Genomic DNA, 72089 nt, shown 5'->3' with positions numbered 1-72089 from the left:
CATGAGTGTAGATGGTCTTCGAAGCTTTTAGAACGAGCACTGCCACAGGATGAGCAGTGCACGCGTAACAAGTGGACACATTAGTCTTGTAATCATGCGTGCCAATGCATTTGACGCGGCTATCGGCATAAGCAGTCTCCAAATGCTGGAATGTATGCGCTTCAAAACGCTAACGATCCGCTGCTAATGCAGGACAACAGCTCACAGCGGACTGAACCAAATTGTAAACTAATGCACTTGAAAAGAACGCCTACACGGCAGCGTGAGGCACGTCGAAATGCCTGGTACTGGCGTCGCAGTTGCTCACCAGTATACGCGCGAATTAAATTCACATACGTGGATGGTTGGCGCAATACTTTGTATCCGCCTATTTTGGAGAACATGGACTGGAGAAGCACTCGATCATGAGCTGAACGGCACATTTGTTATTTTCCTGCGGTGACGACAAGCCGTGAATAGTTCTCACGTTGTCGTCTACGTTGTCTTCCTTCGTTAGTCGTAGCAAGGAATGGAAATGATGCAAACGCACACGTATTCCAGTACACAACAGCACAGCACACTGCAGAGAAACCCCACCCACCACACCCGATTCATCAAATACGTTTGGTATGTATATAACCTCTAAAAGAACACGACTGGGCGTGGCGGCGCTGTGGTGTAATGGTTATGATGTGTGTTTTGAATTGTACAAATGCGAGTGTACCCGGGTTCGAATTCACATGATGTATAGGGCATTGTGATTCTTGATAAGTATGTGATTCCCTTGACAATTGTATTCTAATTAGATTGTGTGACTCCGGATTGTGAAATTTGCGAAGATACTTGCAGATTAAGTGTTAATTCGCTTTTTTTTTTCTCCTCAGTGGCGTTCGTGACGCATACGCATAGGCCGCTTCAGAGCAGTCACGCCTCCCGGTAGGCAGCAAATAGCCAGGAAAAAATGACTTTAAAATCCTGCGTAACTTTGCTCACGCCTATTCTGAAGGCCGCTTGGAATCGGGCCAGTGTCTCTGAGGAGCCGCCTAGGGAACAGTATATCAGCGGCCCTAATTTGATCTGATTTCCTGCCTGCATGCGTGACCAGGACTTTGCTAAGAGGGTGTTGGGAAGAGTACTAGCTCTCTGTTCTGAAGGAGTACAAGCACTCTGTTTGGGGGAGTAGAAGTACTCGGTCTGGCGGTGTACTATTAACCCTGCGGGGAGAGTATTAGCACTCTGCGGAAGCGTACTAGCACTCCCTGTGGGAAGAGTATTATCACTCTGCGGAAGAGTACTAGCAATCCCTTGCGGTGGAGTAACAAAACTCTGTCAGGAGGAGTTGACCTACTCTCTCTCAAAGAGGGTCGATCTACTCTCGAAAAGAGAGTGAAATATGGGACAAGCAGCTACTCCCTCAAAGAGAGTGCCCGGCACTCCCTTAGTTTTTAGAGTGTATCTGCTGTAGTGGATACATAAAAAAAAAACATTAATGCTGTCAAATACTCCATATACTGCGCTTTAGAACTTCCTCGCATATGCGAAATTGCCGATGAAGTTTGATAAGCGGTGCTTTAAACTTGGCGCTTACATTGCTCCAACATACTTAACTACAGTGAGCTATTTCACGTGAGTACCGAGTATATTAATTGCAAAATTATGTGGAGCCTCTTTATGAGTTAGTTTAACACACGCGGTCTTGTTAAACGTCAAAATGAATTTTACGAGCGCCTGTCAATGTCACTAAACATTTTTATACGATCCGTATGTGTATGTAGCGGACACTATATGTATATTTATGCCGTAGTAAGTAAACAAGAAGATATATATATATATATATATATATATATATATATATAGAGAGAGAGAGAGAGAGAGAGAGAGAGACAGAGATTGTCGATTATAGAGAATATACAGAGTATACCTGTATCTTCTTTATTTAAGTAACTAAGGCGTAAATTATGCATATAGTGTCCTGTACATACCCATTCGAATGGTATCAAAAGGTTTAGCGACATTGACAGGCCCTCGTAAAATTTATTTTCACGTTTATATTTGGCTATTTGGGCTTGGTATTCAGCTAAATAGCACCAGAATTTACTTCCACTAAGCACCCTAAAAGAAGGCGACGTGGACTGAGAGAAGTGCTATTTCGCCATGTAACATACTTCAAAGTGGTGTAAGGAAGGTACAGTTCTTTTTTCCTTTTGGCGCTTCTGTTTTATTTTTATCTTCAGCTGAGCTGCCTTTCCATGCATCTACAGGTTCCATTTGTGTAGTAGTAATAAACTTTCCTAAAGATATAAGCAGGCGAGAGTATTTTTACTAGGCGGGCTGCGTCCTTATTCCGGGAGTGCGTGGGCCCTGGTCATTTGCCGTGCCCTGTCCTCGAGTAGGAGCTCGTCCTCGGCGTCGTGGCTAGTGAGCAGGGTATTTGAGTATTGCTCCATTGGTTGTTACGCCGGTGACAGCTCGGTGCCGTCGCACTCCCTCGCTGTGTGGCGTACGGTGTTGGACGCCTCTCAGTACTTGCAGCTGAATTCGTAGCACATTGGGTAAGTCTTGTAGCGTACGTTCGCACTGATGGACTGATTTGGAGTTGACTGCAGATGACTGCTTCTTTCCTGCTCAACGTGGGGTGAGAAGGTGCCTACCTGCGTCACTGAGTAGAAGATGGTCTAAAGGCGACGCATCGGGCTGCCGTGCTGATGAAACAGAGTTCAAACCAACCATCGGACCAACTTCGGTCATTGAGTATATTGCAATGTGTACGTATGTACTGCTCATGCACGAACTATTTTCAGGCGAACATAGGTTACTGTAGATGCGGCGGGACTGCGTAGGCACGACCGTTCAGCGAAATTCTTTGACGCCGACTTCAAGTACAGGGTACGTGTCATTCGGTCTGTGCCGCTCATCAACGAAAGTCTTTGACGCCAACTTTGGTATTTAGAAATATGATGCTTGGAATGGGTGCCGCTCTAGAATAACGAAAAATATTCTTTAAATTTCTTCGATCTTGGGCGAACCTAAGCGCATGACACACGGGCTCTTCAGAGCTTCAGCGGGCTGCGTAACGAATGCACTCGGAAATGTGCCGCTTTTCGATGAACGTCTGTAACGCTAACGTTTTAGCGAGCTCAGCCATGAATGCACTGGTTATGTACGTCCCACTCTTCAATTAACCTCACGAAAGCTTGGGCTTCTGAGTATGTGCCAGTGGGTGCGCGGCAAATGAGGGAACAATTATCAACGTTCGCACGCACTGGCGCGTCAACGCTTCTCCTCTAGGAAGCGAGATGCGCACTTCTCAACAGCGCCACGATACGGCGCAGCGTGTCCAGAACGGAGTGCTGTAGAGATCCCGGCCGCCGCATGAAACGTTTCTCAGCTTTCGCACGCTCCTGTGCGTCACACATTATGGAGAGCACGGACAAGCTTTGCGGCGTCATTGCTATAGATGACGCCGAGTGTTCATACGAAAGTGCGAAAGAGGAGTCCCGCTGCAGTACTCGCCTCATACATAACTCGTTTCACCGGTGACGATAATTGTATCGCTGTATTGATTCAATGCTAAGCGCATTACAGTCGTCAGTCATTGTGAGAGGCGTTGTGCGGAATCAGCATGCGAAATGAAATCAACCATGAATCACATGAACCGAGTAAACTAAGTAAACATGCTAGTAAACTAAGTGCTAATTTCAGCGAATCGCACGCGCTCGGAACTTAAGTATGACGTTACACAATGTTTCTTTGATACTTGAAAACCGTCGAAGACCGCAGTGCTTGGAACTACAATGATTTCAACACTTATTTATTTACTTACAAGATGACTCTCACCCAATATAGTTGCAGTAGGGGGTGCCCAACACTATATATGTGAATGCGCCCCAAAAATACTTCACAGGCAAGCCATGTTGTGAATACTTCCCTGTGCTAGTGCGCTGATCACATCCATAATTCAATTTAGTGGTTTCTAATAATTTTCAGCCCTTAGGTTGTTAAGTTAAATAGTTTCATGTGTAACGTTCCTGTGTTGTTGTAAACAATACGGTGGTCACGGATGTTCTTCCAAGGGCTGCCGAGTTATAACTTTAGCAAAGCACTAGCACCTTGGTTTGCAGAGCTCGACGTATAGGGAGTTAAACCGACACACACACATACACAGAAACACAACCCACCGATTCCTAAGCTTGCGATCTTGCGTGCACGTCAGAATTAAGATGTTGTTTCTATATCTTCTTGTTATGTGTCGTAGTATATAGGTCTTGCTCCGAGGTATCCAAACTAACTTTGCTCGTCCAAAAAAAAAAAAACGCCGTAAGATGTTTCACGCTGTCTTAATTTTTTTATACCACGCCTACAAGTTGATGCGGTGCTTCCCTGTATCTTTCGTGTATATATACCGTATATACTCGTATATAAGCGGCCCCCATGTATAGCACACACTTCCCGTTTTCGGGCGCAAAAATTTGAGAAAAAAAAAACAACATATGGTCCAAAAACATGCCTAGTCCCACAAAGTGCTACAAGGTGGCGCCAGTTAGTTTCTCCCACTCACAGCATACCATTATCATCATCGTTGCGCGTCGACCTAACAGGCCGAGTGGAGGCTCGGCTGGCCCACGGCCGAACGGACTTGGCCGTGATTCCTGGTGGCTGGACAGGCATGCTGCAACCACTCGATGTTTGCGTAAACCTGCCATTCAAGACAGAATTTCACCGGTGCTACCCCGTGTGAATGGCCGCGGGCAACCACGGAACAACTCCGACAGGGCGACTGAAGCGAGCGTCTCTTCAGCGAGTGTGCGCTTGGATTCTGGAAGCGTGGCGTTCCCTATCAGTGGACATCATCGCAAGAAGGCTTGATTCACGGGGATATCAAACGCCATGGACGGCACAGACGATGACCAGCTTTGGGAGCGCACCGATGAGGCGAGCTCCTCCGACAGTGGTGAGAGTGCCGGTGAGCTCAGCTCGTCTGAGAGTGATTAGCTTGAAAGGGGCGAAAAATAATGAAATAAAATGTTCATCTCTTTCACCAGTTTTCTTTAATTATCTGAAACAGTTGTCGCAGTGGCATTACAGTGTGTTAATGTGTAGCTATAGGCCTGCTTTGTCTATAACCCTCATCTCAGAAAATTTCATGAAAAAAAAGGGCAGCTTATGCACGAGTACATACGTACTCTTGTACTAAAAATCAAATTCGTAGTGCTGTGGTGTGTAACGTCATTAGGTACCTTTAAATGGCTTTTCATATTGCCTCACGTTTCATATAGTTTAGAAATTTTACGTTTTCTGTGTTTGCATTTATTATTATGTTAGAAATGACAAAGGGCCTAACGTTGAGGTTTGTATCCTTATTCTGGGAAGCTACGTGTTGGTGTCAAAATAGAACAAAACTTGTTGCGTGTTTCTTATAAAATGGGTACAGCAATGTTTACGTAGTAGGGCTAAACGAAAATTCTGACTACTGCAAACGACTATTTAAGGAAAATCTCTTCTGTCCCTCCCTCAGAAGCCCGCCAGGAAACGTCCTACGGCATGGCGGTTACAAAGGCTTATTTCCAGCAGCGCGTGGTGCACTAACAAGCAGTCATCCCTGATGTTGCGCTATGCATGCATCAAATGACCAGTGGGCCGCTCAGACTCGTCCAAGTTGGGTTTAGACACGTTCAGTCCGCCCGAAGCCAGTCTCTTCTATAGTCTTCTCTGTGAGCTTACCGGTGAGATTACCAAAGGAGATCCACAATCATGCTCACCGGCGTCGCGGAACTGATCCAGCCACGCGTGGCGTTTCTGAATCAATCTCTAGTGTACGCACATTTCCTAGCTGTGCTTTCATTGCGGACCGCACTCTTACCGGAGCCTTTCTTCACAGTGCCATTACATGCAACAGCAATGGTAAGCTGGTCAATCTGGAGCGAGTACCCTGCACCATCTCGCCGCGCCACTCTCCATCCCGTGGCCTCCCTGCGTCTGGCAGCCTTCGCAATTCATCTACACGTTAGCAGAGAAGTTTGGGCGTGTTGGTGGGATACATTCAGACTGGATACATGCTCACTGACCTGGATAGGCAAAGCAGAAGAGTGGGTCTAAAAATTAATCTGCAGAAAACTAAAGTAATATTTAACATTCTCGGAAGAGAACAGCAATTTACAATAAGTAGCGAGGCACTGGAAGTGGTAAGGGAATACATCTACTTAGGGCAGTTAGTGACGGCGGATCCGGATCATGAGACGGAAATAATCAGAAGAATAAGAATGGCCTGGGGTGCGTTTGGCAGGTATTCTCAGATCATGAACAGCAGGTTGCCATTATCCCTCAAGAGAAAAGTGCATAATCGCTGTGTCTTACCAGTACTAACCTACGGGGCGGAAACCTGGAGGCTTACGAAAAGGGTTCTACTTAAATTGAGGACGACGCAACGAGCTATGGAAAGAAGAATGATGGGTGTAACGTTAAGCGATAAGAAAAGAGCAGATTAGGTGAGGGAACAAACGCGAGTTAATGACATCTTAGTTGAAATCAAGAAAAAGAAAGGGGCATGGGCAGGACATGTAATGAGGAGGGAAGATAACCGATGGTCATTAAAGGTTACGGACTGGATTCCGAGGGAAGGGAAGCGTAGCAGGGGGCGGCAGAAAGTTACGTGGGCGGATGAAATTAAGAAGTTTGCAGGGACAACATGGCCACAATTAGTACGTGACCGGGGTAGTTGGAGAAGTATGGGAGAGGCCTTTGCCCTGTAGTGGGCGTAACCAGGCTGATGATGATGATGATGATGATGATGATGATGAGGCCTCAAGATTCGCAGGCCTTGACAACAAGGTGCTTCGATGCACTTAGCGTGACTGAGCCTAATTGACTCAGACCCCCGCTCCCACTTCGGCACCACAATGGGAGTGTTCGGCCCATCTCCGTCATTCGTCGGCCTTCCGAATAATGCCCATGTTCATGAGTAGCTGCAAAAACGATAGCAACTTATCACTTGGAGTCGTTCTTTATTTTGGCTCTGTATATAGTTCGCAGATAGTTGGAAAATGTCATCTGGGTCCGCATTAAATTTTCTGAGACGTGAGGACGCCTAAAACCATGTGACCTCCCTTTACAGTTATGTCTTTTATCATATTTTATATTTATGTATGCTTTTGCAAACATTTCTATCATTTTGAGTAAAATCGAGTGCTACTCTTAAGTCGACGTATAGCTCAAAAACGGGTCTTTACGCTTATGTGCGACACCGCTAATACAGGGCGACAAAATTTCGAATGTGTCAAATCTGAGCAGCATTTCCAGCATGATTCATCTAAACGAGGCAAGAGAGAGAAATAACATTTGTTATAATACAGAAAAGGAGAATAAAGTACAAGAAGCCGCAAGAAACGAAATTACTGCCTAGAATGGCCTTCTGGAAAAACTTAACAGCAGAACGAGAAATTTTCAATACAGGGACCTGCTTGTGGTGCACAACTAAATGGCTTGGAATAGAAGATAACGTCAAACAAAGGTACTCTACAGAACGAAAGAGCGTCACAGAGCATGAAGTGAAAGTGGAAATTTACAAATTGGCACCCAGAACTCTGAAGTCACCGGCGCCTGATTCCAGTAGTGTCTCAACAACTCTACGCTCCCGTATGCCCTTTAATGAAAGGAATATTTTTTAAAAGATTTTTATTCCTCACGTACCCACAATTAACTTTCCCGTTGGGACCTCTTGGTCGAGCTGCTTTCTCGCGACTGAAGGAAGAGCAGAGCACGTGAATACGAAATCGCCAAAAGAAATCAAAAGAAAGGAGCAAGAAAGTAAAGATAACCTAATAGATTAAGGTGTCCGTTTCAGCTCCCAATGGGCAGAACACGAAACAGGCGGTCACTGTAAGATTTGTAGGCGACATTATTTAGGTATGGTGAGAAAAAGAATAAACGGGACACCATTTCTGGGCACTAGGAAAGTGCAGCGCTGACCGTCGGAGGAGTGCTGCCGACAAGCATCAACTTGATGAGATGCAAAGGAGGCCAACGTTGTGCTTGCCGAAGTGCCAACGCACTGGGGACCAGAAGACCAATCTTTATTTTAGCCTTTAACTCACACGACGCTAACCCGAGAGTTAAGAAGTACTGCTGCAAGCCTTGTAGTAAACTGCGTATGGGTAAGTCAGTTACCAAACTCGTTGGCACGATTCCCGCAGACTTCCAGACATTTCGCCCTCCTCTCGTGTTCCATTCCTCTGAGCTTTTCTTTTTCCTTGGTTTGAATTGTATCTGACCTACGTTCGTCAGTATATCTGCCGTGGGCGTGCTTGGCTTGGATCCAGGAAACGTTTTCACTTTGCTTTTAAACCATGAAAGATTTTCGTCAGGCACAGCTTTGTCGAGTGCTTCCAAATCTTTGAGATGGACGTGTCGTCACGAACCCAGTTTTGCCAACTCTGTCACAGAGGTGTGTCACTATTTTTACCGTTTGGGTTATTGAAATCGATGGGGATTTTCGCGCGTGAATTCCTTGGATGGTTCTCCCGAACTCAGATTGGGTGAGGCAATAACTTGTACCTCAAATTGATCATGCTGCCCCGCTTTAGGACTGTAGTTGTGCGTCTCCTTCCCTATAATTGTTTTTCGCGGTTATACATGTAGTTACCCGTTCAAATCATGTGGTTTTCCTTCTGTTTCTGGTGGTTTGCCCATTTCCAACACTTCCTTTTTTTGTTCAAGTTGTGAAGAAGAAGACGCGCCTCGCGGCACAGACACATCGCCAACGCGCGGCTCGGCTCCGCTCGCGCTGTTGATTACTGTCGCCTTTTTTGGACAGTGCTTCGGGCTGTCTCGCCGTTCCCGGTCGCTGCGCTTTTGCCTTAGGAGCCGCCAATAAACCTCTTCTCAATTGGTGGAGGTGCTGGGACTCAAACCCCGTCGCTTGTAACCCTGGAGCTGCGATCAAGAACGCTATCGCCCGCCATGACGGACAGCTCATCCCAAACGGCGCCGACGCCACAGTCCGTCACTTGCACCGGCGTTGCACGACAACGCGACCCCAAGATCTTCAGCGGTGCAGACGACGAAGATGTAGAAGACTGGCTGGCGTCATATGAACGGGTGAGCGCGCACAACAAGTGGGATAATCCAGCGAAGTTAACCCACGTCATCTTTTATCTGGCTGGTGTTGCCCAACTCTGGTTTCACAACCACGAAAGTGACTTACCCACATGGTCAATCTTTAAGACAACCTTTACGGAAGTGTTCGGCCGACCCGCTGTTCGCAAACTGCGCGCTGAACAACGCTTGCGCGCCCGAGCACAGCAGCCGGCAGAAACATTCACGAGCTACATTGAAGACGTCGTGGACCTGTGTAAACGAGTCAACCTCTTCTCAAAGTGTACAATACAAGTCGGTCAATAGTGAACAGTTATAATTATTTTTAGAGAAATCTAGATTTATACTGACCATATGAAACTGATAATTGTATATTGTTTCTTGTTCAAACAAGTCAGACCTAATTACTGTTTGCTTTTTTGTCTCTCCCTTTTTCTCTCATTATTTTTCATTCAACCTAGAATATGATCCTATACGCTCATGCACGTCTCAACCGTCACTCCCCTGTAACACAAAAAAATGGAGAGGTTATGCAGGATAGAACGTTGCTGCTGGTTATTATATGTATTTTCGCTCAAGGAATTATGATACACATAAGACATGAAGAGCACATAACGACGAAATATTTTGTGGAATAATGCTGTTACCACAGCGTACCTACGCACCGTCTCGATTTTGCCTTCGCACTCTTCGAGGCATTGAAACTAAGCTGTCGAGACACATTGCCGCACGCAGTGAAGAGACTACCATCGGTATGCCACGCATGGAACTGCCGCACATCTTCGCGTAGGAAGGGTGGTCATGGGGGCATAATTTTGTTGACGACATGGAAATTTCTAAGCAGAGCAAATTATTGTTCCATCGCCAGCACGTTCCTTGTCCGCTGTTTCCTTTGAAGCTCTCGGCACAAAAACGCGAAAGCTAACCGTGGCCGATAAGCTTGAAAAAATCAAAATGTTAATGCAACGACATTGCCTTCGCTAAAGAGGACCAACAGGGGCTGTAATTTCTTAAGCTTATCTTATTACTATGTGTGCGCCAATTAAATAGATTGTAGCCTGGAACTTCTGAGAGTAGTGCCATGCACTCAGAGGAGCACATGAAATACATTACTGCGTTGGTGCCGGGGACGGCGGACATCCTATTAAGAGTAGAGCGGAAGGCAGCAACTACATTACAGGAAAAGAGGAAGACCCAGTAGGTTCTAATGAGGGGAGCACTGGCTGGCTTCCAGTCTCGGTCTATTTCCAAAGCCGCTCCCACGCTGACTTTCTCTACATTCCGGTTTCCCTACTGGTTTCCTGTTTCCGCCTCTCTATTCCCCAATGCGAGTCGATTGCGCCTGGCACCCATACGACCCATTCGCTCATCCGGTTTTTCCTTTTATTCGGCAGGAGGCTTTCTGTGCTGTGCCTGTGATGTTCCGTTCTCTCTTTGGCATCGACATTACTTCCTCAATCAGTTGTTGCTAACTACTTCAGCTATTATCTACCCACAGGTACTAGCCACTTCGCGCTATGCCAGTCTTTTGTCGAGTCTGGTTTCGAAAAAATAGAGGGGGATGATGTTGTTGGGCACAAGTAGATAGGGTTCAGAGTCCTCCCTGTATTTGTTCTACCCGACTGACACCTTTCAACTGAGCTTAAAAAACATGCATTCCACAGGTATGTCGCTGAGTGCGTCATCATTTAGCAACAAAGACCAAGACAGGTGTTGAAGTCAACTCGCATATTGAGCAGAACAGCGTGAAAGCCCACCACTTCTTTGCTATCCAGCACACGCTTCCGTTTATGTCGTTTCCCTACCTGTACAGAACGACCCGTAATGGCTCGGCTATGTGTTACCACTTACAATGAAGTCCACAACACTTGGTAATTGTACTAAAATATCATGAACAGCCTTCCTGGAACTCCATTCATGGCATACACCGTATTGTCCAAACTAGGGTCAGGAGAGCTTCGAATTGAACATCAACCATGGCGTTCTCTGCGAGTCCAGGATATTCGAAAAAAAGAACTTTTTGAGTTAATAAACAGTAAGAAAAAGGGGAACAGAAGGGCATGATCTCCATTTGTTAAAAAAAAATTTCACGCCAACCTTCAATAAATACAAAAAATGCGAACGGGAAATTATTTCTTGTGTAATTGAAATTTAGAAATCATAAATTTAATTACGCGAAAGTTCAGAAAAAAAAAACTCAATTTACTACTTGTGAGAGCCGAAGAAAGGGTTGATAGGTGCTGACCATGTTTATTGCAGGAAATGCAAGATGGCGTCATTCGGCAATGACTAAAAAAATGTGAAAGCTGCTCGACGCAAGCTAAACATACTCGAATCTCGCATCAACCGCAGCAGTAACCTCTACTCACCTGTAGAGTGCCAAATTCATTTCATCATTGAATGCGGGCTAAGGAACCTCAGGTGTACAAAATTATTTGTAGAAGCGCATCTCTACTCGGTCTCTCGCAGGCGTAGTGTTCATTTAGGAAGTTAGACTTCCCCAATCATTCAAGTCGTTGTGGGTTTACAGAACTCGTGCAACTGCTGAGTGCCTGAAATTTGTGCGACTGACCATGTGAACTGGGACTCGCAATTAGGAAGCGGCAAGAGGCAATACACAGAGCCCCTTCCACACTCACATATCTTTGCACTTCAGTACGAATTCTTGTACACCAATCCCTGCACTGTCATGAATCAGTAGATGTGCAGCTACAGGACACGGAACATATCAACGAGCAAAAAGATACGCTCAAGTACGGGGCGCAGCCATCAGTACCATGAGTTGAAGAACAAAAGCCAGAAGGTAGCCCTATTAACCGTATTACCCGCTGGCATGGCTTCTCCTTACATATGCAGTGCTAAGAAGCGCAGCCAAAACAGTTAATGGCGAGAAAGTGAGGAAGGAGGGCCCTTCGTATAATACTGTGACCTATAGGCTTGAGAGGCGCTCTTTGCGTGGAGTTATCCGGTCTAGCTTTATCTTTATCCTCAATTTACTGAGTTAAGCTATGGCATGCCTTTTTATTTTTTATCAATTAAATTACTTTTGGGGATTTTGCATGTCGAAACTACGCTGCACACCGTAATACAAAGTAAAAAAAAATCCCTTGTATACAGCGGAACCTGCTGGTAAAATGAAGGTTTGCACCTTCATTTTCGTGATTACGAAAACGAGAAGAGCTGTAAAAAACTTACAATTAGTTCAGTGGAAAGTATGTGCTACAGCATTTGTATTGAACAGCACTCGCTTATTTCGTAATTCGCTAAACAGACCAACCAAATAGACAAGCGTACAACAGCTACAACTGTCAAGAGCCTATAACAACTACAACTGTCATTTTAGCCTATCATAGACTCCTACACTCTAAACGAATCTCACCGGTTTTTGAAAAAACCTGCGGGTAATTTGCGCCCGGGCGCCCTTGCGTTTTTCAAGAAAGGACAGTTCCGTAGAATTGGGAGTCTGTAATACAAATAAAGACATAATGCAAAATACAACCACTTTAGTATTTATGAAATTGAAGACTCAGTAAAGTGTAAGAGTTACAAAAGGAAACCGGGGTCAAGAGAGGAATAAAAATGCGAGTGCCTCCGTACTTTGAAAACTAAATATCCGTCTACCTTACAAGCTTACCAGTTAATCAGCACGACACGCTCTCATGCAACGATGTACCAAAAAGTTTCAATATAAGATATGAATGCCTCTCTGGCTGCGTACAATACCATGTCAAAGTGCGAAAAATTGGTAGTTTGATAGCATTTTTGATGAGCGGGAAGGAAAGGGGAAAAAACACGAAGACCGGAATGTGAAGCGTTGTCTGCTACATCAAGTTCGCATTTTGCGCAAGAAATGGTTTTATTTAATTTGCATGTAAGCGAATAACTTGAAACTTTTGTCCGCGGGATCGAATCCCGGCTACGGCGGCCGCATTTCGATGGGGGCGAAATGCGAAAACACCTGTGTGCTTAGATTTAGGTGCACGTTAAAGAACCCCTGCTGGTCTAAACTTCTGGAGCCCTCCACTGCGGCGTGCCTCATAATCAGACAGTCGTTTTGACACGTAAAACCCCATAATTTAATATATTTTTAAACGTTTGTCGCTTCCTCTATGAGCACGCACTTGTAACTCCCAAGTAGTCTGTGCCTTCTTGACGCGAAGCAGACGTCACTTGACTGCGTGAAGGTAAAGCAGACACCACGATCACGTACTTTCTTTCAGTGACTCGAATGGTAATCGAATAGATCGCAAAAGAAAACGATTAGCCATTCGACATAATAAGGCTAACGTCAAAGTAAAAACGACGGACTCAAACAATTGTTGATGCTTCGTGTATAGAGTGACAGAATAAAACTGCGCGTTAGAAAGTTTCATCCTCGCAGCTGCTTTTGCTGCCGGTGCCTATGTAGGTCACGTACAGAACAAACTCTAAATAAAATCTATCCCTGTCCCTTGATAATCATCAAAGATTGCACGCAAGTATGAGCCACTTCCTATAAAAATAATAATTCTGATGCCTTTTGTAACAAAAATATAAATATTCTGTCTGGTTTGGGAAACACAGAGCAACCACTGCAATTTTTACGCGCAAAATGCTTGTTAAACCTTAAAAACAGCAACTTTATATGTTTAACGTAGAAAGTGTTCTTATCATATCAAAATGATTATTTTTATTACGCTCAAATCGCCAACAAATCGACGGAAGCTTTTCATAGAGCATTCAACCACTCTACATAACAGATATGAGAAACAAGGACACCTCAGCCGTTTAAGACACACACCTTAAGAATCAACCCTAGCGCTATACCATGTGTCCCACATAACTTGTACAAAAGTTTTAAGATATTAAATTGCCACGTAGCTGGACAGAACCATGGTGGTGATGTTGGGTCTCACAAGAAGCAAGCCAGACTACAACCGCCGAAACCGGAATATAGGTCGAACCAGAATATTGGTCGACCCCCTCAAAGTTTACTTCTAAGGAAATGAAAAAAAAAAAAAACACCTGTATAATCCGGCAAGAATTACCGGTATATAAGACGGTGGATGACTGTCCGCTGCGGTGTTTTGAGAAAAAGAAGGTCGACTTTAATTCCGTTTCTTACGGTAGTATTTTTCTATTTCACCTAATTACATATTTAGTGAAATTGATAATAAATTTCTCAGATATTTAGAGCAGAAGTATGAACGACAAAACTTTGACCGTGCTTAAAAAATCCCGATCCAGTTTTCTGTTGCTCAAAACTGCCTATTCAAAACTTTTTGTCAAGACTGAAACACAGCCTGCAAAACACGAAGTGCTGCGCTACTAGTCGCGAGGCACGTTTGTGGCAAGCTTGGCAAATGCTCCAGAACTTGGCAGTAATTTGATTACGTTGAATCAGGCTACAGAGTGTCTGTAAAAGAAAATGCACGGTGTAAGCTTATAAAACCAGAACCAGAAAACTTATGTTAATGAGGAAGAATGCCATCTGGGCACTCCTTTTCCAGTACTTGCGTAGAAGTTTTCCTTATATTGTAATGACAACTCTAGAAAAGCGGGTGAGTTCCTAATTTTATCGACACCTTTCGAAGAGGCTGATCGTCTAGCGATGGTGCAATCGACCTGAAGTCCTCTGTCCAACAGAATGAAGCACGTCGCCGTCTGGTACGTGCTATATTTCTGGTTATTAAAGGTACCCACTAAGCCAACGTCTTGCACCCTATGATTCTCCAGTCGCTTGAAGATCTCGGCTTTGGTGGCCAGATTTATGCATGGCTGTGCAGTTATCTCGAGTAGCGGCACCATTTTTATGGCCACTGTGGATGGTGAGAGTGATAGAAATCCCAATATTGTTCCAATGTTATTATGGTGCGTTATTATGGTGTGCCACGTCCACGACGACAAAGCTACCTGACACAACCCATATCAGCATGTACGCGGATGACATTTCTATCCGGTCATTTGGGTTCATATATCTACAAGTATTTGGAACGTTTCAACGGGGTGCTATTGTCACCGTGAAGTGCATGTGAAGTAAAGGCCTGCAGATCTCAGTAACTAAGTGCGCATTGCTGGAATTGAAAGGGGAATCAATGTCACAATATTTCATTTTTGTCGACGCAACGGCGCTCCCTTTAGTCATCAACCACAGATTTCTTGGTGTCATAACAGACCGCAATCTTTCTTGTACAAATGATGTTATTTTGTTCCGGACTGTACTGACAAGCTTCATACTCGTCCTTCTAGTTATATCGGGGCTAAGATGAAGCCTTTCTGAAAAACGTCTGCTCCAATTGTACCAGGCGCTTTTCAAGCGCTACATACGTTACAACATGTCATTGCTATCTAACATAAGGTCATCTCGTCGGTGAACGCTGGAAAGACTTCAGGCACAAGCGCTGCTGATAGGACTTGGCTTGCCACGCTGCACCTCAACCAAGGGCACAATATTGGAATCACGGGCTTATTCAATCGATGTATGCAGGTTCTGAACCTACCTGGATTGTGAATTTAATAAAACAATTGCATGTCACGGAAGTACTATACCTACAAGGTTACATGTGACCAACATCCTCAAAACACCTTCCTGGGCGGTTCCGAGGTCTCTAGTGAAGCTTGGTATTCCTGGAATTGCGATGAAGTCCCATGTTTCTTCCATTGGCTTGAAACAGCTCACCATGTCTCATATATTTACTTTATATAGTGAGGCTCTACAAGTATACACCGATGGTTTGGTCACACCATCTACCACAAGGGCTGTATTTGTTATCGAGCAACGTGGCATTACCCAGCCATTTAAATTCAAGCACACATCGACAACTACGGCTCCAGAACTGGCGGTAATACGGGAAGCGGTCTGTTTTATGAGGACTTGGACAGCTCATAAACTGACATCGTTCTGCGATGCCAAATCAGCGTCACCGCCAAGCGAACGTTGGAATTGGGCAGGTTGTTTTCAAGGTGGGTCAACTCAATTTTCAAATTGGGTAAAGTCAAACTTTTGGGTGTGGGCCACGGCGTCCGTCCGACGCCGTGGCTGTTCACCGTGGGATTTCGCAGTGCGAGCCACTGCAGGTCCAGCGCCGGGAACGTGACGTCATCACTTGGCCACGCGGGTTTTCCTGCCATCGGATCTGAATGCCGGATGCTCGCCGAATTTTCTGCTTCATGGGGCATATAAGGCTTTCGCGTTAATATTACGCTTAACGAAACCGCGTTTTTTACGGACCAGCTGGAGACCGCTGCCTTACGAATGAAATAGAAGATAGCCGCCCGCCGATTGCTTTGGCGCTGGCTACTCAGAGCTGCTAGCAAGAATGGATTTATTTTCCTAGAATAAACACTTTCGCGTGGCTGTATAACGTGGTCTTGCCACTTGTGCACGCTTACGACATCACTCTGCGAAGTCTTCTTCCATGTAGACTCGTTCTAGTGGAATTTTTATTTTTTCATTGCAGGCTGCGGAAATAACTGACAAATCATCACAAGCTGATCGGCGGGTAGCGTGGGGAGGCGAGTCAATCTGAGATGATGGCACCACTCTTCTCGATAAGCGCTACTGCCAATTCGATCTGTTGCCGCTTGATTAGCAATAGAATATTACCAATAGTGCGCCATTGTCGTACGTGTTATGTTTGTGGTGCCAATTCTACGCACGACATGTATACTTCTGAAGATCCCTGACTATCCCATCACCACGTCTTTTTGAATTGTTAGCATACTTGTACGACAGCAGCATTCTCTCACAGTGAAGAATACCACTTTCTTTTAGCCTGCCTGCTTTTTCCTCTAGTACATGGTGGCTGTGGTTTATGATGTGATACACAGCGGCTATGGATCCTGCGAGCTACTCTGTAAGACATATATAGCGGGAGTACACGAGAAGAGAAAGTCATCCCATGCACAATGTCTTCGATTAGCAGACGCATTGCTGGTGCACCTTCCACTGTGGATATGCGCCGTGTTTTAGCCTCATCGTCATTATTGTAATGTATGCCTGCTTGTTCCTGTAACGCGGTTTTAGGAGCATTACGCGAAACAATAGCAAGCCAACACACCGCCGTCGTGTCAAAAAAAAAATTATTTGCACAACACACATGTCACCCTCGTCTGCTACTGTATTGCGATTCATGGCTTCCGAAGTACATGCAACGGTGCTGATGTTTTGACAGTCTGTCTGCAGTGCAAAACATGGTACGCATTGCCAGTAGCGGTCATTTTATGATAGCATGGCTCTTACCACATCCAGTGCGCTAGTTGACATTGTTGAAGGGACATAAGTTTGAATCGTATGTGGTGGCATGCGGAGTCAAAATTATCTTTTATTTCACCCTATGGCATTAGTCAAACTCATGACGAGGAGGTGGCCTGACAATGATAGAAACACGTCCATGACGACAAAGGTCATCATCAGCGTAACGCAATGAATGGAGAGACAGCCAAACGAACGAAGCTTTGATCACCTAACTGTCGCCATGATGAAAGAAAAATCGCTCTTACTTTTTTGTTCACCCTGGATAGTCCTGTGGTTGGAAATTATAAAAAGCCCCCCCAAATAAGGCGTATCCTATAAAGGGATTGTGGTTGCTCGCTTTGTTCGGGTTTTGTTTTCTCGAGATATTAGAGCATTTCTTTTCTCTACTCCGACGCTTTCTTGTGATCGGATCTGCTAAAAGCCTATTAAGGTCAGAGCTTGCTGGTTTGAAAGGCGTTGAATAATATCGGATCACTTGTCAACATTTGTCTTCCGAACACTCTCAAAAGTTTACCCGACTACTCAAATCAAGGGAAGGTGTTTTCCGAATATGGTTTCTAATTTATAATACACTCTCTACTTCTCAATGTCGTCTTTTTCTTTGAGTATACCCTGTTTCGTGGTCTATAGTTCGACGAGCATCCGCTAAGGTCACTATGTCCACAAGTGGCAAGCAATGGCAACCAATGGCAACCGACTCATCAAGTTCGTTGCCATTAGTTGTCGGTTTCTTTTTATTTTTCCCGTTATATTCTGAAATGATATCTTCACGAGCTTCTACAATTTAAATTGTACACATATGTGCGCAGCTATTTCCAATAATAGTTTGGTTTAAAAGTGCAACCTTGTGTGCTATTGTTTCATGGCACCTGCTTCGACACGCATAACGTCTCACTGCATAATATGGTATATATATATGTATATATATATATATATATATATATATATATATATATATATATATATATATATATATAATCATCCACACCTTCTATATTGTTTCCAGTACTTTCTTTACCCGAGGTAAACTTAGTATGCTTTCTAGGCGCAAACCATTTTTGAGCCAAATTCAACTAAATATTGGTCATTGAGTTTCCAAATGGAAATACGTTTTCTATGTAGCAATGCCAGACCTAATTGCACCCCTAATGCAACATGTCTTCAAGCAGGTATTCAACGTGGCTGCAATTTTTTGACCAACGCAGACTCAGCGTGAACACGCCTCAAGCACAATTCTCAATACGAAATGTCCTTCTTAAGCTTAGTTGTCACGGCTTGGTGCCAGCAATAGAGCCAGCATATCGACAACCTAAGAGGCGCCTGCATATCTAGCTAGCTTAGCGCGTAGTTATGATTATGCATGAACTACTTACACTTATCTATTGCGTGTAATAGTATTGGAGACAAGATTGTGCGTACACACATATCAGTAAAAATGAACAGCGATGCATTTAAACGCTGTTCACTCATTAGCCCCTATAGGACACACATGGGGACAGCGCATAATACTGGCGCCATAAAGGATCAACCATCATTTTATGAGCACATAATTGCTGTATCTAGGAGAATGTAAAAGATAGAAACACGAAATATTCCTGCTGGCCTTGTAAAGACAATCATTTAAAAGGCGCCGAGACCAGCGGGATCATTACAGCTACTTTCTGCAAAAAGCTTTCTCCGTGTGTCTGCATCCCTCCTTCTCTTTCAGATATCCTATATTTTATAAGCACGAATGGCACGTCTTCCACAAAGCGGTGATCACAATCAAACCTCCCACAGAAACGGATACATCCGCTAATGCTCTCATTCGCCTGTCATCACATACAGTCGCGAAAAGCGTACGTGACGTTCCTGCAGGAAAGATGCAAAAGAAAAATCTTACATAAGACAATGCTCCGTTTTCTCACTATGCTTGCGCAGTGGCTTTGTGCTGGCATGCGTAATGCGCGCCACAATAGCCAGAGAATGAGACAGAAAGTGCTGACACGTCGCGAGCACGTCAGCAGGCGTTTGGTGTGTTGCGACACCACGGACCCGAGCACACGAGGGTTGGACCCTCCCGCGTGTTGCCGTGCGCGGCTTAGCCGTGTCTGGGGAAAGGGGGATCCTGGAGGTTGAGCTGATGCCGGGTGTTTGGACCTTTAAGGCCCCCCGGTGGAGGCAACACACCTCTTTGGCCTCTGCTTCACATAGACGGCACCCCCGGACTGACCCACCCGGGGGAAATCGGTAGTTGCCTCTTCCTGTCTCTCTCTCCCTCCAGCTTTTGTCTTTCTCTCACTTTCCACCTTTCCTGTCTTCTCCTGGCTTCTTCTCACTTCCAATTTTCCAGGCAGCAAGGGTTAACCTTGTGTGAATAGCCAACCTAGGTTATTTCATATTTGGTTATAGTGGTAACGTACAGCTGGCGTTTGCAGGCCCTGTTTTTCAGGCCCTGCAGCGTCCCCTTGTAGGACTCCACGGTGGGTGGCTGGCGTTACTGCCGAAATCTCACATATATTTATGGATAGCTCCTTTCCTCCACTCCCTGATCGCCCTCAGAAAAGAGGGCGCACCGATGAAGTTTTTCAGTTTTTCGGACGCCAAGTCCACAACTTCCCACGTTTCCATGTAGTTCACTCGGAAAAACCCGGTAAACCAGTGCGCACTATTTCACCTTTCCTTGTATCAAAAACTCTGACTGATGTTTTTGGAGCCGGTTATAAGGCGACCAGAATGGCAAGCGGTGATCTCCTCCTGGAGCTCCGCGATAAGAAACAATACGAGAAACTGCCTAAGCTTCTGTCATTTGGGGATAACCAACTAACAGTAACCCCGCACCGTACTATGAACACCACCCGCGGCGTTGTGTCAGACGATGACTTGCTGGAGCTCACTGAGGCTGAACTCTTGGAGGGCTTCAGTGAACAGAATGTAATCAATGTGAAAAGAATTAAGATGAGGCGAGATGGCAAAGAAATCCCAACCAAGCACCTAATAATCACCTTCGGATCAAGTGTCCTGCCCGAGTCAATCGAGGCAGGGTACATCAAGCTCCGTGTTAGGCCGTATGTGCCCAATCCGCTCAGATGTTTCAAATGCCAACGTTTCGGCCACAGTTCGCAGAGCTGCCGAGGCCGTCAAACCTGTGCGAAGTGCAGTGCCCACGAACATACCTCTGAAGCTTGCGAGAACACTCTCCATTGTGTAAACTGTGAAGGTGAGCACGCCGCATACTCGCGGTCGTGCCCATCCTGGAAAAAAGAAAAAGAAATTGTAACAGTTAAAGTAAAGGAAAATATAAGTTTCAAGGAGGCACGCAGGCGGGTATCGTACCTGCCTAAGAAAACCTTTGCCGATGTGGCGCGTCAGGGGGCAGCGTCACAACGGCCTCCGGCGGCTGTCCGACCCACAGGCAGTGAGTCGGCAGTTACGCCATCTGCCCCCGCGGCGGTTGCAGCTAGCGCTGCTCCGTCGACCCAGAACGAGGGACCATCGACCCCGAAGGTGGCCGCCGCCGAGGCTGTCCCAACCTCCCCGGCCCCTTCCAGCGCTGGCAACAGCCGGCGCAGCCAGATCCCTCAGGGAGCCCCATCGACCTCCGGGCTGGTGGGCGCAGGGGTCTTGCCCTCCAAGGCGGGACTCTCTCGGGAAACATCTCGCTCGCAAGAGCACGTGTCCGGCGCCTCACAAGAGGCAATGGACACTACACCCATCCTCAAGGCGCACCAAGCGCCTAAGGAGAGGCGAGGCTCCCTCGAACGCTCCAGAAAGAACAAAACCCCTGTTACAGGGCCTCGAAAGGGCTCTGTAATCTAAGGCATCCCATCCGTTTCCGTAAACACAGCACCAATTTTATTTTAAATATGGATACCCAAATCATTCAATGGAACATCAGAGGTCTCCTTAAAAACCTTGATGATTTACAAGAACTCATCCACCAACACAATCGAAAAGTGCTGTGTTTACAGGAAACACACTTAAAACCAAAACACACAAACTTTCTACGACCGTATGTCACGTTTCGGAAAGATCGCGATGATGCTATCGCATCATCGGGCGGTGTTGCCATTTCTATCCATAAGAGCATTGCATGTCAACTTTTACAGCTACAAACGCCTCTCGAAGTAGTGGCGGTTCGAGCTGTATTCCTAAACAAACTCATCACCATTAGTTCTCTTTACATACCCCCACATTACAAATTAACGAAACATGAATTCCAATCCTTTATTGATCAATTGCCAGAACCTTACGTTGTACTTGGCGATTTCAATGCGCACAGCTCCCTGTGGGGCGACTCTCGTATAGATGCGCGAGGTCGACTTGTTGAACGGTTCCTTTTTTCCTCTGATGCGTGCCTTCTGAATAAGAAGAAACTCACATATTACTGTCTTGCAAAGAATACATTTTCTTCAATTGATCTGAGCATAGTTTCTCCGTCCATACTGCCTGAACTAGAATGGGAAGTTACGAATGATCCTTACGGAAGCGACCACTTCCCCGTACTACTAAGAACACTTAAAGAAAAGGAATATCCACCACAGGCTCCTAGGTGGAAGATTGACACAGCAGAGTGGGATAAATTCCGAACCATAACTAGCATATCATGGGATGACATGTCCTCGTTAGGAATTGATGCTGCCGTGGAATATTTTACAGCCTTCATAATAGATGCCGCAACTAAATGTATATCACAAGTAAATGGCTTGGCATGCAAACGGCGTGTCCCGTGGTGGAACGAGGACTGTAGGATCGCTCGTAAGAAACAGAACAAAGCGTGGGGGTTGCTACGCGCCTCTCCTACTGCGGAAAATCTTTTTAACTATAAGAAAGTGAAATCGCAAGGCAGGCGAACACGCCGACAGGCTAGAAGAGAAAGTTGGCAGAACTTTTTATCCGGTATCAATTCGTATACAGATGAGTCCAAAGTTTGGAACAGGGTTAATAGGATAAAAGGGCGACAAACATATTCCCTTCCTTTGGTAAACACACAAGGTCAAACACTGAAAGATCAGGCAGACTCGCTTGGGGAACACTTTGAGAGCGTGTCGAGTTCAAACCATTATTCGCAATCCTTTTTGAAATACAAACAAATAGAAGAATGTAAGCCAATAATACGAAAATCCAGACAGAATGAACCCTATAACCGGCCTTTCAATATTGCTGAGTTGACAGCTGCCTTGAACACATGCAAAAGCACTGCACCGGGACCTGATAGAGTCATGTATGACATGATCATAAATTTACATACTGACACCAAACTTACACTACTCACACTTTTCAACGCTATTTGGGCTACGGGATACCTTCCATCCACATGGAAAGAAGCGATTGTGGTTCCTGTTCTTAAACAGGGCAAGGACCCTTCCATGGCGGCAAGTTACCGTCCGATAGCCCTTACAAACTGTATTTGTAAGCTTTTTGAAAAAATGGTTAACCGCAGACTTGTACATTTCCTTGAACTCAGCAATATGCTCGATCCCTTTCAGTGTGGCTTTAGACAAGGGCGGTCCACAACTGATCACCTTGTGCGCATTGAGGGAAACATTCGCGACGCCTTTCTACATAAACAATATTTCCTATCCGTATTCCTCGACATAGAGAAGGCGTACGACACTGCGTGCCGTTATGGAATCTTGAGAGACTTGTCGGGAATTGGCATCCGTGGCAATATGCTTGTCCTAATAGAAAGCTATTTGTCCAACCGTACATTCCGCGTGAAAGTCGGCAATGTATTGTCGCGACCTTTTATACAGGAAACTGGTGTACCCCAAGAAGGTGTACTTAGCTGCACGCTCTTCATCTTAAAAATGAACACGCTTCGTGCTTCATTACCGCCAGCCATTTTTTATTCTGTTTACGTAGACGACATACAGATAGGTTTCAAATCCTGCAACCTTACAGTATGCGAGAGGCAAGTACAACAGGGCTTGAACAAAGTGTCCAAATGGGCAGATGAAAACGGATTTAAAGTGAACCCCAACAAAAGTTCTTGTGTGCTTTTCACTAGAAAGAGAGGGCTCATTGCAGAACCCAGTATCGAAATGTATGGTCAGCGAATCCCTGTGAACAAAGAACACAAGTTCTTGGGCATCATACTTGATTCTAAATTAACTTTTATTCCACACATAAAGAATCTCAAGGTCAAATGCTTAAAAACAATGAACTTACTGAAAGTGTTATCCCACACAACATGGGGCAGCGACAGGAAATGTTTAATGAATTTATACAAGAGTCTCATTAGATCTCGGCTGGACTACGGTGCCGTGATCTACCATTCTGCAGCCCCGAGCGCGCTAAAGATGCTAGACCCAGTCCACCATCTGGGTATCCGTTTAGCCACAGGAGCTTTCAGAACGAGTCCCGTACACAGTTTATATGCAGAATCGAATGAGTGGTCACTTCATATCCAGAGAACATACATCAGCCAAACATATTTTTTGAAAGTCCACTCTAATCCTGAACATCCCTGTTTTAACACCATTAATGACATGACATATACTACACTGTTTCGTAATCGTCCTTCCGTAAGACAGCCTTTCTCGATGCGTGTGAGGGAGCTTAGTGCTGAAATGCATGTCCCACTACTTGAGCTCCGCCTAATGCATCCAGCCAAGCTGCTACCTCCTTGGGAGTGGCAGCTGATACAATGTGATATATCCTTCATGCAAGTTACAAAACACGCTCCAGAGATTGAAATCCAAATGCATTTCCGGGAACTCCAGCACAAATACTCCTGCACGGAGTTCTACACAGACGCATCAAAGTCACACGACGGGGTGTCCTATGCAGCCGTCGGTCCATCCTTCTCGGTATCCGACGTACTGCATCCGGAAACTAGTATCTTTACGGCTGAGGCTTACGCACTGCTGACGGTCGCAAAGCATATAAATAAATCAAAACTCCAGAGATCAGTTATATATACGGACTCCCTTAGTGTTGTGAAGGCCTTGATGTCATTCTCTAACCACAAAAATCCGGTAATTAATGAACTCTATTCCGTTCTGTGTAAAGCGTATATAGGTAACCAGCATGTCATCATATGCTGGGTGCCAGGTCACAGGGGCATCGAAGGTAATGATCTGGCGGACCAGATGGCCACGTCAGTTACATCGCATTCTGCTAATCCCACCGCTGCAGTTCCTGTCACAGACCTGAAGCCCTTCTTACGTCGGAAACTACGGAACCACTGGCAGCGCCTATGGGACGCGGAAACAAATAATAAGCTCCACGTGATAAAGCCACAGTTAGGATTCTGGCCCTCTGTAACAAAATCCCGCCGAACAGATGTCCTATTCTGTCGTCTCAGAATAGGACACACATTCGGCACTCATAATTTCCTACTCACCGGAAATGACCCTCCAACCTGCGGTAGATGCGAGGAGAGGCTTACCGTCCTCCACGTCCTCCTGGAGTGTCGGAAAGCCGAATCTGAAAGAAAGAAACATTTTCCCTTAGCATACCGGCAGCACATTCCCCTTCACCCATTAATGTTACTCGGCCCAGAACCGCTATTTGACACCAATGCAGTCCTAAGTTATCTGAAAGATGTTGTATTGCATGTTGTTAGCCCCACATGTTCGTAGCGCCTCCTCTCTTCAGAGGATGGCGCTGTGATAGTTCTTTCGTATAGCACGTGCCTCTAGGCCCTTGTGTTTCAAGGGCTCCGGCGAGGCAACAGTGCTCCAGCTACTTTTACCATCTCATATATTTTCAATTTTATGTCATTCTTTTACGATGGATTTTAATGTTCATAGTATTCGTCATTAGTCATCGCCATAATTTTATATCACGTAGATTTTATGCACTTCACAGCAACTATTTTTAGGCCACTTTACAGCCAAGTCACATCTCCATAATACATCGCCAACATCACCACTTGTCATGGCGCTCTTTGGCCACACCTGGCCCTTGCGCCATTAAACACCACATATCATCATCATCACGTCGCGAGCAAACGGAAGCGAAAAGGCAACCGCACTGATCGAAGTTGGTCGATCAGCCCACCTACCCGCTCTCGGCCCCGCGAACAAATCAGCTAGCCTAAGTGTACCAGCGCGTTTCTTCGCCCTCTGGAAACGAGTGAGGAAAAATAAATGACGACGACACGCCAGAGTCACCGACACCATCCGTCTTTTTCTCGCTTTTCTGTTGAACCCTCTTTCGTAGCGTTTGTCTCTCACTGTTTCGTCTGTAATTTGTTGCGGCATGGCTTCGCTGGCCGTTAAAGTGTCGGCACTCAGTTTACTCTTGCCTGTGCACGCGTCATTGCTACAGCGCTGTGTTGTAATGGATGCGCTGAGTTCACTGACTTTTCTCGCTGGTAGCTGCTATAACCACGAAAGCAATTGCCTGTGGCGTGCATATATCGGACGGAATTGTCCTAACCTTTTGAGCAGGAAATAACCCGTACGCATATGCGTCCCCCTTCCATATCTTGAAGTCAAATTGTCGCTGGCCTGCTCACTCATTTATTCGAGCTGTTTGTGATGATGTTTTAAGCTGCCTCCCAGCTGCAGCATGGAACTTTAGAATATTGTGTTCATCATTTAAATGCTTAGTGCTCAGACTTTTTTAGTTTAAGATACGTTTGTCTAGATTTTGTCTTAAGTCAGTCTAACGCACTGCCTCGACAGAGTGTATATGTTTAAGATGTGCGTGAACCTATTGCTACTAGCAAGCGGTATGATGTTGAGGCTATTTGGCGCTGAGAATGCTAGCGCCTTTAAATCCTCATACCCGTTTTAGAATGTCGCTATGCCATTCGCATGGATCTTTAGCGAAGCGTTTTATGAGAGTGTGGGAACATACCGGAATTTGCGGCCACCGGAGAAGCACATAAATACTGGCACACTACCTCAAAAATAAATAAATAAATAGAAGCCTATAAATACGAGGACTTTAAACTCAAGTGGTCATTAACAAAAAGTGGAAATTAGCTGCACGCATTTTAGTCCAATTTGTTCGTATGCAGGGTAAGATTTGTTGTATATCAGCTACAAATTCTAAATATTACAAAATGCGAATTTCTGAGCGCTGTCTTAGGGTTTAATATTCATATAAACAAAGCACAATGGCAATCACATTATCTGCCAACATGTGCAGAGGATAAGAGAAAGTTGAAGGTGGTGACTGCATTAAAAAAGGTAGCCTTGAGTTTTTAAGCAAATGTGTTTTGTGCAGAACAATACGAGTGATTTTGTAGCGCTCCTTCTCACTTGCAATATTGCCCAAAGTGCAGGGGTAAATTCGGAAGGAAAAACAAGGTTCATGTTACACTTCCTCGTAGCAGCCCACAAAAACACGGGCGCATTCGAAATTTCGAGAATGAATAAACAGCGACAAAAATAATTAGCTTTCGGATTGCCTCCTCTTACGCTCCAAGCGTTCCCACAGGGCAATAACGCTAATGCGATGGCGGCCCACCAGGAAAAATACTATCCATCAATGCCCGACCCCTAGTGGCATTTACCCGATAACGATGTTAGGGCTGCAGAGGTGCTACGTCAGCGAAGCAAGATTTCTTATTCGTGATTTAGTAGCTGGCAGTCGTCCACGAACTTCGGTATGATATACTTGCGCGGACCTCATGACTAAGCTGCGCTTGGAATCTAACGATCAATTTCATTACGCGTAGCGACTTTGCAAAACGTACGTCTCATCCACGGAATGCTGTCGCAGGAACATGCGAGGAGTGCTTGACTGATCTGCATATGCAAACAGCACAAGCTGACGCTTGCTCCGTTATTAGCTTACTTGTTGCGTACGAACGGGAGACGCAGTAGACACGTACCGCTGCAATTCGAAGCCAGGCACCAAAGAGGAGAGCATCGACAGCCGCAGGTGCGATGCTTTGAGCCTCCACTCATGTGCCTGCTTGCTTTGGTTGCTTTTCTTTTCAGAACATCTTCGGGGGGGAGTCCATGTTCTTTGCTTCTGTTTATACGCATTGATTATTAAAAAGGCACGCCCTCACAATATCTTCTGCACAACTACGCAACAAGCATAAACAAAAAAAAAGAGAGTATGTTGGGAACTACACTTACAGTTCTAAAGAAAAAAATGCTACATGCCCCACTCAGGCTACTTTTTTGAGTAATATCTCCTTGCTTTTTAGGAAAGGACTAAGCCATTTCGTAACAAAATGCACTGTCTTTATTGAGGTAACAAAATACCGTATATATCCGAATGGCTTAATTGAGTAAACAATATGAACGAATAACATAGAGTGCATGTCTGCACATTAGTTTACCCATCCCTTCACTATTGTTAAAGGTGCAATTTTTGTGCAAGTCTGTGAACTCTAGCGCAAGCTTTTGGGCCAGTTGGTGCATGATGAACATGAAAAAAGTGGTACCAGCGAAACACAAAGGACGCGCACACAAAGAAAAGGCGTTGGACACGGATGGAAGACAAGGAGCGTCCGTCCGTGTCTAACACATTTTCCTTGTGTGCGGGTCCTTTGTGTTTCGCTGGTACCCCCTTTTTTTTCAATTTCATCTGTGTACATTGTAGACGAACGAAGCTTCGAAGGAGCATCACGCGGCTCTTCTGTACGGCACGGAATATGAGAGGCATCTCGAGTAATTATCACGATGTACGCTTCCGGTCTCCACTGATCTCTTGGAAGAGATATTGCTCTGATGGGTAGCCCAGTGTTGTGTCCTCTAAGCCGGCTGAATCCACTTTGAGCTTGTTCGGTAAGTGCGTCACCCTACAGGCAATTCCATCTACATGAAGCTTTGGTTTACCTTTTACAGATTTGTTTGTGACCTCTTATGCCTTCACTCAACTGCCTGCCCGCTGTGACCTTTGACGCCCCCACAGGAGGTTTGCCGCCTAAAAAATCAGGTGACAGAGTAGGTAACCACCGGTCTACGCAAGATTGTAATCTGATCACTCAAAGTTTTCTGATTGACGCTTTTGGTGAAGATGGTAGCGCGCGGGAACCGCTATTTGCCGTGGTTGTGGCGTTAGAAAAGCCAACGAATAACAGAAATTGATACCTTCGAGGAAGTATGACGGAGCCGAGGATGACAACAATGACGAGGCGCCTGGTGTACCACGCGTTCTCCATACAGAAAGAAAAAACGAATATGAACAGAATTGACCTAATGACTGTTATGCGATTAGCATTCCAGCAATCTCTTTACAGACCGTATTTCTAACGTGACGTATATTTACCACCTCCAGTGGTCGTTCTGTCGCTTCTGGTGCTTCATCTATACGCAAGATAGTCCGGTGTCGCCCAACTTTGCTATGGCACTCGTTTGCCAAGGCTGGTCATGAGTATGGTCGCGTGCCGACGACTGTATGACTGCAGTAAGCTGATATTAGAGTATGAAAAATAATAAATGACGTCATTTAAACGACAAGGCAGTGTGACAGCGATGGTGTGGCGACAATGAGATGACCATTCCTAAATGTAGAAGATGGTATGATGACAACCGCGTCATCACAACAATATGAAAAAAAAATGGGGTGCCGACGAGTGCATCACGTTGGTATGACAACCGGATAATAAAGCTCGAATGAACACAGTGGCACGGCGACGGCGGCATTATGACGGCAGTGTAACAGATGCATGATAGTGACTGTTCATTGACGATGCAATGACAACGCTGACATGACAATGGCGGCATACGTTTGAGTAACAAAATTCACTGACAATCACGACAATCTCTACTGCGAAAGGTGAGCGCAGCTCAATACGCGCTTTATTTTGCATATATACTGGCTGGCGCGGACAATCTGTCTCGTGCGGAACGTTGGAAATGGAGCGAATTGTGGCGCGGCTACCTCGCTGATCGGGAGATCGCGAGTGGCAGCGCATGTATTGCGCGTGGGCGTGAGTCACAGCAGCCGCCGCAGACAGACCTTCATTCACGTAGCGCGTTATTTCTACACATGGTATCGGTGGCGTCATCGGTAAACAGGCGACGCATGCTACTCCGGCGCCATTTTGTAGTCATAAGTCCCATAAGACCCGGTCTTGCGCGGCACTACGCTTTTCTTCTCACGCTTTCACCATACCCTCCACCTCTGTTTTCTGTATCATGGTTCCACTGTACCCTCCTCCTACACTTTCCTCCTTCGCGTCCTCTTGGCTATTGCCGTCTTTTATTCCCCGCTACTCTCTGCGCTCGCTGTTTGATTCTTTGCTGTGCTCCCTCGCCTGGTTACGCCGAGGACGCCGAGGGACGCCGAGGGACACTGAGGGACGCCGATGTTCGCTGCACAGGAACGGGCACCTAAGAGCTGCGCTGTCAAAAAAGAGTTGATGTTGATGGAGCGACGAAAGTGGAAGGACGACGACGGAATGAAGACGATGATATGACGACGAAGATATGACGACGATAGTAGGATGGCAACCGCACGACGAAGTACGAATGTCGACGATGGAGCGACCACGACGGCATCACGACAGCAGTATAAAAAATAAATGCGTGACGATGGCTGTAGGATGCAGACACAATCACGACTACGACATGACAGCCGTATGAGGACTATGAGAAAACGACGAGCGCATGACGACAATGGCATGAAGATAGTCGGATGACGAATCTGTAGTGGCGACGACGGAAGGGCCACGACGGCATCGCGATTTCGGCGTGACAACGAATACATGACCACTGAATCACGACGATGGTTTGACGACGACATCATGACTGGATTGGGATGACAAAGCTGAAATGATGATGATGAAACGACTAGTACAACATCACGTAAACGAGCACATACATAAAGTGAGTCTATTTGACAACCTATCCCACTAGGTCGGCGTTGTAGACGTGACGGTGACCGCGTGACGAGAGTGTTCACGAAGCCAAAATGACGTCGATGGAACCACCATGATGTCATCATGACCACAAGCACCTACGCAGTCATCGTCATCATCATCATCAGCCCGATTACGCCCACTGCAGGGCAAAGGTCCCTGCCATACTTCTCCAAGTACCCCGGTCATGTTCTAATAGTGGCCATGTTGTCCCTGCAAACATCTTAATCTCATCCGCCCACGTAACTTTCTGCCGCCCCCTACTACCCTTCCCTTCCCTTGGAATCCAGTCCGTAACCCTTAATGACCATCGGTTATCTTCCCTCCTCATTACATGTCCTGCCCATGCTCATTTCTTTTTTTTTTTTTGATTTCAACTAAGATTTCATTAACTCGCTTTCTTCCCTCACCCAATCTGCTATTTTCTTATCCCCTAATGTTGCACCTATCCTTCTTCTTTCCATAGCTCGTTGCGTCGTCCTCAAAAGGTAGAACCCTATTCGTAAGCCTCAAGGTTTCTGCCCCGTACGTGAGTACTGGTAAGATACAGCTGTTATACAATCTTCTTTTGAGGGATAATGGCAACCTGCTGTTCATGATCTGAGAATGCCTGCCAAGCGCATCCCAGCCCATTCTTATTCTTCTGATTATTTCTGTCTCATGATCCGGATCCGCGGTCCACTACCTGCCCTAAGTAGATGTATTCCCTTACCACTTCCAGTGCCTCGCTACCTGTCGTAAACTGCTTTTCCCTTCCGAGACTGTTAAACGTTACTTTAGTTTGCTGCAGATTAATTTTTAGACCCACCCTTCTGCTTTGCCTCTCCAGGTCCGCGAGCATGCATTGCAATTGGTCGCCTGAGTTACTAAGCAAGGCAGTGTCCTCAGCGAATCACAAGTTACTAAGGTATTCTTCATTAACTCTTATCCCCAATTCTTCCCAATCCAGGTCTCGGAATACATCCTGTAAACACGCTGCGAATAGCATTGGAATGATCGCATCTCTCTGTCTGACGCCTTTCTTTATTGAGATTTCGTTGCTTTGTTTATGGAGGACTACGGTGGCTGTGGAGCCGCTATAGATATCTTCCAGTATTTTTACATATGACTCATCTACACCCTGATTCCGTAATGCCTCCATGACTGCTGAGGTTTCGACTGAATGAAACGCTTTCTCGTAATCAATGAAAGCTATATATAAGGGTTGGTTATATTCTGCACATTTCTCTATCACCTGATTGATAGTGTGAGTATGGTCTATTGTTGAGTAGCCTTTACGGAATCCTGCCTGGTCCTTTTCAGGTTTTTGGCGGCCCCTTTTTCATGGATTAGGATTGTGTTAGCGTTCTTCCATGATTCCGGTACGCTCGAAGTCATGAGGCATTGCGTATACAGGGTGGCCAGTTTTTCTAGAACAATCTGCCCACCATCCTTCAACAAATCTGCTGTTATCTGATCCTCCCCAGCTGCCTTCCCCCCTTGCATAGCTCCCAAGGCTTTCTTTACTTCTTCCGGCGTTAGTTCTGGGATTTCAAATTCCTCTAGACTATTCTCTCTTCCATTATCGTCGTGGGTGCCACTGGTACTGTATAAAACTCCATAGAACTCCTCAGCCACTTGAACGATCTCATCCATATTAGTAATGATATTGCCGGCTTTGTCTCTTAACGCATACATCTGATTCTTGCCTATTACTAGTTTCTTCTTCACTGCTTTTAGGCTTCCTCCGTTCCTTAGAGCATGTTCAATTCTATCTATTTTATACTTCCTTATGTCAGCTGTCTTACGGTTGTTTATTAACTTGGAAAGTTCTGCCAGCTCTATTCTAGCTGTAGCATTAGAGGCTTTCATACATTGGTGTTTCTTAACCAGATCTTTCGTCTCCTGTGATAGCTTACCGGTATCCTGTCTAACGGAGTTACCACCGGCTTCTATTGCACATTCCTTAATGATGCCCATAAGATTGTCGTTGACATCTTCATCACTAAGGTCCTCTTCCTGAGTTAAGGTCGAATACCTGTTCTGTAGCTTGATCCGGAATTCCGCTATTTTGCCTCTTACAGCTAACCCATTGATAGGCTGCTTATGTACCAGTTTCTTCCGTCCCCTCCTCAAGTCTAAACTAATTCGAGTTCTTACTATCCTATGGTCACTGCCGCGTACCTTGCCGAGCACGTCCACATCTTGTACGATGCCAGGGTTAGCGCAGAGTATAAAGTCTATTTCATTTCGAGTCTCGCCATTTGGGCTCCTCCACGTCCACTTTCGGCTATCCCGCCTGCGGAAGAAGGTATTCATTATTCGCATATTATTCTGTTCTGCTTAGTGCCTAGAAGTAATTGACAACGTGGGCCACAGCGTAGGCGTAGGAGGATGGATGGATGGATGGATGGATGGATGGATGGATGGATGGATGGATGGATGGATGGATGGATGGATGGATGGATGGATGGATGGATGGATGGATGGATGGATGGATGGATGGATGGATGGGTGGGTGGGTGGGTGGGTGGGTGGGTGGGTGGATGGATGGATGGATGGATAGATGGATGGATGGATGGATGGATGGATGGATGGATTCAGAATGGCTCAAGTCGGCAAAAATTGCTAATCACATTAATACAGAAAAGTGCAGCACTCGCAGCACTTGCAGTGAATGCTGGTTGGGAGAAAGAGACTGAAAAAAGCCGCAGTTTAACCGGAAACGCGAAGCATGCATCGCAATAGCAAATTAGCGGACAACTATACGAAGTAAGGGTATTGGTATTATCGGGCCTAAAAACTTGTTAACATAAGCCTACTAACTAAATTACCAAATAATGTCACGCGCGCTTATCATCATCATCATCATCATCATCAGCCTGGTTATGCCCACTGCAGGGCAAAGGCCTCTCCCATACTTCTCCAACTACCCCGGTCATGTGCTAATTGTGGCCACGTTGTCCCTGCAAACTTCTTAATCTCATCCGCCCACCTAACTTTCTGCCGCCCTCTGCTACGCTTTCGTTCCCTTGGAATCTATTCCGTAACTCTTAATGACGATCGGTTATCTTCCATCCTCATTACCTGTCCTGCCCATGTCCATTTCTTTTTCTTGATTTCAACTAAGATATCATTAACTCGCGTTTGTTCCCTCACCCAATCTGCTCTTTTCTTATGCCTTAACGTTACACCTATCATTCTTCTTTCCATAGCTCGTTGCGTCGTCCTCAATTTAAGTAGAACCCTTTTCGTAAGCCTCCAGGTTTCTGCCCCGTACGTGAGTACTGGTAAGATACAGCTGTTATAAACTTTTCTCTTGAGGGATAATGGCAACCTACTGTTCATGATCTGAGAATGCCTGCCAAATGCACCCCAACCCATTCTTATTCTTCTGATTATTTCCGTCTCATGATCCGGATCCGCAGTTACTACCTGTCCTAAGTAGATGTATTCCCTTACCACTTCCAGTGCCTCACTACCTACTGTAAACTGATGTTCCCTTCCGAGACTGTTAAACATTACTTTAGTTTTCTGCAGAATAATTTTTAGACCCACCCTTCGTCTTTGCCCCTCCAGGTCAGTGAGCATGCATTGCAGTTGGTCCCCTGAGTTACTAAGCAAGGCAATATCATCAGCGAATCGCAAGTTACTAAGGTATTCTCCATTAACTCTTATCCCCAATTCTTCCCAATCCAGGTCTCTGAATACCTCCTGTAAATACGCTGTGAATAGCATCGGAGAGATCGTATCTCCCTGCCTGACGCCTTTCTTTATTGGGATTTTGTTGCACGCGCGCTCAAGCAAACATCAACACACCTCGCTCGATCACCGCGGCAACTGGCTGTCAAAACGCTGACATGAGGAAACGCAGCAGCAGAAGCGAGCGAAGTGACATTCGTGCTGTCTATCGCTTCAGGGCGAAGTGAGCGCCAGAACACAAAGCACGCACAAAGCTACTAGCCACCGATGCACCTATACTGGCGGACAACATTCTGTGGCAATGAAGGGAAATCTACAGGCGCGGAGCTTCTGCACATGTGTTACCGCACCAAGTAGTCGGCCAGTGTTTGACAGTACTTTTGGTTGCTCGGAAGAGACGCTGAATCGACGCAGCTTCCAGGTGCAACGGTTTCGCGTTAGCCCTGACGTGGAAGGGAAATTTTGCAAAATAACTAAACATTTGCATTCAGTGGTGTGTTTTATCTTCCTGATGTATTTTATCTTATTCGCGTCTTTTATCCTCCCCAGCTTAAATTAACGTGGTTTAAAACATGCGACTCTTTTCAGAAACGCTCTAACTTCTGGGCGCTTTGCCTCCGTAGCTTTCCCTTCATTGCCACGGAAAGTTGTCCGCGAGTATAGACTCTGTCCCCAACGCAGATCGCCCTCAAGGTACTTTCGGACGACTTCACGCCGCCGCCACAGCGCAGTTTCAGCCAGAGGCGAACGCCGCCCTTCTCCCTCCCTCACCTCCCCACAGTGCCTCGCAACGTTGGGTCCATCGCGCGTGATGGAAGACCGCGCCCTTTCACCCCGTTTTCGTCTCTTTCAAGCGGGCGAGATTGGGCAACAGCTGTCGGCTGCTGTCGCATGATTTCACTCGCACATGCAGCCTAGATCGCGCAGCGACGGTTATCACCCTTGGACGTTATACGGAACTTCCCGGCATCGGCGACGCCGATGAAAGAAATCCCTTGAAGTGGAAGTGCCCATATAATTGCTATGAATATAAAAGAGGATGCAGGGATGAACTGGAAAGCGGTGGTTCGTGTTCATGCGCCTCGAAGTGTTGCGGTATGCCGACGATTACTTGCACATCGGCACAGCCGTCGGACTTGGGGCCCGAGCTTCCTGACCCAACCGAAAGCTCAACAATTCTTCCTGGCTTCAAGTGTCTCCAAGTTATATGAAGACTTCACGGTGTTCGCCGCAGGAGTGACCGGGAACCTTGCGCTGCAGCCATATCTACAGTCTTTACGCCAAAGACCGGCATCGACTCTTCCGTGAGCTGTCCTCCCCTTTCATTTCGAGTCGTCTCCACATCCACTGCATGTTAGTACATTACCTTTTGTCATTAGTTGCAGCTGTTTTATTTATGGGAATGATACTGATTCTCCTCGTTAATCGTTTTTTGCCAATGTCCGTTTTTCTTTTAATTTTTACTAAGTATGATCTCTCCGCTTGCTTTCCTTTGCAAATTCTCTCGTTCTCATTCAAAGCACTGAGATTTCGGCTCAGCTGCATTGTAAGCTCTTGTAAAAGAAACAAACCTCGCACCTTCAACGCCGCCAAGCAGTCCATCTGTGACCGAACAATACTTTCGCTCGTTCCTAGTCGAGGAGGACAGCCAAGGAGAGCTGGCAAGACCCTTTTTCCACACTGGCACGGCACGCTCTGCTAAGCCACTCGAATGAGGTTGATAAGATGCCCAATAAGTTTGCCAACCTTAGTAACAGTGATTCCTTATTTATTTAGTTATCATGAAAGAAGGAACTAATTAAAGGTCATTATTTAGGAATATTTCACAGTACACAGTCATAAGACAGCCCGATCAGCTTGACAGGTGTCGCTAAAATCGAAGAAGTCAGATCGCAAATGCACTCTTACACTATCTTTGTAGACGAGGTATTATAGCTGTGCTCTATTATTACATCTCTCTGTGCGGCAGCACTGTTAAAGTATATATGAAGAAGTTTTGTGCTGCACTTTTCAAGGGAAAAAAACTAATGTTATTCTACATTTCTTTCACAAGCCGCTATACTACCCTAATATATTTCAAATCTTCATTAGGAAGATTCGTCTTACTGTCATTGCCTTCATGGTGATAAATATAAAGGCACGCTCACCATTAGGAGCATGGAAAAAACGTTTATGGTCATACTCATAAGACATTAAGAAACAAGTGAATTTGATAACAAGTGCTGACCTCTTGAAAGCGTGTACATTCTCCCAAATATTCCATGAGCTGTATTGCAGCTTTCGTTCACTAACGGGGCACCTTCTGTTGCTTCTTCGGCCAAGACTTGCCGCAACCCATAGAAACCAGGGATTCTCTTTTGCGTATCTGAATAAATAAATAATGAGACATAGCCAAGCACTGCCACGTACATTCGAGAAAGAGAAAACATCATTCACATCACTTCTACTACAAACACACTCAAAATTTATTTGCTCTTGTTTGTGCCCCATTGTGCACATTGGTGCTTCATTGTTCTTTTGTACAGCGACGAACACTTCAGACGGTCATACAGGCAGAAAGACATGAGCGAACATAGTGACAGCCTTCATCCCACTGTTTGTTCCCAGCTACCTATGCGACCTTTCTGTTTTTCCCTGCATCGCACTTCTATGTGTCCGGTGGCCATTTCGGAACAATTCTGATGTGGCGGCGCGCCGCGGCGGCCACTTATCGCCACCAGCAGTGGCAATAGGACAAGCGAACAGGAAGCTCGTACTTGTCATCGCAGCAAATAATGGAGCCTCGTTAGTGGACGGAGCGGTGTTTCCCCTTTGTTTAGGTGGCACTTTGTTTCACGTGGGCTGCAAATGGCGTCTTTGTTTTATTATTGTTGGTAAACCTTCATTTTGCCTGGACATCTGGGTGCTGCTTAGGCTGCTGACACGCTTGGGCTTAGTTAATTTGACATCCCGGGAACACGCGGCACCGCAAGCCTAGTGATGTGTATTGTATTGTCGCTACGGTCACTTCTCTTTGCAAGCGCAGTAAAGAGGGCAATGCGCTGATCCATCGTGCAGAGCATGACTAGCATTTGGGTTCAATATTACTCCAAGATTCGCGTGTGTTCCCTATTTATTAGGCATTACCTGCCCTGTCTTCGACTGGCTAATAGCCTTGTGACATTGAATTTATAATTGACCAGGGTGAGCTACGTGGTGCTCTACTGGTCTACTAGCGCTCGTAGCTTGCTTGATGCACAATACAGATGGCTTTTACTTGTTCTGTTTTTATATATCTAGATGGGAAGTATAGCTTTCTTCTGACCAGGTATACGCACCTACGCAGAAGGTGTGACATACTAATCGTTTCGAATTTTGAGGGAATTATTTAGAAATCGCGCATGCAGAAGCTCTTGTGTCAAGCGTTATAAAGTTTTCAACGCAGACAACAGCAGCAGCCTATTCGTAAACAAGAACAGCAAAAATTTGCCACAATATTTTGCAGCAGGGTAGAGCTTTCCAAAAATATGTAGCAACTAAAAGTGCTTTTTTTTATCACTGGACCGTTTAAAGATTCGCTCCACGGTCTCCAAAAAGAACATTATTAGGCACGTTTTCTATATTATCTGCTTATTAGCTTTAATTTAAAACCATCAGAAAAGGCATTCTCCGTTCTCGCTTTGCGATTTTATAAATCCATTCATTCTTAATTACGATGCACATTTATGACATTGCAAGCGTGGTCATTAATGAGCAAGCGTTTGTGGTTTCGTTTCTATTCAACAACGCTTAGTTAAAGAAATGCACGTTTCACGTGGTGTTCAAACTCCTGAACACTCATGACGTGGTATCCTTGATCAAGAAACTACCGTTGCTTCACAGAAGCTGCGTTTCTTTAAAGCCTGTAAAGCAACATACCAGGCCACCGAGAAGCTAATAGTGGAACTCGCATCAAAATTGCTTGAAATAGAAGAAGTCAGCCATGGCCAGTAGCTTATCACATGCTTCTTGTGCCTTAAAAACTTCTCAAGTACTTAATATGGGCATTACTATCTTTACAATTTTCTCTCAAGTTTGCGATATTTGCACAGCTAAAAATCAGTAGGTTGAAGTTATTTAAGATATTTCTCCAGAGATATTGGAGACACTAAATTATACACATATTCTGTATATGAGATGCCCTCAATATTTTTCACCAAAAGATAATGAATACCATGACAAATTAACCTTCCTATTCAAGTGGTCGCTGTAGTATATTCCAGTTGAGAACATCCAAATGCGCAACGGGTCATTCAACGCAAATCAGCCAGTTTCTTCGTAGATCACAGATATAGCTGAAAAAATTTGCTCATGTTTCTCGAAGCTCAATATTTCTTCTCCACGTTTATTCTTGCTGCAAAAAAAAAAAAATGAGAACTTCGTTGACAACCTATTTTTGCAGCCCAGCTGGGCTAGAAACCATGCATAAATCAACACATTTTTAAGGTAAATTGCATTATCCAGTCCTTCAAATGGTCTGTATGAGAAGACAATGAAGTGGTGAGGCGGCCAAAATAGTCAAGGCTGACGGAACGACAGTGCACATCAAGTAACCAGGCATATGGGCGTGTCTTTAGACTTTGCACCACCGGCAGATTACCTCCAATACATGGCGTGCAGGCAGCCATACATAGCCTCAGTTAGGCTAGAAAAGGAAACGCGGGTTCTCCTTCAATAAAACCTGTTTCATCAAGTGATCTGCAGAATTGAACACGTGGAAATAATGCGCATGTTAAGCCACCATTCTCCTCAGCTTAGACGTTGTGAGTACGCGACGAAGACGTTTGTATTATCGGCTCCATCGATTTCCCGCTGGACCTACAGCTCAATCCTCTGCACCACAACAAAACCGACGTCAAAGGACGCAGCAGATCTTCTGGAACATCTGGATGCCTAAGTTCACCAGATGGGCCCAACCTTAACGACTTCACGGCCGAATTACGCCCGATTACGTGAGTGGCGCCATTAGGCCTAACGGTGACGCCGATGCCCGGCGGAGTGGAACCGACCACCCAAGGTAAAATGGCGGCCCCGCGTTATTCCTGGGGGGCTACGATTGCGACGGCATGGTCTGCATGACTGTTTCAACGTCGGAAGACCAACTCCCACTGTTATCCCAAAATTTCGGCATCAATTTCCTAATAAAATGGTCGCGCAACGGTCGCTCTTTCAAGCCAAGATGGCGGCGTCCATAGCCGTCCCGGCCTCCGGCATACCGGCCGGCAAGACACAGCCTCCTGTCTCGCGCGCCGCGGGAAGCAATGCCAAGGCCCTTACCAACTGGAAGCCTCGCCCATTCCCAATGCCGGGCTCGGACGACTTCGTGGTCGTAGTCAAGCCACGCGAACACGTGTCGCTGCACCAAGCCTTTTCGGAGAACTACTACGGCGTCGCCATTACAGCCTACCTCAGGCTTGAGGTGGCAAGGTCTGTTACGGTTTTGCCGTCCCATGAACAAAACCCCATAGCGATCTACACTCCGAACCCGTCGGCGGCAGATCGGCTCCTCGGGGACTTCTTCAAAAACACCGAGCGTGGGGCGACTCCGCTCCAGAGATACATTCGACAAGACGGAGGCGACACTGTCTGCCACGGTGTCATCGTTGTCAGCAACTCGGATGCCACTGAACCGCTTCGGCAGCAGGTGCGATGAAGAGCAGGCACCTTTGTCGAATTGAGGAAGTTAGGCTCCTCTAAGAAAGCTCGGATCACCTTTGCCGGGAGATAGAAACCGCATTTGGTGCACTACTAGAAGATATTCATCCCAGTGCAAAACTACTACCGGACGACCCCGGCCGGCAGCCTGTGTAGGGCCGTCGACTACCGAGCGGATGCCTGTCCCAACATGGAGCCGAATACGTGCGGACTCTGCGGGCAACAAGCCCCGCTTGTGGAGGGGCTGCGGGCCTCTCACAAGTGTGATCCGCGGTACTCGGTTTTTGGCGGCGGGCGCACCACAAACCCGCGGGAGTGCGCGGCAAAAGTCCGCACACACAAGATGGCCGTCCCGAAGGGCGGGACAAAGAGGAAAATGGCAGCCAACACGGAGGAAGGAAACTAAGGAGAGGCCCTACCCCCTCCGCGCGCTAGGAGAAAAGTGTGGCGGAAATGACGTAGTAGGTTCTCATTTTTTTGCTGCTTTTTTATTATTTTTTTTTGTATGGCCACGCCTTTTGGGCCACAATGGCGGCGTTGTTATGGTTTTGAGCGCTCACACGTGTTGCTCTGGTAGGTTTCGGGCCGTGGCAAAGGCGCTGAGTGGGTGGGTTTGCGTTAGTCACCGTGTCTTGTTGCGCTGTGTTACCTGCACCGTGCTCTGCCAGATGTTGCGCGAGCGCGCGACACCACGCGCAGCGCGGCGTGGTTTCGCGAAAGATGTAAACAAGAGAGGAGGGTGGCCCAAAAGGCGGAGCATCGCCATGAGCAACGCCAAATTCCGGCTTCACTTTTGCTTCACAAAGAGTGACGTCAGGGCCTCTCCTTAGTTTCCTTCCTCCGTGGCAGCCAAGAACGAGAGCCGCCATCTTGTCCTCCTCGGTGAGCCACCGAGCCGGGACGACAGCAACATCGCGAAGCCGACGCCACCTACCGGAGGAGCTGGCAAGCGACCACTGCTGCCACTGCCATCGCACGGCGGTGCTGGGAAGCTGTCAACGTCGCCACCACGCGGCGAGGCCGGGGCCTGGACCAACGCCATGAAACACGGAACGCAGCTGAGCGGTAAGGGCAGGGCTGCCTCTTCCTCCTCCTCCCCCTACTCATACCCTGCGGCACGGAGTGCCAAGCAAACTAAAATAGGAGCTTTCGAGAGCTAAACGAGATGCTGCTCAAGAAAATTGCGCTCGTATAATTCCACTCTTTACCCACACAACGGAGCCTATGGAGAATGAGCCCGCGGAACCGAAGTCAGCAGTCAGCGCGGAAGCTACACTTGAGGCCCGTTTCAATACCCTAGAAAATCAAATTCCCGTGGCAGTTACCTCCACGATCGCCAAAATGACCGAAAGTATACTCGCAATCGTCGCCCAGCACATCGCACAATCTTCACGTGGCGTCCCGCGAACCGGCAGTCTTATCGAAAACGTGTCTGACCGCTATCCGAAAATATCGCGCCGCAGCATTGAAACTGAAGCAGAAGAAGATGACAGCTGCTCACTCTCCGGAATGGAGGATGCCCCCCTCCCTGCGTGTGCTGGCTCAGATGCAGCGTCCCTACAATCGCTCTTTCACTTCAATGTCCGCGGCGGGCGGCCCTCAAATTAGGCGCTCTCCCCGTACCAATTCGGCCACCCCCATCCAAATTACTTAATAGAACCCCCAGGGATTCCGCTCCCGCGCCAAGTGGGCGGATCTCCGTCTTTTCCCCTCAGCATTCGCTTCCCTCCCAGCGGCGGTTGCCCTCCAGGAACCAGGGAGTGGCGCCAACCTTAGAAATTTTATCACGTTCCAACAGGACCCCTCTTCCTCTCTCTGTGTGCACAAAAATTACAACGCCAACCAGATTGATTTGGAACTCAATACTGAATGTTCCTATGCCATGGTCCTCTTTCTACCTCTTACCAAACAAAACGTGCCATTACATATACTCAACATCTATTATTCTCCTAAGTTCAAAAATGTAACTTTCGCAGCCCTCTTCAGTCGCGCCCTCAAGGCTAAGGGCAGGGACCCACTAGTGATCGCGGGAGATTTCACAGCTCCCAGCACACTCTGGGGGTAGGTCCATGAAAAGGAGCGCGGGTGCAAGCTAGCGGAACTTGCGTCGACGCTGGGCCTGATTCTTCACATCGACCCTGCACATCCAACGTGAGTGGATAACTCTCTTACTCGGGCACGTGTCCGGACCTTACCTTCACCAAAATCATTAGACACGCAGGATGGGCCAGCAGCGAGGAAACCCTCGGCAGTGACCACTGTATACTCAACACCATCGTCAGAACCAAACCATTGGCATGGTCCCACGCCCAAGCCTACCTACCCGACTGCACAATATTCCGGCGAAACTTCACTAATTCGGCCCCTATCCCTGAGCAAGGTCACCACGCGTGGTCATAAGAACTGGTTACACGCATTTGTTCGACGGAAACTCAAGCTCAACTTTCGGAGGCCACGCCGGAGGTGTAAAACCACTTCCTGCACCTCTGGGAGGGGCCGCGCAGCACCGTCCGCAGATGGCGCCGCCAAACACAATATCGGAAGCTCGAAATTCCCATTGCTGAGCTCACCCAACGAGCAGCAGAGTACGGGCCCCAGCTCACCGACTCTAATTGGGTGGACCGAGGCTACACGGCCGCTAGACAAATCTCCAGCCGGAGCACCTGGCGTCACTTTCGCGTCTTGATCGATCCGACTCAAATGAAAGCCGGGACACAAAAACATCTCCTACAGTATATCAACAGATCAATACCTCCGTATCCAACAGGACCTTCAAGGAAGAACGTAGTCGTAAAGAGGTTCTGAGAATGCGGAGCTGGATCAACCATTCCGGCTCCGCGACCTGAAGGCGCCCCTGACTGAAATGAAGCGAGGAACAATGCCGGGAAGAGACAAAATAACAGTGAAATTACTTGCCAACCTTCGTGACCCGGGCTGCGAGGCGCTCCTCGCATACATAAACTCAATCTGGCTCGATCAGGCACCCCTCCCAATCGAATAGAAGACTGCCCTCGTAACATTCATTACGAAAGCCGGCAAAGCCATAATAACGGACAACCTCCGCCCCATCTTATTCACGTCTTGTGCGGAAAAGGTGGTGGAGACTATGGTGCGAGATGGCTGTCCGAGTTTTTGAAAAATAAACAACGCATACGCAGACACCATGTTCGAGTTCCGCCCGCACTGGTCCACGAAGGCAGTCCTGCTTCAACTATACCATGAAATCCTAAGTCCCTTTGAATACCCCCTCAATGACAAGGCAGTACTCGCCCTCGACTTGAAGGGAGCTTTCGACAATGTCACACACAATATAATTCTGGCGCAGCTCTCCCAACCAACTGTGGACGCAACACGCTTCAATACGTCAGGCAATTTCTCTGCGAGCGGCAGTTGCATGCCCGGATTCAAGGTGAAGAACACGGCCCCTACCTATTACGCACAAGTGGTACTCCGCACCACAGGGCGCGGTCCTCTCACCCCTACTATTCAGTTTGACAACGATTAAACTCCCTGCTCAACTGCAGGATGTAGAAGGCACACAGCACGCACTGTATGCCTGCGACATCCCCATATTGGCTAAACACGAATCGGTAGGAGACATTGAAGCCAACCTGCAGCAAGCGGGGGAGATCTTGGGCTCTTACGCCCACCGCTGCGGCCTTCAATGATGCCCGGCCAAATCGGAATTCGTGCATATTTGCCCCTCGCCGAAGTGCACTACCAAAATCGAACTGTCCCTAGCAAACGGACCCATAACAGAGCACGATAAGATCATACTACTGGGTCTCTTCATTCATTAACACCCCCGAGTCAACACAAAACTGGCCAAAATGCGCAAGGTGAGTGACCAGATGGCCCACATGGTCCGCCGAGTTTCCAATAAACGTGGGGGTTATGGGGCAAACACGCCTCGAGGTGATTCTCCGTAAAATTTGCAACCGTCATCTCGACCTCCCGGTCAATACGTCCAACCAGTGCCTCCTCCGCCTGGAAGTGATCAGCACGTTCGCGCAACTCCGAAAATCGCATCTGACGAACCACTGCACAATACTCTTAAAGACGCCGTCGAACCGCTGCCTTTTAGGCCTACTACACATCCACTATGCAACACTGACGAAAAAGCGCGTCCGCATCCCCAAATATGGAGATACGACCAGCACGTGTGGCCTCTTCCGGCGTACATGACACGAGACGACCATAGCGATCGGCGCCTCGCGTGGGCGGAAGCTTTGAAACCCCATTATGGGAACAAACACGCAGTATTCTACGTGGATGCCTCGAGCCCGCACTATGGGGGTTGGTATACGGTGGCAGTCGTCCACAAAAACACCGCGGTGAACGGCCTTACGTTCAAAGCACAACCCATAACACATGCGGAAAAGGTGGCCATCGCGCCCGCCGCCGCAGATGAGGACTCGTGCGTAATCATTAGCGACTCGTGAATGGCCTGCAGGAACAACGAAAGGGGCTTTATTCCCTATTTTGCGCACCGCATACTTCAACACAGCAATTATTTCGGGGCACCGTGTCCCACTCGATAACACGGACTCCCGCGCACAAGGGTCTCTAGGGCAACGAAGCGGCTGACGCCGCTGCCCGCGCCCTCACTCTCCGAGCATCGCCCTCACCTCCCCTCGATGCGGACTGCGACCTGAATGCGGCTATTACCTTTAAGGCAATCACCCAGCATTACTAATTCGGCCATGCAATCTTTCTTAAGCAGTGTAAGGGCCTCACGAAGGCGGAGAAGCGTTTGCTCCTTCTGTTTACTAAAACACTGCTGTGCCCGGCAGTCCTAAGACATTTCGACCCTGCGTGCCCAGGGAAGTGCCCACACTATGAGGAAAAGTCTTTGGACATTTTCCACATGGCGTTTTTACGCCAGTCAACCCCACACCCTCCCCCTATACCCAACCCTACCCAGCAGAACTGGGAGGCGGCCCTGCTCGACTGCTCCTACCTGGCGAGCGAGGAGGCCCTGGTTGGCCGTGCCGTAGCCGCGGCTACAGTCCGTGGGCTCCTGTAATAAGGAGTCCTCCTAGGGTTTAAAGGAACGACCTCTTAAGGACTGCTTCACAGCCTTCCTGTAAATACTTCGACCAATAAAGTTTTTCAGCCAGTCAGTCTCAGCTCCATCTCACACGCTTTCCACCGCACCGAATGCACACGGCGCACGATGCACTGAACGTTATAACACTTGGGCCTTATACGGAACACCATATTGAGGGCGACAGTGATAGCGGAGGCGATTTGCCTAGATGTTTCGTAAACTTCAATAAAAAAAAAAGCCTGGGGGTCATGACTTATTCATACGTTCGGCAGAAAAAAAAGTTGTTTCAATGCAAATGTTGTCGTGTTAGTGCTGGGCAACACTTTTGTGTGAACAAATTGAAGTAGGTTGTGATCAGTAATAGTTCCATACATGAGATAACAAAGGCTGTAGATAACTAGCTCCTCTATCGGCAGTATTTTAAGACTACCGTACAGTGAGGGGATAGGACAATTACGTGGGGTCCAAATAATAAGGCGCATGGCATGGTTCTCCACCTCTAGCAATGTTGCGAAACGACAGTGACTTGTTACTTTTCAGGAAGTTATGATATATGTACTTCAGATGACTGAATGGGGGGCGGGGGGGGGGGGGCGCAACCGTAATATAGTGCACAGTGGGATCAGGAGGAAAATGTTTGTACTTTGAAATGAATTACAGCAATTACGTTGGCTCTCCTTGTTGACTTTACTGAAACATTTTGAACAATTTACCCCAACATTCTTCTGTCAAAAATCATACGGAGCCGCTGCAATCCCTCTTACATTATTCCAAAGCTAACTCCATCATCGTAAGCTGTCACCTTATCGTGAGTAACGGGAAACGCATCACGCATAGGCGGAAGTCTACCGAATTTGTTGAAAGCATCATATCTACTACAGCTGATGTCACGAGCAAAATGACACAGTGCTACCTACGCGATCCGTGTGAATTAATTTTCTATGTTATGTAAGGGGACTTGTCGGCTGCGAGCTATAATGCAACCTACCTGGCGAAATGGAAAGGGATGGGAAATGGAGCCTTCTGCTTTCCCGCATCGGCATCACGCACCATTTCGAATACCCACGTTGGAAGGAACAATGTATACTTCTTTTTTAATAGTCTGCTCAAAATGCCCCGGTTTGTTTGACTAAGCTTATAGCAGTACTTTTATAGCCTCCTTTGTCCACATCATGTGACATGCCATATTTGACGCAAGGATTGTGTGTACCTTCGTCCTTGTCCTATATGTGAACTGTCGTGGTGACGCATGGTGGGAAAGAAAAAGAGGTTACGCATGCAGATATTCTGTAATTTCTTACTCAAGCCCTCGTCGCGTCTTTGTACTGTCGTTCTCAGCAACCTTGCCGCCCAACACGAGAAGGGGAATTTCTCTAGAGTGCATTTCAACGTTATCTCTGCCCGCCCGCCCCCCCCCCCCCCCCCTCCTGCCCCGTTCGCACTAACGCCTTGTTGACATGTTTCACGTAGCACTAAAATCCGAAAGGCTCGTTGAAATGAAAATGACGTATTGGTGCCCGAATAATTTGATTGCTTCTTTCGTTGTGATGTATTTCCGGCTAATTATTTGTTGTGAGTGGAGCAGTCACTCGTATCTATTCTTGAGGTTACAAGTCACCAAATTGAGGGCGGTGGTCGTGCCGAAAGGACGCTGTCACCACCAGATAATATCGGTATTCACCCTTCATGAAATGTTTGTTCTCCTATACGGCACGCTACATAATAGAACTTAATAAAATATTTGTTTTACCAAGGTGTATTTTCCTGCCTTACAATTAGGCCAGGCAGAATATGAAGAATTGCATCATTTTTTCCCCATACACCGCAGCGCTGCGCTAAAACTCATTATCCGCTTGCACTTTCTGCCGAGTTTCGACTCTGCAGCCGGAATTAAAGTGACGCCGCGTCGAACAGCCTCCACAATTATCAATCACATCCATGGCTAGTTCGCTATGCGGCTAATTGTGCGCTCTACGATGAGACGACAAGTACAGGTACTGTGTTCTACTTTGTACTGTGTTCTGTTGCTCTTCCTTTCCTTTTTGCTCCCCTCCTTCCTATCTTCCATTTCTGTATTGCTGTCATCTCTCTTCAGAAGAGTAGGCAGGCGTTTTGCCCCTTCCGGTGGCAGTTGCCAGCCTGCTCCTCGCTTTCCCTTTCCTGTTAACTGTGCATATGTGTACATGTGTTCAAAACAAATAATAATAATAATAATTGCACTTTCAAAACAGCAGTGTTCGTTTTACATCCATTTTACAATGAATTGATTCCCCTGAAGACTGTACATAGTTTATGCGCCATTAAAAAGGTCTCGTTCGTGCTGAAACAGTCTGAAAGCTGCTTGTTAAAGTCACGGTAATCGGTCCATTCTCTAGGGAGACCCATTGTGTTCCCAGTAACTTCGCGCGGTTACATTTAGGAACATAAAAATAACATGGCAAGAACACTCATTATATCACAAATACGGAAGCAACGACGTGTTCTCGTTCCCGGCTAAATTTAGATGAAGCGAGGAATTCAGTCGAATATTTGTTGAGGTAGCAGAAGCATCACAGCAATACGTGCAGGTTACAGAGATGTAGATAAATAGGATGTCAATTGTTCCTAAGCGCTTCGTCACGCCAGTAGGCGTTGTACTCGTCATTATTACTCGTGGTTTTCATTTTTGGGCGCGCACGACACGCACAATTGAGAGGAATGGCTCGTGTAGCCATACATGGTGTTTCAGCGAACACGTTATAAAATTCTTAACGGGTTACCTGTGGCAGATAGCATCATTCTAGTTCATGAGATGGTCTACTCAAAACGGCGCACACTGATTGCAAAAAATGGAAATTCGTAATCGGGTAATTAACAAAAATTATCTAATTGCCTCTTTAACTAATTACCTTATGGCCCATATTTCAATTTGCAAGTTCCAGCCGTTGAGTGCGCAAGGCGGATCCACTTGGAATGAATTCTCAGGATGACACCAGTCTAGAGATATTGATTCGCGAACTTTGTGGTGAAGTGCATTGGCGTTCCAGTTACTTTTGTGCTTGAACTCATTATACGTCGTTTCTTTCTCAAGCCCCTGGCGTAAAGCGTATAATGCTATGGTACCTTCGTGTACACTACATCGAATCGGTTCTTTCGACGAGTACAGTTCCTTCACGCAAACAGGGCACCGCTGTGGAAGAGCAAACATTTCGCCATTAGACAGAATGTCTGTGTCAGACGCACCGTATGCCATGACAGGCTTAATTTCTAGACTAGACTGCCGGTAACGTCACTGCGCCTCTGCAAAAAAAGTAAAAGGTATTTTATTTTCCTCTTTCGCTGTTTCCAGTCGAGTGCGCAGGCTCTGAGGTCGGCCGACCCGAGGCCTAACTCCAAGCCAAAATAGCTGTGCTTTCTTGGCTTGACCAACGAGCCTGCGCGTGGCCATGGCAAGCGAGAGAGAGTGGCGATATATTTTCGCTTCGTTTCAGAACCCTCGGAGCTCCTGCTAGTGAGCCGGCATGTTGCGCAGCATCTGATGGCGTTGTCGCTACATTAAAGCAAGCTCGCGCTTGAAAGCACTATCGCAGGTCCCAATTCCAGAACGCGTGAACGTTAAGTTAGTTTTTTTGTTTATTTTAGTCAGCTATAAAATGTTAGCGCTTCGCAGCGACGTTCTGTGCCGCGCCCTTCTATACCAGTTGTTTTCTTTAGAATGTCCGAATTATTTAAAAGTTGCCTGTGGCACATAGTACAATTCTAACCCTTGATCTATTTTCTCGATGAGGCACCCAATAATCCTACGAGAAATTAAAATGCCTAAAAAACTAATTAACATATTTCCTCTAACTAACCTTTTGTTTCTTTATTTTACGGCACATGTTTATACCTACGAATTAAAACCGGTAAGTTCGCAAGGCGTGTCCACTTGGAGCGCCCTAGAAAAAGCTCGGTTTCTTTAACGCCACTTACGGAAAGCTTCTCCCCACGCAAACCTATTAGCACACAAATCGTTCATCAGGCCTAAACTTGAATACGGTTCCGCTATCTGGAGGCCGCATGAAATTTACCTCACTAACGCCCTTGAAGCCGTAGAGAATCACGTTGCTAGGTTCATTCCCTCGACCTATTCTTACAGCATCAGCGTATCATCCTTAAAAGCGGTATCCGGTTTACCACCTCTTTCGTATCGCCGTCGCACCGTCGGCATATCATTATTTCACAGAGTTTTCTTTTTCAGTCCTCTCGCCATCGCATCATAGATTTCACCGCCGGCATGAACATTACGTCGCATAGAGCATTCATTAAGTTTCACTCGCCCCAATATACACACTGTAACTTTATTGTCTTATTTTTTCCATCGTGAAGTTGTAGACCGGAACGGCCTTCCTTACGGCACCGCTGTCAACACCAGTTAACCTGTATTCACGGAAGAAGTGTCAGCGATTCTTTTATCTGAACTAATATTGTTTTAACTACTGTTGTAATACCACCCCTTATGCCATACCCCCGTGTGGGGTCTTTAAGCAAAGAAAATAAAGAATTCCGTGGACTGCACCAGTTTCGAAATAATAATTTTCAGTGTGTCCGACGGAAAGCATTGGTGCTCCAGTTACGTTTGTGCTTGAATGCATAAAGGGATGTTTTACTAACGGAAGCAACTGGGACTCCATTGCAATTCGTCGAACACTTAGAAGAGGAATATCTCGAAAATGGTGCTGTCCAGAGAATTTGTTCCAACTGAGTACTTCTTGTGAACTGACAGGCTATATTCCGTATATTTAAATATGTGCCGCAGTGTAATTATTTAAAAGGTAATTGCCATAATTACCTCACTTATTCAATTAAACGTTTTTATTTCTCGTTGAAGTTATGGCCGGCTCATCGAGTAATTTACATGAAGGGTTAGATTGTGATATCTGCACAGGCAATTTTTAAATTTTTTAGACCTTCTGAAAAAAAAAATTTACCTCCCGGTGTATAAATACATACCGGCTGATCATTTCTAGGCTTTAAAGAATTTTTACTAATTCCAGTACCTGAGCTAGATAATACCAAAATGTGGAAATTACTTCTAAATAATCATTTCACGGAACATACTACAATTTGGTGCTGGTGCTCGGCGCCAAGGCTTCCTCGACTTAGGGAGGCCTCCCGCCGTACGATGAAAATAATCATCTCCACATTAAAAGTTTATTCATCATCATAAGGATAACATCAGTTTCGAGATATTCATTGGGAAAGTATGCAACAAAATCATTGGGCGTTCGAGGTTCTCTCGTGTTTCAATCAATAAACTACCATTTTGTTGAATATAGGTGGAAAAACGCTGCATGTTTACGGCGGGCTTGATGGCACAAATCTCGAAATCCATGACATCCTCATGATTATTCTATGTGGCCATGCCTTTACAGTGCATCTATTTACAATATACAGTATATCGCAAATCCAGTAGCTACATAGCTATTACGAATTTCTTTTCTGCCCCACTATTTCAGTGGCCGAAGTCCCAGCGTTCTCCGTTGTACGCATGCCACCATTTCTAATGGATTTTAGTTCACCACTGTACCCACTCATTGTCCTGATCCCGCCGGTGAAATATTTGCGCGTAATATCGGACGAGATTCTGTGAAAACTTGTATTTAAATGGGGGTCATAACGCTGTGTTCGTAATATTAACCCACCCTGCGCGAAGCGGTCCTCCTAGCAAGCACACTGCTTTCAATATGCGCACACCCAGCTTAGTCTGTCGCTGACGATCAAGCCTAATATCGTGATTTGATTATGACGGTTAGAAACTCGCTCGTGCATACTTACGCCGTCCTTGTCCGATCTGCAACAAAAAAGACGGCGTTTATTTCACATGTGCGTAATTATTTCTGATTACCGAAGAGTGACCAGCATGCATTCAGTTTATTGCATGCGCCCGGGTTTCGCGCGATGCGCTCGATACCACGCTGCTCGGAGGTGGATTACTTGCGCCGACGGTATTTGTTGCGCTGAACAACTTGGTAACTGGATAGTACATGAAAGATCTTGTTTTTACGGGTAACATTTTTACGGTGCCGCCTCATTGACAGCTCTGATTAGAAGTATACGCCGTGCCATATACTGGCTTTTAACATCTCCTGAAGATGGAGTCAGTCAGTCACGAACTTTATTGAAGTCCTGAGGAGTTTCAAGCCGTTGGAGATCCAACGCGGGGACCTCCTCCGGCCGAAACCGTAGGCGACGCCCAAGTCGGGATGGGAACGTGGTAACGCTCCGCCTGTTCTTGGGCCCTCTGGACGGCCTTGAGTTGGAGTTTGAGGTCCGGGCTTTTGAGGGCTTCTTCCCATTCGGGCTCACTGGAGAGAGGGCCCCTTGGGAACACGGTATATTGCCATAGCATGTGCGAGAGTGAGCAGTAAAGTTCTGGGTATTCTGGGCAATTGGCCGGGATTTTTGAGTTGTAGTGGCTTAGTAGGCCTCGTGACGGATACGAGTTCGTTTGTAGCATTCGAAACGCGGCCGCCTGCGCGCGTCCGAGTTTGGCTTGCGGGAGCGGGAATTTGGTTCTGGCTTTTCGATAGTGTGAGGTGATTTCTTGGTATGTTAGCAGTGGGTCATTAAATTGAATGCCCAGCCCCTCGGAGGCCGTGGTACCATCGTGGCGGGCAAGTTCTCGCGCACGGTCATGGGCCGTTTCATTGAGGTTAGCTTTTTGCGGGTGAATGCCTTTCCCCATGAGCGGGGAAGCAGGAGAGGCACCGTTTGCTCTCTTTTGAGCTCGTTAGTAGTATACGCGCTACTTCTTTAGATACGTTGCCGCATTCGTAGGCCCGAATTGCAGCACGCGAGTCCGTGAAGATACGAGTAAATGTGGGATCTGCCATGGCGACGGCTACGGCTATTAGTTCTGCTTTAGCGCTGGTGCTTCTTTTAACCGATGCCGATGGATGGATGGATGGCTGAAAATGGAAACAAAATTTTTTTCGAGGGACCATTGCAGTGACATTGTAAGATGATGTTTATATTCAAATGGCAGTGCAAAGCTTTACAGGGTCAAATGTATGCCTTCGTGAATATGAGCACGTGTAAATGTACCAGAAAGCTTAACAATTGCCAGTGGCAGACAGGGCGATTCTACAGCATGAGGTGGTTTATTAGATTAGGCCGATAATATTGCAACAAATATAAGCCGGTGGCTCTTGAGGTTATGCTAATTTGCAGCGAATATGAAAACAGAAGCGATGTTGAGATAAGCTAGCTCAATGTGACGGTAAACACATGATTCTTGCAACTACATTTCCGAACATCACATCTCTTTTAAAAAAGTGTAGTGGCCAAGAACTCAAAACTGATGTTTCTATTAGAATAACTGGTAATAGAATAAGCCTTGCGAACTTCGCAACTGGAAATCGTCTTTAAGTCTTTAAGTGACTATAACTTTAAATACTGAGTTTATAGTCAACATTTTTTAATTATTGACTTATGCATCTTGTATTTTCCAGGAACTAATGTAAGTTTCGGTATTTATCTAGACGAAGGAGAAGAATTATGCTATGGGGTTAAAAAGAACGACCACAACGTCATATGACGAGTAGGGGTTTGTACCTACTGGCCCTAGCTATTAGGCAACTTTTGCTCCTTGATCCGTAGTAGAAGGCGTGATGACGACGGCATGACGAGAGTAAGACCACGAAGCCCTAATGACGAGGAGGGAATGACCACAACGGCATGACGGCCCGGAGCAGGTACCTAGTGGCGCAACTAGGGCCACTGGGCCTGCGTAAGAGGATAGATAGATAGATAGATAGATAGATAGATAGATAGATAGATAGATAGATAGATAGATAGATAGATAGACAGACAGACAGACAGACAGACAGACAGACAGACAGACAGACAGACAGACAGACAGACAGACAGACAGACAGACAGACAGACAGACAGACAGACAGACAGACAGATAGATAGATAGATAGATAGATAGATAGATAGATAGATAGATAGATAGATAGATAGATAGATAGATAGATAGATAGATAGATAGATAGATAGATAGATAGATAGATAGATAGATAGATAGATAGATAGATAGATAGATAGATAGATAGATAGATAGATAGATAGATAGATAGATAGATAGATAGATAGATAGATAGATAGATAGATAGATAGATAGATAGATAGATAGATAGATAGATAGATAGATAGATAGATAGATAGATAGATAGATAGATAGATAGATAGATAGATAGATAGATAGATAGATAGATAGATAGATTTCAAACGGCTGAAGTAAGCATAAAATGGGAATCGCATTTTTACACGCACGCAGCCTTCCCTATCCTTCTTTACAGTATTTGTACCCTATCTGCGCTACAATCAGCCTGTTTTCAGATGAACAACCAACAGGCCAACATCGTCACTCACATTGACTCCTTAGACAGTTCGTGCTTCACTGCCACCCACAAGTGTTTTGTTTCTCATTAATAGATGTCGTTCATCTCTCCCTAGTTATTTTCTCAGAAGCAATGTACAAGCCCGATCGCACTCGACAATTATTTAGAAAGTGTTTTTGGTTTTGTTCTAATATTTCTATGCGCTCGTTTTCTGCGGCAACGTTAAGTAGCCCATCAATTTTAGCTTGTGTTGTGATTGCTGCTTTCAGTAGAATAGCGAACAAGTGTCACGACGAGGTGAGATTATATAAGTTAGGGAGTTAGGCATTATATAAGTGGGTAAAATGCAGAGGAGTCGTTGTCTGTCAATAGAGGACCGCTCAACCAGTCTGCGTAGGCTTAAGAAATTAGAGAGCGAAGGAGTGGTGAGGATGGCAATATGCCACGACGTGCCAGTTCGCAGGGATCAACAGAATCTTGGTGGCACACGGCCGCGTGGGGCCACAGGCGTTCAAAGAGGTGACAGGCATTGGTGAAGTGGAGCAGTTTGCGAAGTAAGACCTTATGTTGTTTGCTGCAGACCGGGGAAAGAACTGCTACCGTAAAGAAAGCTGCTGCCTGTTCGCAGCATAATCTGGCCGGGGTGGTGCTGGCGACCGAGAAGACTAGGGTCTTGCTGTATAAATGTCCGAGCGTGCGTCTGTAACGCATGGCAACTGCACAGCTGAGGGACGAGGAACAGCAGAAACCATGCTTGTGCTCAACTGGCCCCGTAGAGCCGTGCAGTACTGTGAAAAGAAAAGCGCGTTCACTCCTAGAGAAGCTGGACACCGGCGGATGGCGTGGCGAGTGGTCCGCCACTGACTCGCAATTGTCATCTTGCGCTTAGAATTAGACATCTTGTCGATGCTGCAAGTTAACCGTAGCGTAGGAGAATGGTTTACCTCGGGGGCACACAGTAAAACCACAAATGAGGCAGTGAAGGGAGACAAGTTTCGCATCTTTGATATCAGAAGGGCAGAGAGCAAAGTTAGTTTTGAAGAAAGACTCAGGAACATGGATGAAAGGAAAATGGGCAGATAAAGTGCACAAATATCTGTACCTCAAAGCTCCAACAAAGAATAGAGGAAGAGGTCATGAAAGAAGCTGGCATTACAGGGTAATTGAAAGTATATATAGACAACCAGTATTCATCAAAAAGAAATTGAGAGTAACAGTAACACCACTCATTTGCAAGAACAGCAATAAATAGTTTAACAGGGAGAAAGTCGCAGTTTTACCTGAAAGGCGAAACATCAATTGCGATAGCAAATTTTTATACCGCTACGTCAAGTAAGGACCGTAATTTTATGGGAAGTATACACTTTTAAACATTTCCTTGCTATATAAATTAACGAACATACTGTCACGCTCGCACAAACAAACGTGAACACATTTCGGTCAATGACCACGGACACTAGGTCTCAAGGCACTGAGATGAGAAACCGCGGCCGCAGGAGCGAGCGAATTGACCTTCTTGCTACCTCTCACTTAAACGCAAACTCAGTGACGAGAACGCAGCGCACACGAAACTATCGGCATTCGGCACACTCCGTCCCCATCGCAGATCGCTTTCAAAATAAAGCTCGCGCAGCGCTTCCATACGTACCCACCGCCGGACTAAACCCGCCCTCCCATCCACCCTCTCTCCCCTTCTCCGGCGCCTTGCACGCGATGGGAGATGGCGAGCTTCCTCCCCGCTTTCCTCACTTGCGTGTGTAAAATCGAGTCACCATCGTCAACTAACCCTTGCACGCTTTCACTCGCACATAGGTCATACGGTGCTCAGTGACGATGTCATCGCAGTTGGACTTTACATACAACATCACACTGACGCCGATGGCCACGGCGAGAATGCACTTGTAGTGTCCGTATAATTGCTGTCGCAAAAAAATTTACCGTAAAACAAAGGACCTCGGTATTTGAAGGCCCAGGTGCTTGCTCAAGAACAAAAACATACCGCGGCAAATAGTGCCAACAGTATGAGGTACGTGGCTGCACATCTTAATCAAATGTGTAGTTATTTAACCAGCGGGATCCCCTATATACCTCCATCTTCCATAAGCGTTCGGATTGAAACCGGATGGTAGCATTAATTTATCGTTATAAGCAAGATGCGTTATCATATTGGTTAAAAAAAGAAGGAAAGAAATTCGTATTACTTTGGCTGTCACAGGCATACGTCACAAGGTAGATATAGAGGCTTTAAGGAACACAGGAAAGATTAAAAAGACACACCAAATGCTAGTAGGATAAATATCTTTGTTATATTTGGTTAGTTCAGGCCGGCTAGGTGATTATTTGTCACCACCCTTGTACCATCAGAGGCGAGCCAGAGGGTCGGAGAACGAGTCGGGTGTTCTGCTGCGCTGCACCAAAGCACTACACGAGTGGCGTAGTTGGCGTGAAAGGGCTGTGCGTAGGCCACACCCAGTAGTTCGCAACTTCGTTTCTGGGGAATTCCACGTGCGCCGGAAAGCACTGGACTGCGACGTCAGAGCGTTGCTCACGAAGGGAACGCAACTTGGCAGCGAGACGGTGAGGAAGTGGGCAAACACGCTCGTCCAACGTGAACTGGTGAAGTATGGGTATGGAGTAGCAGAAAATCGAGGTGCTCGTGATGTGCGGCGACTCGGCGATGAAGTGTGCCACCACGCGAAGCGCGGCGAACCCGGCCGTGGTTGACGATGCCCGGTAACTCCACCGGCGTCGCCTATGGACGCCGGGGTCCGGCGCGACACACGCTGTAGCCGTGGAGCTGTACCCGCTAGAGAAGAGATCTATTCTATACCAACCAGGGTTGTCGTGGACGTTCGCCGCGGCAAATCGGAGGGTGACGCAGTAGAGGGTGCGGAGCTTGGTTACGACTTCCAGTAGGTTAGTACGCACTTTAGGTAGTGCACGTAGGCCGGTAGCGAGCCGGCCTAGGTGCGCAAGGAGCCGAGCCACCGAATAACATGCTGTCGTAGAGTTGGAAGGGGCACTCCACAGGAAAGTTTCAAAATGCAGGCAGGAGCGACAGCAAGGGGCCAGCTCCCTGTCTACCTTGTAGGCACTCAAAGTGGTTTAGTGAGTGTAAGTCAACGTTGAGCGAAGGGGACCGCGCGCCAGCCTCTGTCGGAATATCACCCACGCCCGACGTGCGCGACAGCCCGCGGCACATGCAGAGAGCATTCAGGTGATCCTGGAATACAACGAAGTGTCTTCTTGGCAGAACACTTGTTTCTGTGCACTGTGAATTTTTGGTAAAATCTTCGCCTTTCGAGGTGCCTCGCCTCCTCGTCTTGCGTCCATGGACGCGGAGCATGCCAGAGGCCCGCCTGGCCAGAAGTCATCACGGCCGTCAACCGCAAGGAAGCGAGTTGGCTCCCCCAGTGACACCGAAGACACCGAGCTGTACTCTATGTCGGAAGACGACTCATCCGACAGCGGCTTCATACCCGTCCGGAGTAAGAGGGCGAGGAGAAAAATCGTCAACGCAGTGCCGTCAACTCCTGCGAGCACAATGACTGTGAAGTCAAGGCCTGCGCGCTGGGCACACGTCATCATCATTATGCCGGAAGAACCGTCAAGCAACCTACGATTGCTGAACAGCTAAGCTCTATCCATTGTTCTGGAATGTGCGGTGCCGGATCAAATTAAAGACATAAGAATATATCCACGCAAGAATATACTCGCCATAGACGTGTACATTGCGAGTGCGCTTGGAAAACTTCAAGAAATCACAGAGCTAGACGGAATCATAATGCGCCCCTTTATCCCGATCGACGACACATCCATAGCCGGTGTGATTTACGATATTGACATTGCCATTCCCAATGATGACTTACCTAGCCTCATCAAGCCGGCATACGAAGGCATGATCATTACGCAAGTGCGCCGCCTTAGGAATAAGCACTGCGTAAAAGTAATATTCAAGGGCGATTGTATCCCATCCGACGTTAAAGTCGGACATTTTCGACATCCGGTTCGACCATTCATCCAGAAGCCGCTTCAATGCCATCAGTGTTTCAGGCTAGGACACGTCAAGGGCGTGTGTCCCAACTCGCTACTGTGTCGCCGTTGCGCTGAACCTCATGCAGAACAGATCTGCGGGGCCACGGTCCTGAAGTGCGCCAACTGTAGCGGCCCTCACGCGGCCTCGTCGAAGGACTGTTCCTGCATCAAGAGGGAGCGCGCGGTTCTCAAGCAAATGGCCAGAGACAATTCGCCCCACAGGGAGGCAGCCGAAGTAGTCCGGCGTCGACGTAGGCGCCATCGTACGTCGTCGAAGAAGGCGCATGCACGAAGTGACAGTACCCACTCCACTGGGGTGCTAGTTAGTCACGCGGCGAAAAGGCCCACCACTTCCACGAAGGAAGCAGAAAAGACTCTATCTTTAGAGGAATGGCCTACGCTACCGAGCCGCTCCCTTGCGAAGGAACCTCAGAAGGTCGGGGCCCCACCTGATCCTCCTCCGACCATGGATGATTCACCTAAAACGGACCGTCAAGTCATCTCGGTGCTACGTTGTCTCATGGAGGCCATTCGAGCAACATTAGTGGACATGGGGACACCTTCTGCTCAAAACGCACTTAAAGTGCTGGACGCCTTAAGCCCAGTATTTGCATCCCTCAACTAGAAAGATGGCTACTCATACCCCATCCTTCCGGAAAGAAGTCAAGGCAGCGTCCGTCATCCAGTGGAACGCTAGAGCGCTAATATCAAGAATTTCAGATTTTCGTCAGTTTGTGTACACCAATGTGTTTCCACTCATCGTCATTTGTGAGCCCAACTTGTCGAAACCAATAAGACTGTCAGGATACGAATTTATCATGTCATCAACAAATGGTGCATGCAGCAAAATCGTCATTTTTGTTCGTCGTGAACTCACCTATGTTTTGCAACCAAGTGCGCCCCACGACGACAATCAATATATATGCATCACAGTTAAAAAGAACAAACTCTTGTTTACTCTCATAGGCGTGTATATATCGCCTTCCAGCAATTTCGATACCAAAAGATTTGCGCTTATCTTGAGTGTTTGTCCCGCCCCAAGGTTCATCATAGGAGATTTCAATGCACACCATCCAGCATGGGGAACTACAAGGACAAGTGCAAGAGGACGAACATTAGCAAGCATCGCCCACAACTATGGCCTTACTCTCCTGAACGATGGTAGCCCCACCTTTCTTCGAGGCGTGACATACGGCAGCTGCCTCGACCTTGCTTTCGTCTCCAACTCTCTCGCCAGATGTGTGAAGTGGTTTCCACACATTGAGACACATGGGAGTGACCACATTCCCACATATCTGAGCATCAAAGGCTTGTCGTCTAGATCAGGCGCACGGAATACCATTCGGACGATTCAATGGGCCAACTTGAAATCTGAGATGGAAGATGCCTGCCGCGAGGGCCTACCATCTGGGTTCGAGCAGACGATTCAAATTACGATGCAAAACGCCACTCGCCTGATGACGATCTGTTCCACGCGAAATTACTTCGACATAGAATTAGAGCGACTTCGTGCGCTTCGTCGTCGTGCGGGAACGTCGATAGCGGCGTACAAAATCAATTCATGACCTTAGGGCAGCCAGGAGGATGAAAAAGAAGATTCAGCGTCGTATGGATAGATTAGCGGCGGAACGTTGGGCAACGTTTTGCCAGACCCTCGACCCCCGCAAGCCACTGTCTCACATTTGGAAAACGGTGCAAGGTCTGCGTTGCCTTCCGCAACGGCGTTTTCCATTCAAGGCGCTAGCGCTTTTCCAAGGGCGGCAACACATCGATGTCACAGAAGACGTTTGTGCACGGATCGCAGACCAAGCGACTCGTCCAGATCCTCCAGCCCGAGCTGACGTCCCCCATTCCCGTGATTGCCGCATGGACCTTCCTTTTACAATGGAGGAGCTCGAAGCGGCTCTAGCTATCTGCAGGCGCTCATCATCTCTAGGTCCGGATGGTATATCATACGGGGCCTTATGCTATCTCGGAGAGTCCGCACGGATAGAATTGTTGAGCCTTTACAACTTATCATGGCAGGAGGAAAATGTTCCTGACGAATGGAAAGTAAGCCGCCTGGTGCCACTCTTAAAGCAGGGCAAATCCCCATTAGAACTCACCTCTTACCGCGCAATAGCGCTGGCCAGCTGTGTAGGAAAGATAATGGAACGGATGATTCTTGGCTGCCTGGAATGTTACCTTGAACACTACAAGATTTATCCGACTTCCATGGCTGGTTTCCGACGTGACCGCTCTTCCATCGACAATGTAGTTGATCTCGTTTCATATGTCCAGCACGAAAGGTCCCGTAAGCGTTTATCTGCAGCTTTATTCTTAGATGTGAAAGGGGCGTACGATAACGTATTACATGATGCCATTCTCGACGCCCTTGCGACGGTTTGCCTAGGTGGTCGAGTTTTTTGTGGATTGCAGGTTACCTATCTGCAAGATCATTCTTTGCGTTAACTGACGATGGACCAACTACGCGACGCTATACCAGCATGGGCGTTCCTCAAGGCGGTGCTCTCAGCCCGACGCTATTCAACCTCGCTCTTGTTGGACTTGATGAATACTTGCCAACTACCATCAAAATTTCAATATACGCTGACGACATCTGTGTCTGGACTTCGGCAGTCACACGTCCTCAGATACGTGCGCGACTTCAAAGAGCGGCCACTTTGACAGTGAACTACTTGCATAAACAGGGTCTCAGCATATCACCAGAAAAATGCGCACTAGTTGCATTTACTCGCAAACCGATGACGCCTTATGTCATCTCAATCAATTGGCGGACCATTTCCTATGTCCGAACCCACAGATTCCTTGGCATAATTATAGACCGACGCCTCTGTTGGAGCCCGCACGTGGCCTACATGAAACGGCGCCTGACAGCAACTTCCCAGTTGTTTAAATACTTGACAGGAAAGACGTTGGGGATGTCAATAGACGCAATGCTTAAACTTCCCCATCTTTCATCGCCCCCATCCCTCTCCCATGTGTAGGGTAGCAAGCCGGTTACGCTAAACTGGTTAACCTCCCTGCCTTTCCTTCTCTACTTTTTCCTTCCTTCCTTCTACAGAGCTTTCTTTCTCGGTTTTCTAAGATATAGTCTACCTGTACTGAACGACATCTGCAAGACAAATATTCGTGTTCTGCAGGCAGCACAAGCTCGAGTACTCAGAGTCTGCCTTGGTTTGCCCAGATGCACGTCAACAGAGGCAACTCTTGCGATTGCTCGGGACCATCCAATGCGAACTCACATTACGGTGCAAGCCCTGAGAACGCACATCAGGCATTTTGCACGTGCCCCCTATCACCACCTTGCAGCACTACCTTCAGACAGGCACCAATCACCATTCTCTAAAGCTATCATCAAGTACAACGACAAACTTCCCTCGGGCTTCACCACTGCATCTAAACCATCGATACCCCCTTGGTGCCTTATCAGCCCCATAGTCCATCTCAGTGTACCAGGAATCGGGGAAACGGGTGAACTGTCGTCGCCTGTGCTGAAACAACTGTCTCGGCTTCTTCTGCACAAGAGATACCCGGACAGTGAACACAATTATACTTATGGTTCCACAAACATCCAGTGTTCGTACGGTGCTGTGGTTTTCCCAGCAAAAGCTATTACCATCAGCTTTAGGACTAACCACCCAACAACATCGACATCTGCTGAACTAGCTGCTCTTCGCGCTGCACTTCGTTTCGTCAATCGGGAGCCACCTCGACAATGGTCAATCTTCAGTGACTCAAAGGCAGCCCTACAATCTGTACTATCAGCTCTGCGTCGTGGGCCATTCGAACAGCTCGTATTCGATATTAGATGCCTACTCTATACGTCACAGGAGAAAGGACACCACCTGACGTTCCAGTGGCTGCCCAGTCACTGCGGCGTCACTGGAAACGAAGACGCCGATAATGCCGCTCGGGCAGCTCTTGAAGACCCACAAGAAGAGAGCATACCGCTTTCACGATCCGACGCAGCTAGCAGACTTCGAGTGTTTGCACAGGAGATCACGCTCTCTCTATGGTGCACACCAAACAGCCAGACCAACCAGAGCAACCGCCAATACCACCTTCCCTCTTTGATGTGTCTCTATATGCCAACTGGACTCCGCCAAACAGAGGCGACTCTGCTTTATCGCTTATGGCTAGGGGTGGCTTTCGCCAAATCTTACTACTTCCGCATTGGAATGGCCGACAACGCTCTCTGCAATGCCTGTCTTTGCGAAGAGACGCTGGAACACATTCTGTGCGACTGTCCTCAATATAATGTTCAGCGACAGTCCCTGGCATCTGTTCTAGCGCACCTTGACACTAGACCATTGTCCCTCGACATGATTTTCACATGCCGCCGACGGAAGACATCGCAGGTGAAGGCGACGAAGGGACTACTTCGGTTTTTGAAAGAGATGGGATTGGACAAGCGGCTGTGACAGTGATATCACGTACCATGCCAGATTGATGGACTCCAACGGACGATGTGTGTGTGCTGTGCTATGTGCTCTGTCTCCCTCTCCCCCTTCCCCATCTTTCATCTCCCCCATCCCTCTGCCATGTGTAGGGTAGCAAACCGGTTAAGCTAAACTGGTTAACCTCCCTGCCTTTCCTTCTCCACTTTTTCCTTCCGTGCTTCCTTCCTTCAGGTGACCCTGGTCGATAGCCTGCCACTGAAAGACGCGGACACAGTCCTGGGAAAAGGAGCAGTTGTTTTTGAGGCGGCCAAGGCAGCACAAACGGCAAAGGCACTTTTCCAACGGTAAACTTCCGTGCTTGCCCTTTTTGATCTATGCATTTACAAACACATGGACGCGCCAGGCGCCATTCTGCCATTGCCGTGAAGTTGTGTATAAATTTCATGGGCGATAACATGGTCACCGGGCACCGTGTGCTGTATGTGCGATTGAAAGCGTGCGAGTGTGAGCCGACGATGGTCGGCCAATCTCACGCGAGCTAAGCAGAAAAGTGGGGAGGATGTGGGCTCTTTTCTATCGCGCCTAAGCCACCGGGGGTAGGAGGGGGAGGGGGGTTCTACTCTAGCAGCCGCGCGGGTTCTAGCTTAAAAGAGATCTGCGATGGGCATAGTGTGCGCGAAGTGCTGATAGCTTAGTGTGCGCTTTGTTCTCATCGCTCGGGTCGCGTTGAAGTGAGAGAAAGCAAGAAGGTCAGTTCACTCGCTGCTGCTGCTGCGCTTCCTCGCTCCAGCGTTTTGGCAGCAAGTGTGCGCGCTCATCATGGGAGCCGTGTTTGTTTGCTTTGCACGCCTGACAGCATGCATATTGATTTATTTAGTAAACGAATGTTTACAAGTATATACAGCTGATAAACCTATTAGCTTTACTTCGTACATATGTCTACTAATTTGCTATGACAATTGAACTTCAGGAGTGTTTCGGTCGAGTGCGTGACTTTTCTTTTTGGTGGTGGTAACTGACACAGTAATAGAATGCGGAAAAAGTATGAGAATATTCTGCCTCTTCTAGATTTCATCACGACAATAGAAATGACCACTAAAAAAGGTAGGTGGCCTAGTAAATTTTGCGCACAGAAATATACAAGAAAACGAACGCGCAGTAACTCGCAGAGCTTACCCTTCTACTGATGTTCGAGGAGAGGAAAAAGTAATAACTCGTTGGAGCAAAGTCATGTGCATATACCAGTGGAACGATGCCATCTGCAGCTGTGAGAGATAAATAGGAGCAAAGAACTGACATTCCAGTCACGCGGCATAATGGAAGTAATTTTTTTCGGTACTTGAATGGGTTTGCGGTGCAGCAGGGAAATAGCATCTACGAGCTTAGGACTGTGTGTCGTATTGGTGCCGCAACTCACTGGAGGGCCGAGTTCCAAATGCTGCCCCTGAAGGTTAAATCAGTCGCAATAAAGAAATTTCATTCATTATTCTGGGATCTTTCTCGCTGCGACCTAATTGTAACCAAACGCATCCATATGATGTCCTTGCTTTTGGCAGAGGCCGAAGCTTTCATGGTTTTGTCCATATATTCTGTATGCCCTTGCGGTATGTTTGAAATATTTAGGATATATATTTCCCTCACTCTGAGGATGGAAAGCCGCATTGTGCAACTCTCAATAAATCAAACCTTGGTGCGCACTAAACCGCGCAACATTTCTACGTCTTCAGCCCGACTGGCGCTCAGTGCGCATGATGGCTACCGGTGATATTACACTTCTTCCAGGATTTTTTAAAAATAAGTTCCATCATAACTTTGCAGCCTCGCAGAACGACAGCGAAATTTTTTGATGGGAATGTTATACTGGTTTACTTTCACACCCCACCGATAAATGCAATACGCAATAAAGTTGCAATACATATACTGCTATTATCAAACCTGCCAAAAACAACTTCAAAATCTACTACGCGAGAAGTACGTCATACAAAAAGGTAGTTTTCCTGCAGCATGTCTGCACGTTGCTAAAGCAAGAAGGCACAGTGGACCGCCCATCATCCCACACAAATTGCCTGGCGCAACGGTTCAACCGTACTCTCCGCGACATGCTTTCCATGTATGTCACCTCGCATCATTCCAACTGGGACTTCGTTTTCCTGTTCATAACATACGCCTACAACACCGCCAGACAAGCCACAACCTGACTATCTTCGGCTTTGTTTCTCTACGGTCGCGAACCTTCGTGTACCTTCAACACCATATTTTCCATGTCATACTGATGCTTCAGAATGCACTCCGGTTTCCACCTTCGTTAAGCATATCGTGAAATGTCGGAAGCTCGCCCCCTCGCTCACCAGCGCAGACCGATCCCGCCGAAAGCTTAGACGTGACGACGGCCGACCTGCTCCTATCTTCCCGACTGAATCCCTTGGATGACTCTGGGTTCCGCATACGTGTCCTGGCCTCTCTTCCAAACTACTACCGAAGTTTGGTGGTCCTCATCACGTCATTGCCCAAACTTCACCCGTCAACTACATCGTCGAGTCACTGACGCCCCCAAGTAACCACCGTCGCCGGCGACATGAAATTTTTCATGTCGACAATGATGACAGCCTTATTACGACAGCCTGATTATGAGCCTATCATATCGTCATCGCCGTAGGTCGCCAGGCTGGCTTCTTGTTCAGCCGAGAGGCGATTATAAGTAAGAAGAATGGAACTGAAAAGTCCCGTCGGGATCGCGTGTGGCGCGGCCAGCTCGCAAATCTAGCGGATCTATCGTTGCTGCCGCTGTGTTTCTGGCTACCGCTTGATGAGTCCAATAAACCTCGTCACACTACCTATAATTTAAAGTATGTGGACTTTCTGTTCTGATCCCGTGAGTAGAAGCTGCTCAGTGAACAGAGGCGCTGCCAAAAGACTTTCTAGAGTTAGAAGAACAATGGAGAATGTTTTATTGAACTAAATAGATGCACAACAGTACTCTGGCAGCATCCACGGTAGTTCCGTGACCACAGTTGCGGTACCACCGTGGAAGCTCATGGGGTGCCTATCGTAAACTCTATATATATCCGCCGTTCAGCGCTACAACCAAAGTTTTACTTCCATTCTGTAAATAAGGAAGTGATTTCAAAGTAATGGGATTCGAGCACGCAAGAATGAATGCTTTATAATTTATCCACATGCCACCGCGATCCCCGTTACATCGTTAGCGGCTTCTTGCGCAAGTACTGGAGCACTTGCGATGAATTCGCTAAAAGTGAACATTCTTTAATATTGCTTCCTGGGCAATGTTCTTTTTTTATAATTTGAAGCAAGAGCTCTCCACAATTACATACGCGAAGTTTACGAATACCATTGTTCCCCACGCAATTCTGGCGAAACGGCTCCTTTTAAAATAGATGGTCCTCGCCTGAAGACGATGACGGTTTGCATGAGGGCCCTAATTTCTCGGAAGCACTCGTAAAAACTTTCTTTTCGTAGTACAAGCCTTGCGTCACTTATTCTAGCGAATAATTACGGTCCGCGAGCTACATGAGAAAAGGCAAATCCAGGTTCCGGCTGGAATTATTGAGCTGCATTGCACAAAGAGTTGCACATTGCATGCAGAATAACTTTATTGGAATTTCAGAGTTATTAAAATTAGTGTACTGATGGTCTCCTTAACTAATTATTTATCGCACATAATGCAATTTATTGTATGGGGTTAGTGAGATATCAAGGCACGCTGGCTTGGGAGTAATTTTGAAACAAACATTATTACTTTTACTTTATTGCGCCGTTAAACCTGAGGCAAACAGGTCGATTGTTCAACAAAATTTTTAAAAGAATGCCTTTCTATCCAGTTAAGGGCAATAATGTATGGAATAACAATGACTCTCCTCTCTCATTCGGGAAGGCGAATAACAGAACCGGTGCCATCCTCAATATTATTTGCAATTGGATGCTAGTTGCGAACTCACCGGCACCATTGGCTAATTGCAATATGTGACTTAACGCAATTCGTTATCGAATAGACTGCCAAAATATTTATTTAACAATAAATTATGCTTTTCGATTTCATGCGGAAATCATGTTCTTCCATTTCAGGAAGAGCAGTTTAGTTTCCGCACGTAAGTTTAGCTATTGGCAGTTGTGCTACTTGTCGACCTTTACGATTATGTAAAACTCAACACTCATGTGCATGATATACAATATTATCCTATTCCAGGCCCTGCAAAGTTTCACGCCGGCTCACCGAGGTCACATGCGGTGTCAGCCCGTTGAATGGTCGCTCGTCATGTTCAGTGTATTTTTACAAGGTCGTGCATGTATCCTGTCTTAAGCCGTCCGTTTCAGCCTACAACCCTTCCCTACTCTAAGCTCTTGGCTTCATGTGTTACAGGCCATGCTACATTCTACACACACACACACACACACACACACACACACACACACACACACACACACACACACACACACACATAGCTATCTGTATATATATATATATATACAGTAAAAGAAACAAAGGCGCACACTTACGAAAATTGCATTGTTTGTGTTTTAACGCTGCGGACGTGGCACGGCCTTCGTCAGAAAAAAAACCACGGCCGAAACGTTAAAACATGTAAGTCTGCGCCTTCGTTTCTTCAACTACATATGTACAGGACCTAGAGAACTTTCACTTGAATTGTGTGTGTGTGTGTGTGTGTGTGAGTGTGTGTATATATATATATATATATAAATATATATATATATATATATATATATATATATATATATATATATATATATATATATATATATATATATATATATATATATATATATATACAGTAAAAGAAACAAAGGCGCACACTTACGAAAATTGCATTGTTTGTGTTTTAACGCTGCGGACGTGGCACGGCCTTCGTCAGAAAAAAAACCACGGCCGAAACGTTAAAACATGTAAGTGTGCGCCTTCGTTTCTTCAACTACATATGTACAGGACCTAGAGAACTTTCACTTGAATTGTGTGTGTGTGTGTGTGTGTGAGTGTGTGTGTATATATATATATATATATATATATATATATATATATATATATATATATATATATATATATATATATATATATATATATATATATACATAGAGAGAGAGAGAGAGAACGCAAATTATATTTACAACATGTATACAGAGAAGCCACTGCCAAGGTTGCAGATTAACTGCGATCACGAACGGGGGCGCTTTTTCGATCGTCCTCTTCGTCGTCCTCCGGAGCGCATTCTTAGAAAGTGGTAATGGACTGTAACATATGACCCCCGGAGGTCGGAGCGCCGTCTCGGCGCTTCGACAAGGGAAGGGTTGAATGCTGAAACGTATGGCTTGACACGACAGAGATAGAGAGAGAGAAGAAAGGGGAAAGGCAGGGAGGTTAACCAGATGGGTAGATCCGATTTGCTACCCTACGCTGGGGAAAGAGGGGAGGGGGAGGTAAAGTGATAGCAAAGTAGAAATAAAGAAAGCAGCATAGACATACAATGGCAGTCAAATAGTGTCACCGCATACCGTCAGCACATAGCACAGCAGCACTTGCAGCACTATAAGCATCTGTTCAGGCTACTGCCGCTTGTCCATTTCTGTTGCACTTAAGAAGTGCAACAGCGCCCTCGTCACCCTCCGCTGCGATGGTTTGTGATTTTTAAATTCTAAAATAAGTTCCTCTGTTATAGGTCTTTGGTCGAATCGTGCTATCGCGATTTCAAGCGATCGTCTCTGTAAATTGTAGCGAGGACAGTCACAGAGAAGGGGTTGAGTCTCCTCGCTACCACAGTCATCACACGAGGCCTCGTCGGCCCATCCGATTCGGAAGGCAAATGACTTAGTGAAGGTCACCCCTAGCCATATTCGACAAAGCAGGGTGGCTTCACGACGGCAGAAGCCAACTGTAATGCAAAGGCGTAGAGAGGAGTCTAGGTTGTGCAGCCGGTAGTTTTGAAAGCTTCCTGCGTTCCACAAGGGGAACGTGATGTCAAGGATGAGCATTCGAAGTTTTCTAGCGGCATCTGTCCTTGATAACGGTATCGGCTCGTCTTCGTCGCCTTGAAGAGCCAACCGAGCAGCGTTACTGGCGTGTTCGTTCCCTGTGACACCACAGTGACATGGAAGCCACTGAAATGTCACGTGGCGTCCTTTCTCAGACAAGGTATGGACTAGTTCTCTAATCTCGAATACCAGTTGTTCGTGTGGTCCACGCCGCAGGGCTGATAGCAAAGACTGCAGTGCTGCCTTCGAGTCACTGAATACTGACCATCTTCGAGGTTGTTCTTGGATGACAAGATGAAGTTCAGCGCAAGGAGCTTCAAGTTCCGTAGCCGTCGGTGTAGTTGGGTGGCACGTCTTGAAACTGATGGTGGTGGCTTTCTCGGAAAATCACGGCAACAGAGGAACACTGGGGAGTTGTCGAACAATCAGTATAGATACGTACGTGGTCGGCGTACTTCTCGTGCAAAGGAGCAGAGTTAGTTGTTTAAGAGCAGGTGATGACAGCTCAGATATTGTTCCTGATTCCTGCTATGGTGAGGTGCACTGCAGGTCGAGCCATACACCATGGAGGAATTCATGGCTTAGTTGCAGGGAAAGCGGGTGTAATAATCCGAAATTGTAGCACAACATGGTGCCTGCGGCCTTTCTGACGGTAGTGTTGCCAGATTATGCAAATTGACACGTGCAAAGTGCCTAATGTGCGCTCTCAACACTTCCACCACAATGTATGTTGGTATGGGGTGGTCCCGGGCGATTGTAATAGTCGCGACAGTTGATGTGCACTTTGGCAGACCAAGACAAACCCTGAGAGCCCGAGCTTGTATAGCATGCAGAGCACGAAGATTTGCCGGGGAAGTTTTGGTCAGTATGGGGGGGGGGGGGCAAGCTGTATCTCAAGAAGCCCAGAAAGATAGCCCTCTACAATTCCAACATTGCATTCCCCAAGTCTTTCCGCCTGAAACTTGAAAAACTGGGAGGTCGCTGTCAGACGATGTTTCTAGTAGGTCACGTGCGGGCTCCATGAGAGATCTCTATGAATGATTATGCCAAGAAATCTGTGAGTCTTCTCGCAAGTTATCTCACAATGGCCAGATAAATTCATTGTAAATTCAGGGTGTCATTGGTTTCCGAGTGAATGCCGTCAGTGCACATTTGCCTGACGAGATTTCAAGACCTGGATTGCGGAGGTGTATAGCTGTCAGAGTAGCAGCTTTTTGAAGTCTTGCACGTATCTGAAGACGTGTCACATTTGAAGTCCATTTACATATGTCTTCTGCGTACATTGATATCTTGATCGCTGCTGGCAGATGCTCAACGAGACTAATGAGTGTGAGGTTGAATAGGGTGGGGCTCAGTACACCGCTTTGAGGAACACCTTGGTAGGCGTAGTGTCGTGCGGTAAACCACACGGCTTGACGCGCGACGCACGTATGACATAGGTAGTGGGCACTCAAGATGACGAGCGGACATCTGACGGGGTGATGTGGCATGTGACTTTGCTAAGCTAGCGTAAATGCTGATAGGGCTCGGAGTACCAGGAAATAAGTTTCGAAGATAGACCGACGTAGCGCCAAGGCATCCAAAGAAGGACCAAGGAGCCTGTTTGGAACTGAAGGGTTCTGTGTTCTTCTGAGTCAATTGCGAGGCAAAGAGATGTGACGAGCCGTTTGAGTACGAACAACGTCGCGACCCTATTCTACAGAAGCGTTTGTAGTTGATGAAAGTCGGGTCTCAAAGGGCAACGTGAGGTGGCTGCCAAACAAGAGATGAAAGGGGGATAGCCAGTGGGTTCGCGGCGGGACGAGTTGTATGCGAATTTCACATAAGGCAAACTTTTGTCCCAGTCACGGTGATCTACTGAAATAAACATGGATAACATAGTGATGAGTGTGCGGTTGGGGCCTTCTTTAGGTTCATTAGTGGTAGTAGGAAATAGTTAATATGCACGGTGTGCAACGTGAGAGAACAATATCGTAGACAACTTGTGAACGAAAAGACCTACCCCGCTCTGTCTGCTGCTGCCGTTAAGTGCCGTGGTGGAGGATGAAATCATGAAGCAAGAACTCTGCAACGTCAGCGGCGCAACTGGTGGTGAGTGCCCGTGTGATGGCGTATTGCGCCGCGTAGTAATTAGCTACGGCGATCGACTTATACCCCGAAGAGACGTCGGAAATTGTCCAGCAAGATCAAGGCTGAGGAGGTTGAACGGACTAGTCGGAATGGCTACAGGCTAAGTGGGCTGGCAGGCTGCAAGGACGAACGCTTGCGGCGTTGGCAAGGCTCTAAACTAGCAGCGTGCTGACGCAAAGAAAGATGAAGACCTGGCCAGAACGGACGCCGCACGCGTTCGTACATGCGGAACACTCCGAGGTGGCCAGCTGTTGGGGCATCGTGGAACTGGGGAGAAAAGTAGAACGACGGAGCAGAAGCTTAAGGCCGTCTGGGTTAGTATTGCGGCTGCAGAGAACATTGTGATTGAGCACGAAGAGGTGGAGGAACGGATTGGAATGATTACAGCGTAGCCGATAGATGATGGACCGCGAGTTTGCATCGCAGAGCTGTTGACTGCGTATATCACTCCAGCGGGAGGTGGCAAGAGCGCAGGTATCAGCATCATGGGCAATGGAGTCGGGAGGGTCCACGCGATGATGTGATAGGCAATCGCCGTCCCGGTACATGGAACCGGACTTGTAAAAGACATCAAAGCTGTATTCTTGTATCTTTAGCGCCCAGCTATCATGTCGTCCAGTCGGATCTTTAAGGGATGAGAAACAGTACAACGCATGATGGTCCGTTATAATCGAAAAGGTACGGCCAAACAAGTGGGGCGAGTGAGGTGACGGACGACGAGAGTGGCGAACAAGGCTTGAGTCGACGTAAGGATTGTGAGCATTGACATGACATGGTGGGAGCGTAATCGCTGGCCGCATGCGATTGTATACTGTGAGGTTGGAAACAGTCAGGATTGTTCTCAAAGCTATCGTTATGGGCATAGGTAGCACGAGGAGGTGAGGACCAACTGCTGTCGCAATTGTGGGCGGCGTCACCTACACGATGACAGCTAAAGCAAATAGAGTAGTAATAGCCAGTCCTCCATTCGGCCGCATTGCGAGGACTTAGCGGGGCCTCAGGCCTTGAGTATAGGAGACTCGAAGACGGTCAGCCGGGCGTTAGGAAGCGACGGCACACACTGAGCCTAGGCCAAAACTGGACAACTTCTCAGGAACTATTGGTCGGCAACTGGTATAGATTTAAAGGCGCCGGAGCACATCGAAGCAGAAGACATAGACTCTTTTTCGCTCAGATAATTTTTGTCAGGTGCGCCGCGGTTAGCGGAACTTGTGGTGCAGGTAATTCTTTGCCCTACCGTGTTGCTGTCGTGTCAGGCAGTTGCACTAACTAATGGAAATGTGTTGGCGTTTGGCCTTCTCAAAACGCTTGGACTCCCGTATGATGGAGTCGACCGTGTTGCAGTCCTTGCAAATCAGCAGTGTGAGCAGTTGAACGCATCATCTGCTATCACTTTTAAAACATGTTCCACTTTGTCTGACTCCCTCATGTCATCTTCTCCTTTGTCACAAAAAGTCAGCACGGCCTGTATATAAGAATGGTAGGACTCCGTAGATGTTTGGGCACCTGACACCAGCGCCTTCTTCGCGGTGGTCGTACGACCAATGGCCTTTTCCAAACAGATCAGACAGCTTTTCCTAGCAGGAATCCCAGCTTCCCATTTCAGCTTCATGATTCCCGAGCCAAACCTTTGCTGTTCCTTGTTAGTAAAATACATCGTTCGCTAGCATGACCATGGCGTCCCATCGTTTGTTTCTACTTACGCGCTCCGAGATGGTCAACCAGTTTTCAATAACGACATCATCTGTTGCGGAAAGCGTACCCGGATCTATTTGCTGCGCAAGAACAACCGTTCACATTGCCGCCGTGAGGAAGAGGCGGCCTTTTCTGTAATTGTGGAAAAATGCAAGCAACCACCGCGGCGGAGCTTCGTCCTAACGAAGTCAGTCACGCTCGCTACTGAGTAGCGGTTCTCGTTGAAAAATGGCGTGTCACAAAAAGAAGTTTCGCGCACCGTGAATACAAACACACAGACACTGTACACTGTCTTCCTGCTAATAAGGTTTCAAGAGAAGATTGTAACGATCTTTAGGGCTCATATGAGTCCAGACCACGACTCTACCGAACTACCACCACGACAACTACCTACCACGAACGTCCTTTTTGATCGTCCTACTGAGCGCCTTCTTCAGAACACGAGAGTGACCCGTAAATATATATATATATATATATATATATATATATATATATATATATATATATATATATATATATATATATATATATATATATAGTGTGTGTGTGTGTGTGTGCCTTTTGCTTCGGACAAAGGACAATTTGGTAGGGTCTACTATAGAATTGCATACCTGGCTGCATTCGTTCACGAGGCATAAATGAATTTGATAGTACTCTTCCTTAACATCCGTCTGAGTCTACTAGTTGCGGGGTCTCTAGTGTCATTCTATGAATAATATATTACTGCAGAGGTTGATCGCTTTTGATATTAACCGTGCATTTTCCTGTGTTTCAACTGATGTCGTAATATTCCGAAGTTGCAATTAGTGAACGCTCTATTGCTTTAATACGGGCTATCATCGCGTTCACTACTCTATTAATGGACTGCTGCTTTCCTTCTATGGAGCTGCATTATGTACAAATTAATAAACAACGCAACACTTGCTCGTTCCATTTTGCCTTTCGACGTTCCACCTTTAACGAATTTGGTACAACTCTCAAACGACCGCTTACT

The sequence above is a fragment of the Dermacentor andersoni genome, chromosome 2 (assembly GCF_023375885.2).
Source record: "Dermacentor andersoni chromosome 2, qqDerAnde1_hic_scaffold, whole genome shotgun sequence".
Lineage (NCBI taxonomy): Eukaryota > Metazoa > Arthropoda > Arachnida > Ixodida > Ixodidae > Dermacentor > Dermacentor andersoni.
This window is presented reverse-complemented; position numbering follows the sequence as displayed.